The following is a 72,089-nucleotide window of genomic DNA, read 5'->3' as shown; positions in this document are numbered from 1 at the left end:
ATTGGGATTGCATTGAATCTGTATAACTATTTTGGGAGGATGGCCATTTTCACAATGTTTGTTCTTCCTATCTATGAGCAAGGGATGGTTTTCCATTTTCTGAAATCATCTTCTATTTCTTTTTTCAGTGTATTATAATTTTCCCTGTATAGGTCTTTCATTCTTTCATAAGAGTAATTCCTAAATATTTCATTATTTTGCTTGTTAATTTGAAGAGTGTGGGTTTCTCTTATTTCCCTCTCTGTGATTTTGTTGTTAGTATATATGAATGCTATTGATTTCTGAGTATTGATTTTGTATCGAGCTACATTACTGAATTTATGTATTATATCTAAGACTCTTTCAATGGTGTTTAGAGGGTCTACTATGTAGAGTATCATGTCATCTGCAAACAATGATAATTTAACTTCTTCTTTTCCTATCTTTACCCCTTTCATTTCTCTTTCTTGTTTAATTGCTCTAGCTAGTACTTCCTGTACTATATTAAATAGAAGTGGTGATAGGGGCTGGGGATTTAGCTCAGCGGCATAAGCGCCTGCCTTGTAAGCAGGTAGTCGTGAGTTCGATCCCCGGTGCCGATAAAAAGGAAAAAGATTAAAAAAAAAAAAAAAAAGAAAAGAAAGAAGTGGTGATAAAGAACATCCTTGTCTTGTGCCTGATTTTAAAGAAAAGGCTTTCAATTTTTGGCTATTTAGTATGATGCTGGCTGTTGGTTTGTCATAAATGGCCTTTATTATATTGAGGTAAAGACCATCTATTCAAATTTTCTGTAAAGTTCTTGTCATGAATGAATGTTGGACCTTATCAAAGGCTTTTTCTTCATCTATAGAAACTATTATGTGAATCTTATTTTGGCTTTATTGATATGGTGGGTTATATTTATTGATTTATGTATGCTGAACCATCCCTGCATTCCTGGGATAAATCCCACTTGGTCATGGTGTATAATCTTCTTGATGATTTGCTGCATCCTATTTGCCAATATTTTATTGATGATGTTTGCATCCGTGTTTATTAGGGAGATTGGCCTATAGTTTTCTTTTTAGTTGGGTCTTTCTCAGGTTTTGGTACTAGAGTAATATTTGCTTCCAGGAATGACTTAGGAAGGATTGCTTCCCTTTCAATTTCATTGAGTAGTTTGAGGAGTGTTGGCATTATGTCTTTGTAATTCTTGTAGAATTCTTCAGGGAATCCATCTGGGCCTGGGCTCTTCTTTGTAGGTAAGGACTTAATTACATTTTTGAATTTCATTAACAGAGATTGGGTTATTTGTCGGTGTCACTCCCGGCCGGCAGGAAGGACACACAACAAAGTCTGGCAGTGGACAACCTTTTCTTTTATTTTCCTTCTCCGTACAGCCTGCCCCGGGAATCCTCCCGGCCGAAGCCTCTGTTGGTCCGCTCCCCGCGGCTCCTTGCGTGCTTCTCCCTACAGTCTGTCCCGAAGCCTCTACCGGTCCGCTCTCCGCGGCTCCTTGCGTGCTTCTCCCTACAGTCTGTCCCGAAGCCTCTACCGGTCCGCTCTCCGCGGCTCCTTGCGTGCTTCTCCCTACAGTCTGTCCCGAAGCCTCTACCGGTCCGCTCTCCGCGGCTCCTTGCGTGCTTCTTCTGCTTCTTCTGCTTCTTTTTTTCGTGGCGGGAGAGGCACTCACTTTTATAGGGTTACAGTGGCCAATCAGTTCAAAGCGCGCGATGCGGGATGATTGGCTAACATCAGTTGTTGCTAGGCAGACTATCTTACAGGGCGGGTTGTGAAGCAGGAGATCTTACAGGGCGGGTTGTTTACCAAGCAGGAAGCAGGAGATCTTACAGGGCGGGTTGTTTACCAAGCAGGAAGCAGGAGATCTTACAGGGCGGGTTGTTTACCAAGCAGGAAGCAGGAGATCTTACAGGGCGGGTTGTTTACCAAGCAGGAAGCAGGAGATAAGCGCCATCTTAGCACACTCGATGGGAGGGGTAATCTAGCTCAGGCTTTGCTCTTTCCTACAGGCCTCACGTCCGCCAAGTAAGGCGACCGGGCTCGGCCGCGGCTCCCAACAGTTATTCAGCAGTTTTATATCCTCTTGATTTAGCTTTGTACTTGATATTTTTCTAAGAATCTTTCTATTTCTTCTGTGTTATCAAACCTTTAAGAATAGAGATTTTCAAAATAGGTTTTGATGATCTGTATTTCTGTAGAGTCTGTAGTGATTTCACCTTTTTTTTTTTATTTAAGAGGAAAAAGAGAAAAACACAAAACAAACCAAAGAGGTGTAAGGGTACACGTAATACAGAACTACAAAAAAACAAAACAAAACAAAAAAAAAAAAAACAAAACAAACAAACAAAAAAAAACATAACAGTAAGAAATCACCTGTTAGTATATTACATATTATCATCTTGAAAATAGTTCCTCAAATCACAGTATCAAAGAATACAAGGTGGACATTCAAACAGGTAGACTGCAAACAGCTGTGTTCAATGATCCAAAAACATTGATACAGTCAGCTATTTAACACCCCTAAACACACTTGCTGTTATATCCGTTAGAGCTCTTTTTCTTTTTTTTTCCCCTCTCTTTTTTACAACAAAATTCACGCACTTTGGATTTCATTACTCCTTAGTGCTTACTACTTTTTTTTGGGGGGGGGGGAGAATACAGTCAAATATGGCAAAACAAAGCTGTCAGTCAATACCAAGGATAGACACCTTTTTCATTTCTTATTACATGAATTTGAGCTTTTTCTTCCCTTTTTAAAATAAGGTTGGCTAGCAGCTTATCAATTTTATTTATTCTTTGAAAGAACCAACTCTTTGATTCGTTGATTCTTTGGATTGTTTTCTTAGTCTCTACTGTATTGATTTCTGCTCTGATTTGTATAATTTCCTCTTTTCTTTTGGCTTTGGGCTTCACTTACTTTTCTTTTTCTAGCTGTTTGAGGTGTAGCATCAAGTTATTTATTTGTATTTGTTCTGTTTTCCTGATGTGGGAAGTCAGTGCAATAAATTTTCCTCTGAGGACGATTTTCATTGCATCCCACAGATTGTGGTAAATTGTATCTGCATTTTCATTTTCTTGTAGGTATTGTTTAATTTCTTCTGTGACCCACTGATTACTCAAGAGTGTGTAATATTTCCATGTGTTCGTGGGATTTTTGTGGTATGTTTTATCATTATTTTCTAATTTCAGAGCGCTATGATCCGATAACCTGCAAGGGATGATTTTAACTCTTTTGCATTTGTTTACATATATTCTGTGAAGTAATATATGGTCTATTTTAGAGAATGATCCATGTGCTGCTGAGAAGAATGTGTATTCTGATGTTGTGTGGAATATTCTGTATATGTCTATCAAATCCATTTGTTCGCAGGTATGATTCAGTTCTGTTATTTCTTTGCTCATTTTCTGTCTGGTTGATCTGTCCCTTGGTGTTAATGGCATATTAAGGTCTCCTGTTACAATTGTGTTACTGATAATTTGAGTTTTCATTTCTTTTAATAGTTGTGTTATATAACTGGGTGCTCTGGAGTTTGGTGCATATCTATTTAAGATAGTTATCTCTTCCTCTTGGAGTTTTCCCCTAAGGAGTATGTAGTGACCTTGTTTGTCCTTTATGGTCATTGTTGGTTTAAAGTTCACATTGTCTGCAAACAGAATGGTTACTCCTGCTTTTTTTGGATTCCTGCTGCATGATGTATTGTTTTCCATCCACTGACTTTCAGTCTGTGAGTATCCTTCTGGGTTAGATGGGTTTCCTGTAAACAGCATATGGTTGAATTTTGTTTCTTGATACATTCTGTTAGTCTGTTTCTTTTGATTGGTGCATTGAGACCATTTACATTAATGGTTATTACTGTTAAATGCTGGTTTGTTGTTGACATGTTATCTCTCTGCTGTTGCATCTCTATCTTTCTGTTCTGTTTAATTGTCTCCTTTGCTTAGTGGTTTTTTCCTTTTTGTATCTAACTGTCTTTCAATATTTTTTGTAGGGTTGGCTTGGTGTTCATGATTTTCTTCAGCTGTTCTTTGTCATGGAGGTATCATATTTTGCCATCAATTTTGGATGATAGTTTTGTAGGGTACATCAGTCTAGGTTGGAAATCATTTTGCTTTAGGATCTGGAATACTTCACTCCATGCTCTTCCTGACTTTATTGTTTGTGCTGAGAAGTCTGCTGTGATTCTGATAGGTTTTCTTTTATAAGTGATCTGTCTTTTCTCTCTGACCACTTTTAATAATCTATTCTTGTGTTGGATTTCTGGGATGGTGATTATTATATGTCTGGGTGTAGTCTTATTTTGGTTATGACTATTTGGAGTTCTGTATGCTTCACTGATCCTGATTCGGTTTCTGATCTCATGATTGGGAAATTTTCAGCTATTACTTCTCTAAATATCCTCTTGACATCCTTTATATTTTCTCCTTCTTTTTGCATTTGATTATCTGTGATGATATGAACAGCTAATTTGAGGGAATCTAGTCATTATTATAGCTAGTGCTGATTGACTATCATCTTACTCTGAAGTCCTACCATGCTCTTGCTCTCATGTTTTCATTCGCTCTATCATGTTGTACCATGTTGGATTGTATTACATGTAAAAGTATAAACAAATTTTCTATGGAAAATGAGATAATATAGTAGCCATTGTTTGTTTCCTGTTATTTGGTTCCGAATGCCTAGTAACACTATCATTCTCTTGAATGTCTTTATATATTATTTTTTATGTTTGATACTATTGTATATGAATTTATACTCAACTATTTCAAAGAAAGTGACATTGTGGTAGTTACTGTTAATTATGGGTGTCATCTGGTGAGCTATTGTGTTGCTTACATTGTTCTGCTCTGATGTGCTCTGTTATGTCCTGTTTTGTCTTAATCTCATTAAAATAAATTTAAAAATGAAATTACAGTACTCTGAAAAAAGAAATTGAAGAGGACCTCAGAAAATAGAAAGATATTCCTTATTCATGGATAGGAACAACAAAAATTATGAAAATGTCCATTCTCCAAAAATTGTTATAGATATTTAATTCAATTTCAATTAGAATACCATTTCATAACTTCTGGATAACTTCATGCCTAAAACTCATCTGGAACCAGAAGAGACTAGAATAGGAAAGGCAATTCTGGAGAACAAAGGCAATTCAGGAGGCATTACAATCCCTGACTTGGAGTTATGCTACAAAACTACTGTGATAAAATCAGCATGGTACTGGAATAAAAACAGACCTGGAGATCAGTGGAATAGATTAGAAGATACAACCACAACTACAAACACAGATACCTCATTTTTGACAAAAGAGCCATACAAGTTCAGTGGAAGAAACACAGCCTCTTTAATAAGTGGTACTGGAAACTAGACTAAAACTAGACCCATGCCTGTCACCATGCACTAACTAAAGTCAAAATTGATCAAAGGTCTTAATATTAAAACAGAATCAATCTGCTGGAAGACAAAGTAGGTAAAAATCTTGAACGTAGGGGTCAGCAGAGAATTCATAAACAAAAATCAAGCTGCACAGGAAATACTGCCCAGAATCAACTACTGGGATCTCATCTTATTAAAATGTTTTGCTAACAGTATGTATAGTGTGTAAGATACATGATAATATTACTGAATTTCAGTTGGAATATTGAACAGAAGGATTTGCACTGTCAATGTTTGAGTGTCTACATATCATTTATGCTTTGATTTTGTGAGTTTGGCAACTAATTTTTAAGATGACAATGGCTAATGTATCAACTAGCCATTTATGGTGTTAATTTTTAATTCGATATTGTTCTACCCTTTTTTTGTTTTTCTTTAATTTTGTTTTCTTTCTTTGGAAAAAAAGAACAGCATGCAATACAACAACCATTGTTAAATTTCTTTCATTCTGTTTTGAAAATCTATATTATTGTTTTGAGCTTGCTGTTGTTGTTTATGTCTTTCTTTTTGTTTTTCTTTTCTAACTTTTCTCTTTTTAAAATAAAAAAGTAATAAAATATAACATAAATCAATAAATAAAATGGGTTTTTTTTGCATGTCAGAAGAAAGCTCCAAAAGAGTGAAAAGAAAACCCACATATTGGGGAAAAAATCTTAGTCAACTTTCCCTCAGACAAAGGACACCTGTCCAGAACATACAAAGATTTTTTTTTAAAATAGGACCTCCAAAATTCAAACACACACTCCAAAAATGGGCATCGGAAATGAATGCAGACTTCAGATGAAGAAAAACAATCGGCAAATACAAATAAATACATGAATAATGTTCAACATCATTAGTCATCAGAGAAATGCAAATTAAATCCACTGAGATTTCATACCACTCCAGAAAGAATGATCAAGAAAATGAACCACCAATAACAAATGCTGGAGAGGCTTTGGAGGAAAAGGAACTCTTCTACACTGTTGGTGAGAGTATAGACTGGTACAACCACTGTGGAAGTCAGTCTGGAGGTTCCTCAAAAACCTCTAATTGGAAATCCCATTTGTCCCATATATTCCAATTGTGGGTATCTTCACAGAAGAACTGAAAACATCAGACCACAGTGATATATGTGCATCCATGTCTTTACCAGCACAGTTTGTAATAGGCAAATATTGGAAGTAACATAAATGCCCATCAACTGAGAAATGGATAAAAAAACATGTGGTATTTTTATGCAATAGATCATTATTCAATTATAATGAATGATAACACTGAGGCTTTTATGGATAAATGGATGAGATTGGAGACCACACTTATAAGTGAAACAAATCAAACTCACGTGTAAATACCATGTTGTCTCCCTGTGTAAGAAATGAAAGAGTAAATAAGATACAAAATCTTCAGTACATATTGTGGAAGGATGAGAAACAGCTCAAAGGGGAAAAATAACTCAAGGAAAAGAGGAAAAGAGAAAAAGGAAAAGAAAAAGTTATCAATTTGTATACACACACTTAAGATAGCTAAAATGATTGTATTACTAATTCTATTAGATCTTGGAACAAAAAAGTTAAATTCATGGAATTAGAGCAATTTTGGATGTTTATATCTAGTAATCTTTTGAAGATAACTATGCAAAACAATAGCCTTAGTTATGTTCATACCACATTGTTTCAGAAACCGATAGTCATTACTTTGAACTCTGCTGTTGTTATTTATTTGTCTCTTTTGTTTCTCATTTTTCTTGTAATTTGTTTTGTTTTGTTTTTCCCTTTAATACAGAAAGGATAGGTATATATGTAGAGGCTTACAATGCCTAGAACTTGTCCTAAACATTTTACAAAAATTGATTTTATCACATGTGATGAAATAAACAGCTACTTTGAAGAAAATCAGACATTATGATTTGTTGGAGACCACTATGAAGAGGCTCTGGGCAGGATTTAAATTTTACTAATTGGCTTTCTATGTTTATCTATCAGCCTGTCCTAGCCCTAGGCCCCTTGGTTGGCAGTGGAGGCTGATTCATAGTAAGTGAACCTCTAGGAATCATTGGTTCTGGATGAGGCCTGTAGTGGCCTGTGAGGCCAGAGATATTTCAAAGGGCAAGATAAGGCCACAGCTGTGGACACTCTGGCTCCGACCCCAATTAACAAGGTAGAAACATCAGCTGCAAAGATTACTCCTACAGTCTCACTTCTACCATGTCTTCATGATAAGACAGTGCTACTAAATTGACTTGATTCCTTACTTAGAGACATCCTTGAAGTGACTCCCAAAGTCCTGCTCATTGCCTGCATTTTTCTGTTTCTCCACCCTTTGTCCTTGGTCCTGATATAAGTGGACTGACCTAGGGAATCCTTTGTCTTTACCCTCAAAGCCTCAAGCTTAATTAAAGGGTTTTGACCCTCCTGGAGCCCTACAAATCATATAATTTGTCTCTTTTTATTTAACCTGTGCCATACACTCGTTTGGGAGGTCGGGAATCTATAACACAGCCAATATTGGTAGCCATTGCTGATTTCCTATCATCTTGCTATGATGTTCAGTACTAATTTTCTTCTTTGTTTTTATTGGTTTCAGTCTGATTTGTATCATTTTTATTTCAATATATGTGAAGGTATGGACAGCTATTTTGAAGAGAATAAGAGACATTGTGGTAGCCACTGTTGATTTTTCTACCATGTAGTTTTGAAAGCCTGTAATGCTTTCATATTCTTTGGTATTCAATGTTTTCATACTATTTTTTCTTCTTTGAATTCATTATGTGTAAGATATGGACCACCATTTTGAAGAAAATAAGAGACATTATGGCAATTGGTGTTGATTTCCTGTTGTCTTGTTGTGAAATCTTGTGTGGTTCATATTGTTTTGTTCTGGTGTGCTTTGTTTTGTTTTGTTTTATTCTATTTTCCTTAAAATAAAATGAAATGTCTTCATTGTGTTTATACTGACTGTTTAAGCAATTGCTACGGTTTGTGTCTGTAGGCTCCACAAAACCTCATACAGTTATGAGGAAAGGCTTCTGGGATTTGTGACTGATTCATGGTTCAGTGCTGGGGTTATGTGTGTGAGTGCTACACTCAGCCGAGGTGGGTAGCATACACACAGTGTAAGGGGCAGAAAGAGACTTCTGTCATGCTTCTTCCTTTTTGTTCATGTAGCTTTTGCTGTTTTCTATGGCCTTGAACTGTTGCCCTCTACCATGTTCCAGCCTGCTTTTGACTTAGCAGATTATGAACTGAAACCTCCACAAACTGTGAGCTAAATAAATGTTTCCTTCCCTAATTTTGGGTGTTGCTTATTTTGTCTCAGCAGTGATAGAAAAGCAACCAAGACAGCAATGTAGTCATTTTTTCAGTGAAAAAGCTTTTACTTAGGAGCCCCTTGAGCAATCCCTTCAAGTCCCAGCCCACATTTATATAAGCAGGGCCTTTTTGATTTCACTTTATAGTAAGTACTTCTTTCTTCTCTAAGTATACAACAAAATACTTGTTGCCCAGTTTTCTTCTGACTCTCTACTCTGTAATTTTTTCCAGTTTGAGAGAAGAATCCACCAGCTGGATGGTAACACCATTCATGCATATATCTGTTTAGAGATCTTTTTAATGGAGCTTTGATATGATGTTAAGGTTGGTTTAGTGGGATTAGTTGCCTCAATTTCTCCTGTCTCAGTCTCTAGAGTGCTTGAAACACAAGTCTGGTACACCAGACACAGCTTTCTACATATATTTTTCACACAAGCATTAACAAGTAAAGTAATTATACTTGATATGGATGTGCCTTTAGCAATACTTCTCAGTTGTGAAAAACAACACCTTCATGGAGCTCTTTAATTATTGGTTTTTGTATTATTTTCCTCCTCTATCTGTCTAGTTAACAGATACTCTTTAATGACTAAGAACATTAGGCATAAGGAACTCTCATCCACATAAAATACAGCTTTCTATTTGTAGAAGAAAAGGAGAACAAAAGAATCCTTTCACTTTGAAGAAAAAAAAATCACTCTAATTAAAGAAAATTTAAAACATAAGCATCTGATTGGTACAAATTCTTCTAAACCAGAATATATTTTAAAACTCAAATTTCAAAATTTGAAGCCTAAAGTTAAAATGTATAATGGGACACATGATTATCCAAACTTCTTATCCAAGGGTTTTATCATTATGTTTTCCTCTTTCTCTTCTTCAGGAATAGAATGGCTCAGTCAATAACTGTTTATCTTTTTTAAAATCATTCAAGCCTGGGGAGCTTCACCTCTATTGCCACCACCTGGAGTAGGGAGCTGCCCTGTGCAGGCCTATGTAGGCTGCACCAGCAACCTTCTTTTAGCCCAAGGAGCTTCAACGCTGACACCACCACCACTACCACCACCCAAAGAAAGAAGCTGTACCACGTAGGCCTACCTGGACTTCTTTCAGCCCAGGGAGCTCACAACCCAGGAAGGTAGGTGCCTGCACATCATCTGAGCCCTGGGAGAGACTAAGTGCCTTGTGCCAGATGGTTGGGAACCCACCTGGCTTGTGATCACACTAGACTGGGCTTGGGAGGGTTTGGGACCTCCTTGGGCCACACCTGGTAGCCTTCTTTTGGTCTGGGGAGCTTTGTTGCTGGAGGGCAGAGCTGTGCTGCTCAAGGAAGCTTTAGGCTTACCTAAACCTTGCCTGGTAACCTTCTTTTAATTCAGGGGCCTCGCTACCCAAGGAGGGTATTACGCTTATAAAAGGAGTCCCTGGAGCCCAGGACATAAGAGACCATATCCAACACACCCAGGGGGAAGCCTTGAAACAACATTTGAAACAGGGAAATGAAGGAAAATGACAAAACAAAAGACCAAAATGCAATCTCAATTATCGAACCCACCCCAAGAAAGCATAGGAACCACGTACATAGAAGAAAATATATGCCATATGCCTCAAATACCTGAACTAATTGTAACTGAAATAATGAAGTAACTGCAGGAAGCTTTAAAGGAATTGAAACTAGAAATAATCTCCCAGGTAAAAGAAGAAATGCTAAAAATAATGAAAGAGATGCTGAACACATCTAAAGAAGATACAGTTAAAAAAATAGAGGAACAAAATAAGAAGATAGAATCCTTGGATGAACAACATAAGAAACAAACAGAATACATAAAGCACATTCAAAGAGACATAGAGGAAACCAAAAATTCCACAGAAAGTTGTCAAAACTGCCTCCACAAAAGGGAAGATAGAATTCCAGAACTCAAAGACAAGGTTGCAGGTTTTGAACAGAAAAGAAAAAATCTCCTAAAAATAACAAAGAATCAGGAAATAACAATTCAACACCTGCAAGATGAATGAAAGAAAAAAAAACATAAGATTGATAGGGATAAATGAAAAAGAAGGGCACAACACAAATGATATCACGAGGCTATTTACAAAAGTGATAGCTGAAAATTTCCCAAACATGAAAATGGAAACTGACATTAGGATTAGTGAAGTATATAGAACTCTAAATAGACATAACCAAAATAAAACTACACTGAGACACATAATAAACACTGCCCCAGAAATACAACATAAAAATAGAATATTAAAAGCTGTTAGAAGAGACAGATCACCTGTAGATGAAAGACTATCAGAATCACAGGAGACTTATCAACACAAAATCAAGAAGAGTGTGGAGTGAAGTACTTAAGATCCTAAAGAAAATGATTTCCAACCTAGACTGATGTACCATGAAAAACTGTCCTTCAAAATTGATGGAGAAAAAAGATACTTCCATGAACAAGAACAGCTGAAGAACTTCATGATCACCAAGCCAAACCTACAAAGAATACTGAAAGACAGTTTAGATACACACAGGAATAAACCACTAAGCAAAGCAGACAAGTAAACAGAACAGAAAGATAAAGGTAAAACAGCATAAAGATAATATGTCAACAATAAACCAACATTTAACAGTTATAACCATTAATGTAAATGGTCTCAATGCACCAATTAAAAGAAACAGACTAGCAGAATGGATCAAGAAACAACATTCAACCATATGCTGTCTACAAGAAATCCATCTAACCCAAAAGGATACTCACAGACCAAAAGTCAAACAATAGAAAGCAATACTTTATGCAACAGGATCCCCCCAAAAAGTGTGAGTAGGTATTCTGTTTGCAGACAATGTGAATTTCAATGGAGAAAGATCAGAAGAGATAATGAAGGTCAGTGCATACTAGTTAGGGGAAAACTTCAAGATGAAGAGATAACAATCTTAAATATATTTGCACCAAATTCCAGAGCACAGAGTTATATAAAGCAAGTATTAATAGAAATGAAAAACCAAATTAGCAATAGCACAATTATAACAGGAGACCTTAATACACCATTGACACCAAGGGACATATTAACCAGACAGAAATGAGCAAAGAAATAACAGAAATGAATCACACCCGTGAACAAATGGACTTGATAGACATATACAGAGTGTTCCACCCAATAACATCAGAATACACATTCTTCTCAACAGTACATGTGACAGTCTCTAAAATAGACCATATACTAGCCCACAGAACATATTTAAATAAAAACAAAATAGTAGAAATTCTCTCATGCATGTTATGGGATCATAGTGCTATAAAATTAGAAATTAATGATAAAAGATTCTGCAAATATCCTGCAAACACATGGAAACTGAATAACACACTCTTGGCTAATCAGTGGGTCACAGGGGGAAATAAGAAGAAATTAAACAAACCTACAAGCAAACAAAAATACAAATACAACTTACTGAAATCTGGCGATGCAATGAAAGCTGTCCTCAAGGGAAAATTTATTGCACTGAGCTCCCACATCAGGAAAACAGAACAAATACAAATAAATAACCTTATGCGACACCTCAAACATCTAGAAAATGAGGAACAATTCAAGCCCCAAGCCAAAATAAGGGAGGAAATTATAAAAACTAGAGCTAATATTTCCAGCACTATATTGAATAGAAATGATGATAGGGGACAGCCTTGTCTTGTTCCTCATTTTAGAGTGAAAAGTTTCAGACTTTTACTATTTAATATGATGCCGGCTGTTGGTTTGTCATAGATGGGTTTATCAGATTGAGGTAAAGATCACCTAATTTGATTTTCTGTAGTGTTCTTATCAGGAATGAATGTTGGACCTTATCAAAACCCATTTTTTGCATCTATTGAAATGATCATGTGATTCTTATCTTTGACTCTATTGATGTGGTGTATTACATTTATTGATTTGTGCATTTTGAACCATCCCTGCATCCCTGGGATTAGTCCTGCTTGGTTGTGGTGTGTGATCTTCTTGATAATGTGCTGCATTCTGTTTCACTGTGGTTTTTATCAAAAAGCAAAGTAGAAAAAAGAGTACAAATGATACAGAATTTCAAAAGAATAGCATTAAGAAAAAATAACATTAAGAAATCATCACTAGTTAATATATTACATATTGTTGTCTTACAAGTAGTCACTCAAGTTACAAAAATCAAAGCATGAACATGAACAATCAAACAAGGATTGCACAAACAAATTCTGTATGATGAACAAAAACTTACCAACATGGTTATCTGACTTGCATTCTTAAACATATATTCAGTTATGTGTGTGCACTTTTTCCCCTTTCTTTATTACAATATCTATTATACATTTTGTATATTATTACTCTTTTAGTTTATTATTATTATTATTATTATTATTTATTTTTACACTAGAGAGTCCATCAACTGTAGAATGGATGAAAGAGATCTAGTATTTTTATACAATGGAATATTACTCAGTCGTAAAAAAGATGATCTTGAGACTTTTATAGGTGAATGGAGGCAACTTGTGAGTACCCTCATAAGTGAAATAGACAATGTAAATATTTTAGTAACTTCCATTCAAATATAGAGTAGTTAACACCTACACATTTGCTTCCCTTGCCCAACATTTTTTTTCTTAAAAATGCCTTTAAACTATAGAGAAGCAACAAATATAACATTTACCTCAGAATTCCACCCCTTGGGACTCTACTATGTTCCAATCCTGCAGCTCATCCTCTCAGGGCTACTTCTGTCCATGTACCTGATCATGGCACTCAGGAACCTTCTGTCATCATGGTGTTAGTTGTAACTCCCACCTTCAAACCTCTTCTTCCCATCTTCTTTGTGACTAATTCTGTTCCATGTCTACCATGGTCTGAAGGATGATTTTGAACATCAAGCATCACAGAAGAGTCATTTACTACATAGACTGCATGACATAAGGGTCTTTTTTTTATTTAAGAGGAAAAAGAGAAAAACACAAAACAAAACAAAGCAGTGTAAGGTTAAACATAATACAGAACTACAAAAAAAACATAACATTAAGAAATCACATAAGGGTCTTTTACAGAGAGTTCAGCACTTCATGTGACGTATGCAGCTGTTGCCACTGTGCCAAACACCTTCATCCATAGCCTGAGAATCTGAGACATCATAAGTATCATGGTGAGACCCTACAACAGAACAGTATCCTTTAGGGACCTGTGACCATCACGTGATTTTAGTTTGCAAAAAGCAAAGCAAACTGACATCTAGAATTGTAAGTCTTGCCTATTTAATTGTGTTAATGTGGTAATATTGTGGCTTTAATTTACTAAAAATATGGTGAAATGCTGATGTGATGAATAGGGAATTTTAACACTGACTATATACATTTTGCTTTGTTTTTAAATTTTAATTGATAAAATGAAAATTATTTCAATTTGTATGATATTAATGGTTGTGAAACAATTTTAATGTAACCGAAGTCATTAAAATGTATACTTAATGTGGTTAATGCTGTGCATTGTGTGCTCTGGGTATTGTACCCTATAAGTGAAATACAGCCAGAGGTATAATTTCAAAATTATACATAACTAATAGAAGTTATTAGTACACATCAGCTTTGCCTGAGTAGAAGAGCAACCCCAAAACTCCTGTGGATGATTATTTTCCTTTTGTTTTATTTCTCCATTAGCATTAGAAAGTCCTTGGAGATTGGGATTACATGGACCAATTTGGCTAAGTATGAGCTCTGGGCATTGAGCCACCAAGGTCATAGAGTAGTCAATAATCAGCTTGTGCTCCAGGCCTTCAATTATGACTTAAATCCAGTGAGCTCTATGCCTGTGTCCCAGGTTCCATGGTTATCTGAATCTGTAAGCTCCTTCTGAGTTTGTATTTATTTAAATTTTGAGGACAGAGAATGAACCTTCACTGGACATCAGACACAGGAGAGGCCTTGCATCTGTTCCCCTTCACTGTGACTGGGCAGCAAAACAGCATCACAAAGTAAGTACAGGATCTCCATGATATGGAAGGATTCTGGAAAATAATTTTTTTCATCTTAAGGACAATGATGACAGTTTAGTTAGTCAGAGATCAAGAAATATGAAAAATATTAGTTATAAGGAATGGAAATTTTATGATGATGGTTGTAGTGGGAAAGCAGAATTATTATTTCAAATTTGATTTCTTCACACCATATTGAGACTTTCCATTGTGGTTTCACACACAGAAACAGAAAGCATTCTTTTCTACAGTGCTTCCTAAGCACTCTAAAACTTTTGCGAAAATAATGACAAGGAGATAGAGGAGGACAGTAATCATAGCAACATGAACTGGTTTTAAGGGCTTGCTGTTTTCCACACACTGAGCAATCAGTTTTATGTATCTTGTTTCATTTCTGGTGCTTTGTCTTCCTGTAATCATAAGCAACCACATGATTGTTGCTTATAGCAAGTTTAAACCCCGTCATTTTAATGGAACCTGCAGTATGTTCTGAGATAGAAAAATGATTCATGTGAGTTGGGTGTCTCAAACACACATGGAGTTATATGACAATTACGAGTGGCAGATTGTCCTTAACAATACCAACCATTGCACTTCTTTGTCACTCCAAGAAGGGACCCCTTGCTCATCATGCCTTTCTGATTAGGGGTTTCAGAAAGCTCAAAGAGCAGAAGAACGAATGTCATCAGTTGTATCCACCACAGGAAAGACAGCGTCCTGCACTAGTTTCTCTGTTGTCACCACTGCAGGATGTTCTTGTAGCTTCTGTATCTTGCTATTTGCATTGAGTGACACTACACAACCTCAAATGGGGTTAGGCAATCAGGATTTCATTTCCCTTGTGAAATATGACAATAAAATATGAGACTATCATGCACCAGCAATTAAGGCTCAGTATCTCTGCTCAAATATTTCTGTATTATGATAAAGAATGAAAAATTTTACTGAACTGGACAACATCTGTCAGTTTATTATTTATTTATTTTATTTTAAAGAGGATAAAAGAGAATAAAACCAATCTAAACAAATCAGTGTAACAGATTCAGGACTTTAAAACATTACAAAATCAACAGTTGTTACCAAAATGTCTTTTGATGTCTTCATAATAGCTGCAGATAACTTCAGATGTAGTAAAAATCAAAAGTATAAGGCCTGGAGATTTAGCTCAGTGGCATAAGTGCCTTCCTGGCAAGTATGAGATCATGAGTTCAATCCCAGGTAAAAAAAATATAAAACAAGAAAAAAAAAGAATAAAAATAATAAAAAAGAAAATAAGAATACAACAAAGGTTTTAAAAATAAGACAATAGTAAATCCTAAATTGCTACCATAATATATCTTGCCATTTCTTTTATTTTAAAGGAGGTAAAATTAAACATAACAAAACAGAACAAAGCAGATCAGAAGAAAAAAATGTAAGTGAGATTTCAAAGCAAGACAACGGGAGATATACAGTGGCTACCATATGTCTTTTGTTTTATTCTAAATAGTTGTCTATATCTTAAAGGCACTAGAGTCTGGGAAGATATCAAGTTATACTAAACAACATAGCCAGAATATCATATATTCAACTGCTCCTGTCTCTTTGTGTCTTTTTAAACCAATGAATATCTCTGTTGTGTTTTTAAACATCTGATATAAATGCAAGTACATGGATTATAGTGTCCATGTGTCAAAAATATTAAGTAGAGCAAAAAGAATTTCTGGGAACCAGCACCATGTGCGGGCTTCTAGCAGACTGGAAACAGCTAGACCCAAGCCTCTCTCCATGAGTCAGCACCATTTGCAGGCTGTGGGGAGAGAGAACAAGGCCACACCAGCAAACATGCCCAGACAAACAGTCTGGGAATCAGTGCTTTTTAGATATAGTTTACTGTATTTATCAGTAAATTTCCTATTTGATTAATCATGTAATTAGTTTATAAAGAAAAAAACTCACAAATACTTGTCATAAATTTTATTTGCCACTGTGTTGAGATGAATGTTATTGTGTTTATCTTTCTCAGAGAGCTAAAGATATTGACAAACACACTGCATATTGTAGCAGGACTATGACACAGGACTAAAATGTTTATCCCCAGTCTCATTACATGGCACAGGCTCCACCACTGGAAGAAAATGGAAATCTTATTCCATGTGTGATGATGAAATTCTTGCGTGCTATCATAAAGAAATCTTTCCTGCATAAACCTCAGGAATATTTTCAAGATGTATTTCAAATACAAAAAGATGTAAATTATAATGACTTACTCAGGGGATGGAGATTTAGCTAACCGGCATAAGCGCCTTCATGGCTAACAGGCAGTCGTGAGTTCCATCCCCAGTACCGATAAAAAGGAAAAAGACAAAAAAAAATAATGACTTACTCATTGTTCTTAGAAAATAATCTGAAATTTTACATACATTATTTGTCAGATATCAGAGAAATATCACTCACAAGTACAGTGTATACAAATTTTCATATGCGTGACAACATACAGGTGTAAGAATTTTGAAAACATTGCCTTAACAGTCAAATTACAAGTTATGTGAAGACTTTTTGTCTCTGAGATTATTGTGGGAATAATTAAAGAGAGGTAAAATCACTTGAGCATATTTTACTCTCTTTCAGGGACAGTGTTTTTTTTTTAATACTAGGTACATAAAGTCCAGGCAAGTTTGTAAGAAAACTGCTTGTTAACTCATAAATCAATACTGACTCAGAAATATTCAAAGGAAAATCTACTCATGAAACTGATAAGGATAGATTCCTATGAGGATCAGAGAGCCAGAGAATGAAATTATGGGAAGATAGAAAGAATTCAAGTTTCTTAGATGACTGCTCAGGTCTCAAAAAATTAGCATTGATATAAATGCTATCAAATATTTAGATGTTTGCATCTGTAGAGATGGTACTACTGAGCTACTTTCTAAATGCTAGCAAATGTCTAAGACATTGACTCTCAAATTCAGTGTGGGAGAGTAACACAAGAACCTGAAATATTGATTTCAGATTAAATTTTATAGCCTGAGGCTACAGTGTCTGGATATTTCAAAATGTCCCTGGACAAATGCATTAGAAAAAAGTATGATGCAAACTAACTTATTTTCAAAGTTAGTATTTTCAAACTTATTTCAAAACAGTTTTTGCATCAACCATGTATGGTAGATAATTATTCCTGTTCCATAAATGAGGAGGACTACAGATGTGCTTCCCCTGTGGAATGATGAGTTTCCAAGTATGTTTCCATTGTTTCATGTAATTTTATCTTTTGTAATTTTTTCCCAGGTAAATCACAATATGGCTCGACAAAAATATGTATCTCTTACCTTCACATAGCTGAAATAAGAGAATGTCTCCCATTACACACAACAGCGTTTATGATCACAAAACTAATAACATTATACAATGGCAGAAGAATACTGTGTCAGTAAAAAGAACAAAAAGATGTCAAACTAGCAAACATCATAGTGGCATTGTATTATAAGAAATTCCTGTATCAAATTAAATCATCAAATGTGCTTTTTAACATTATTTTTTAAGTCACTGGTAAGCCCAGTGTGGGGTACTGCTACATTTGTGGATATAATGTTCAAACTTTTGTGCATCTATTTTAACATCATTTAAACATGTAAGAGTTAAATCAAGACAAGGATAAGAGTTACACACTTACCTACACACAAACAGGCTGATTGGCTCTTATCCCATTGAAAGATGGAAATCAGAAAATCTTAGATTGATGAAAAGTTGTCTGATCTGACTGAATCAACCCAGTGTGTTCTGATTATGATTAAGTTCACTTTAATTACATTTAAGAAGTGCATTCCTAGATACTGCAATATTTTAGACACCTGGATTCAAGAAATACAGTACCATTTTCTGAGATTTAGATGATTCATATTTGAATGATTTTTATTTTCTTCCAATAGAAACATATTGTTTAAAGACAAAAGGGTTGACATTCTTTTAGTTTTTTTTGAACTGAAAAATTGTGTGTGCATTACTGGGCTCATAGAGATCTGACCCCTAAATTTCTTGGTCTCCTAATATTGTGCTGTGGAGAATGTATAAAATTAGGACTGCAAAGAAGATAGTGGAAAACAGGCCACCAAAAAATGAAAGATTTTATGATGATCAAGGTTGTCACAATAGAACAATATTGGTGAGGGTTTGGTCACCATATAGGAATAATTTGATGGGGAATATTTCAATGCATAACTTAGAGTTTTGTGTGATTTCACTTTTGTAATGAATTTTCTTTTTGAAAAGGTGTCCAAGCATTACCACAATGCACAATCTAACACATGTCTCAGAATTCCATCTCATGGGCTTCTCAGATGACCCAGACATGCAACTGGTCCTCTTTGGCCTGTTCCTGTCCATGTACCTGGTCACTGTGCTGGGGAACCTGCTCCTCATCCTGGCCGTCAGCTCTGACCCCCACCTCCACACCCCAATGTACTTCTTCCTCTCCAGCCTGTCCTGGGTTGACATCTGCTTCACCTCCACCACGGTCCCAAAGATGATTGTGGGCATCCTAACTCACAGCAGAGGCATCTCCTACATGGGATGCCTTACACAAATGTCTCTGTTTATGGTTTTTGCCTGTATGGACGACATGCTCCTGGCATTGATGGCCTACGACCGCTTTGTGGCCATCTGCCACCCACTGCATTATGCTGTCACTGTGAGTGCACACCGCTGTGCCTTATTACTTTTGCTGTCTGTCTTTCTTAGCCTTTTGGATTCTCAACTGCATAATTCAATTGTTTTACTGTCTACCTGCTTCAAGAATATTGAAATTGCTAATTTCTTCTGTGACCCTTCTCAACTACTCAGGCTTTTATGTTCTGATACTTTACTGAAAATCATGATCACATATATCAGTGGTGGCATCCTTGGCTTTTTTCCCATCTTGGGGATCTTCTTCTCTTACTATAAAATTGTTTCCTCTGTTCTAAAAATACCATCATCTGAGGGGAGGTACAAAGCCTTTTCTACCTGCAGCTCTCATCTCTCAGCTGTTTGCTTATTTTATGGAACGGGTATTGGCACGTACTTTGGTTCAGATGTGTCCTATTCGCCCAGCAAGGGCATGTTGGCCTCCCTGATGTACACTGTGGTCACCCCTATGCTGAATCCCTTCATCTACAGCCTGAGGAACAGGGACATCAGTAGCACCCTGAAGAAGATTCTCAGCTGGAGAGTGTAATCCCAAGATGTTCAACATCCATTTGAATTGTAGGTTTGAACACATTGTGAAGCTTATTACTCAAAACTAACTTTTAAAGAGATTTCTTGGTATGTTATTTATGAATTTTGATATCTGTGTATTTTTATTACTATTCGTATTAGAATCATAGGTTATTGTGGTATAGGGATGCAAAGTCTCATTTTGTCAGTTGAAAAATTTTTGGAGATAAATAAAGAGTTATTTTTCCTGCAAATGATACCAACACATGTTTGAAGATTGTAAAAATAATCCATTTATATCAAAGCATAACATATACTGGGTTCTGTGTGGTTTCACTTTCTAATAAATTTTCTTTTTGAGAAGGTAGTATCGTACCACAAATAAGAATAGAAATAAAACATTGAGGAACATTGAACAAAGAGAATAGTACACTTGAGGTTCTTCTTGAGTAGTGGAAAGTGTGAAGCCTTTTGTTCACGTTCATTTTATTTTTCTTTTCTTCAATTTCTGTTCCATCTTAGAAGTTATTATAGATTGGAATAACCTGGGCCAATTTTTTAGTTCAATGCTCTTTTATTAGGACTCCATGATTCTAGTTTGTAGCCAGTTCCAGTTGCCTTTCATTTTGATTGTTCCGATCAGATTTTTACTGTTCTGTCTCCTCATTCATGGTTTTCTGAAATAGAGGATCCCTATCTGATATCTAGCCCTGACTCTGATTTATATATTTTTTTATTTTAAAGATATTAAGACAAAACAGGATATAACAAACAGATCAGAACAGAACAACATAAGCAACACAGGATTTCAACAGGAGACAATCTGTAATTAATAGTAACTACCATAATGTCTCTTTCTTTGAAATACTTGAGCATAACTTCACATATAATAGTATCAAACATAACAAAATAGTACAAAACCATCCAAGAGAATGAAAGTATTACAGGGCATTCAGAACCAAATAACAGAAATCCAACAATGTCTACTCTATTATCTCATTTTCCATAGAAAATTTTTTATACTATCACACATAATAAAATCCAATAAGATACAAAATGGTAGAACCAATGGAACCAGAAGGACAAAAGCATGGTGGGACTTCAGAGTAAGATGATATTAAATCAGCACTGGATATTATAATGTCTTGTTATTTTCAAAATAGCTTTTCATATCATCACAGAAAATAAGATCAAACAGACCAGGATAAACCCATTCCAACAAATGACTGCTATTATGACTTCAAAGCAGTGTAATGGGGAATCATGATTACCAAAACTCTTATGTACCCTTATCATTTCTTACACTAGGGAAACTATGGGGTATTTATACATGTGAGTGTGATTTATTTCATTTATGAGTATAGTCTCAAACTGCACCTATTTATTTATAAATATCTCAATGTGATCATTCTTTATATCTGAGTAGTACTCCATTTTATAAAAATACCACAGTTTTTTAATCCATTCCTCAGTTGATCAACACTTAGGTTATTTCCAAGGTCTGGCTATTACAAACTGTGCTGCTATATATCACTGTGGTGTGATGTTTTCAATTCTCGGAATATGCCTAAAAGTGGAATAGCTGGGTCAAATAGGACTTCTATCCCAGATTTTTAAGGAATCTTCAGATTGACCTCCACTGTGGTTGTACCAGTCTACATTCCCACCAACAGTGCAGGATAATTCCTTTTCCCCACAACCACCCCAGCATTTGTTGTTGGTAATTTTCTTGATCCTGACAATTTGTGGAGTGAGATGGAATCTGAGTGTTGTTTAAATTTGCATTTCTCTAATGACTAATGATGATGAACAGTTTTTCACGTATTTATTTGCCATTTGTATTTATTCATCTGAGAAGTGTGTATTCATCTCAGATGCCCAATTTTGGATTAGGTCTTTGAATTTTGGGGGTCTGACTTATTAAATATTCTTTATATGTTTTAGACAGAAGTCCTTTGACCGAGAGACAGTTGACTAAGATTTATTCACAGTTTGTGGGTTTTCTTTTCACTATGATGGAGGTTTCTTTTAACGTGCAGAATTTTTTTAACAAGATGCGATTCCAGTTATTAATTCTGAGAAGTAGTTACTGTGCAGTTGGATTCATGTTCTTCAATTCTCTACCCACCCCTATGTCTTCAAGATTTTTATCTACTTTATCTTCATACAGAGTCAGTGTTTCTGTTTTAATATTCAGACCTTTGATCCGTTTAGTCTTTAGCTTATAATATGGTGATAGGCATGGGTCTAGTTTTAGTTTTCATCCTATGGAGAGCCATTTTTTCCAGCACCCTTTATTAGAGATTTTTGTTCTTTCAGTGAATATGATTGGCCCCTTTATGAAAGATAAGGTGGTTGAGTGTGTTGGTAGTTAGGACTATATCTCCTCACCTATTCCAATAATCTTCAGATCTCTTTTAATTCCAGTACCATGTTAATTTTATGACAGTAGCTTTGTAGTGTAAATTCAAGTCAGGGATTGTGATGTTTCCTGCCTTGCCTTTGCTGGTTAGAATTGCCTTTGCTATTCCAGGTTTCTTCTCATTCCAAATGAATTTTAGGAGTGATTTCTCAAGAGCTATGAGTTATGTTAGGTTACTTTCATTGAGGTTGCTTTGAATCTGTTTTTTTTTTTTTTTTTTAACAGTTTTGGGAGAAAGACCATTTTCACAATGTTTACTCTTCCTATCCATGAACACGAGATTTTTTTTCCATTTTCTGAGGTTATCATTGATTTCTTTTTTCAGGGTATTATAATTTCCCTGTATAGATTTTTTACTTCTTTCATGAGATCAATTCCAATGTGTTTCATTTATTGGACACTAGAGTGAAGGGTGCGACTTTCCTTATTTCTCTCAGAGATTTTGTTGTTGGTGTATAGAAATGCTATTGATTTTTGAGAATTGATGTTGTATCCAGCTACATTGATTAATTTATTTATTATACCTAGGAGTCTTTAAATGGAATTTTGGTGGTCTTCTCTGTAGAGTATCATGTCATCTGTAAATAATGGTAATTTAACTTCCTCTTTTTTTCTAACTTTACCCCTTTTATTTCTGTCTCTTGTCTAATAGCTCTGGTTATTATTTTGAATAATATATTGAATAGGAGTGATTATAAGGGACATCCCTGTCTTGGGCCGGATTTTAATGTAAAGGCCTTCAATTTTTGGCTATTTAATATGATTCAAACTCTTGGATTGTCATAGATGGCCTTTATTATATTGAGGTAAAGACCATCGATCCCAATATTATGCAAGGTTCTTATGAATGAGTGTTGAACCTTATCAAAACTTTTTCTGCAGGTATAGAAATGACCATGTGATTCTTACTTTTGGTTTTATCTATGTGATATATTAAATTTATTGATCTATGTATGCTGAACCATCCCTGCATGGCTGAGATGAATCCTACTGGCCTGTGATGTATAATCTTCTTGATTATTTGCTGCATCTTATTTGCCAATATTTTATTGAGGATTTTGTGTCTGTGTTTATTAGGCAGATTGGGTTGTAGTTCTCTTTTGTAGTTGGGTCTTTCCTAGGTTTTGGTACTAGGGTAATATTTGCCTCCAGGAATGACTTAGAAAAGATTTCTTCCCTTTCAATTTCATTAAATACTTTGAGGAGTGTTGGAAATAAGTCTTCTTTGTATTTCTTGTAGAATTCTTCAGTGAATCTGTCTGGGCCTGGGCTCTTCTTTCCAGGTAAGGACTTAAATGATGTTCAGTTTCACTAATGGAAATTGGGTTATTCAGCAGCTTTACATCTTTTTGATCCAGCTTTGATACTTCATATGTTTCTAGGAATTTGTCCATTTCTCCTGTGTTATAGAACCTATGAGAGTAGAGGTTTTTGAAATAGGTGTTGATGATCTTCTGTATTTCTACAGAGTCTGTAGTGATTTCACCTTTTTCATTCCTTATTGAACGTATTTGATCTTTTTCTTCCCTTTTTAAGTAAGGTTGGGTAGGTGCTTATCAATTTTATTTATTCTTTCAAAGAACCAACACTTGATTCATTGATTCTTTGGATTGTTTTCTTAGTCTCTATTGCATTAATTTCTGCTCTGACTTTTATAATTTCCTCCCTTCTTTTGGCTTTGGGCTTGACTTGCTCTTCTTTTTCTAGATGTTTGAGGTGTGGCATCAAGTTATTTGTATTCATTCTGTTTTCCTGATTTGGGAACTCAGTGCAATAATTTTTCCTCTAAGGAATGCCTTCATTGCATCTCACAGATTCTGCTAAGTTGTATTTGTATTTTCATTTGCTTGTAGGTATTATTTAATTTATTCTTTAATTTCCCCTGTGACCCACTGATTGCTCAAGTTTGCACTATTCAATTTCCATGTGTTTTTTGGGGGTTTTTGCAGTTTCTGTATTATTAATTTCTAGTGTGATGGCGCTATGATCTGATGAAATGCATGTGATAATTTTAATTCTTCCATTTGTTTAAATAAGTTCTATGGGCTAGTATATGTTCTATTTTAGAAAATCTTCCCTGTGCTGCTGAGAGGAATGCATATTTGTTGTTTTTGAATGGAACACTCCGTATATGTCTATCAAGACTATTTGTTCAAAGGTGTGATTCTGTTCTGTTATTTCTTTGCTGATTTTCTGTTGGGTTGATCTGTCCCTTGGTTTCAGTTGTGTGTTAAAGTCTCCTGTTATAATTGTCTTATTGTTAATTTAATTTTTCATTTCTATTAATAGTTGTTTTGTATAACTGGGTTCTCCTGAATTTGGTGCATATATAATTTTAAGATTGTTCTGACTTCCTCTTGAATTTTTTCCCTAACCAGTATGTAGTGGCCTTCCTTATCCTTTAGGATCATTCTTGGTTTGAAGTTCACATTGTCTGCAAACAGAATAGTTACCCACTTTATTTGGGTTTCTATTTCATGAAGTATTGATTTCCACCCGTTGACTTTCAGTCTGTGATTTTCCTTTTGGGTTTGATGGGTTTCTTGTATGGTTGAGTGTTGTTTCTTGATCCATTCTGCCAGTCTGTTGCTTTTAATTGTTGAATTAAGACTTTATATTAATGATTATAAATGTTATATATTGGTTTATTGTTGACATATTATCTTTCTTCTGTTGAATCTTTATCTTTCCATTCTGTTTAATTGTGTGCCTTCCTTAACGGTTTTTTCCTGTGTGTATCTAAATTGTCTTTCAGTATTCTTTGTAGGGTTGGCTTGGTGATCATCAAATTCTTCAACTGTTCTTTGTCATGGAAGTATCTTATTTTTTCATCCATTTTTAAGGACAGTTTTTAAGGGTACATAAGCCTAGGTTGGAAATCATTTTCCTTTAGGATATGGAACACTTCACTACATTCTCTTCTTGACTTTATCTTTTGTGTTGAGAAGTCTGCTGTGATCTGGTAGGTTTCCCTTTATAGGTGATCTGTCTCGTCTCCCTAACTGCCTTTAATATTCTAATCTTATGTTGAGTTTCTGGGATGTTGATTATTACATGTCTGCACGTAGTTTTACCTTGATTATGGCAATTTGGAATTACATATGCTTCACTAATCCTAATGTCAGTTTCCATTCTTGTGTTTGGGAAACTTTCAGCTATTACTTATGTAATAGCCTCAATATCATTTGTGTTGTCCCCCCTTTTTAAAAATTTATCCCTATAAATTTTATTTTATTTTTCTTTGAATAATGTTGCAGCTGTTGAATTATTTCCTTATTCCTTGTTATTTTACAGAGATCATTCCTTTCCTCTTCACAAGCTGAAATCTTATCTTTGAGGTCTGAAATTCTATCTTCACTTTTGTTGAGGCATTTTGAGAATTTTTAATGGAGTTTTTCTTCCTGTATATCTCTTTGAATCTGCTTTGTGTGTTCTGTTTGTTTCTTATATTGTTCATCCAGGGATTGTATCTTTTTGTTTTGTTCCTGTAATTTTTTTAACTAAGGTCTTCTTTAGATGTGTTCAGCCTCCCTTTCATTACTTTTATCATTTCTTCTTTAACCTGGAGATTATTTCTAGTTTGAATTCCTTTAAAGCTTCCCAGAGTTGCTTCTTTATTTCAGTTACAGTTATTTTAGGTGTATGGCATATATTTCCCCTATGTACATGGCTCCTAGGCTTTGTTCAGATGGGCTGGATGTTTGAGAGTGCATTTTGGTCTTTCATTTTCTCATTTTCCTATATTTCCATGTTTCAAGTGTTGTTCCATAACTTGGCCTGGGTGTATTGGAAATCATCTCCTATGTTCTGGGATCTTGAGATTCCTCTTGCATTGCAGCTTCTTGGATGAAAAAAGGTCCTTCGGTGGGACCCAGGCAGGCCAAAACCCTCCTCTGGTAGTGCAGCTCCATCCTCAGGCATCCATGCTCCCTAGATTGAAGAAAGGTCACTGGGCAGAGCCCAGGCAGTCCGAAACCTGCAGAGCCCAGTCCAGTGGGGCTGTAAGATGGGTAGGTACCTGACAACTCGGAATAAGCATCTCAAACTTTCCCATGGTTCTGATGGTGTGCAGTATCCCACCTCCTTGGCGGTGAAGCTCCCCGGATTGAAAGAAGACCACCAGGAATGGCCCAGGAAGGCCTAGAACATTCTCTGGCTATGCAGCTCCCTTCTTCATCAGCAAAGCTCTTCAGATTTGGGGTGCCTAAATTGTCAAACTTTCTTTCACTTTCACTTTGGTTTTCATTTCCACAAATGTGTAATTCACAGGAGCAGATTTGGGGTGTCCATAATATGTTTCCTTAGCACCTTGAAAGGGAAGATTCCTTTCCAGTGTGGTGATGAAAATGAGCAGGAGGATGGAAATAACCAAAGAATCATGAATCTACAGTGAGGGATTGTTCCTTGAGGAACTTGCATTGTTCCTCAAGTAGAAGACAGACATGCTAATATTTTTAAAGAATGAAAGGGACACACTGTTTTTGTAACTCTATTACAGATTAGTGGGTGGAACAGAGTGGAGAAATGTTTGGCTATCTGATATCATGCTCAAAATATCTTGCCAGTTGAGTACTAGGACTTAGGCCCTTTTGCAACTAAGCACCTACTTACCTTTCTTGTATTATTGGAAAGTGGCCCCCTTTTTCCTGTGCTCTACCCTTTGGGAGGCCCAAATAAATCACAAAGGAAAGGAAGTGACACCTGCTTTAGCCACTAGCAGGATTCCTGAGATCAGATGTGATGAGAAAAATACGGAAAGTTCACAGTGGCTAGGACTGATCTCATTCTTCTGTTTTATTTTGTTTCTTTCTCTGTAACTCCTGTATGTTCAGGATGGCACCAAAATCACTATGCAAATTATCCTTATCTCAAACTCATGGCAATTCTCCTGCCTCAGTGTACAACTGCTAGGAGTACAGGTATTTGTCATCAACCATATCTTAAAACTGACTTTGTTCTTTTTCCACATTGCAAACTCTCAACGATGTTCATATTATCCTCCTATCTTTTATACATTGCTAATATCAATAATAGAAATCCACACAAGATTTGACCATTCTTCCTCAGGTAATTGAACTTTTACATGTTTTTTTTTTTTTACAAATTATGTTCATTAGTATGTGTTTTTCAAACATAATGGTTACTCTCCATTCACTGTAGAGTTTGTAGACATACATAAGACTTTGATTGTATTTTCCAACCTGATCTATTCCCTTTCCTCCATCTTTTCATCCCAAAACCCTTTGCAAAAGATCTAGCTCCATGTTTCATGGTTTTGATCTTTAGGTGATTTAAAAATAGCCCTTCTTATACTATAATAGGAGCAATGTGAAAACATTTAATATCCCTCGGACGTAAATGTGGCTTCAAGCTCTAGATCTCTGCTGAAAACGTTTTTATGATTGCAAGGAAAGTACAGTACTGGTGGATCTGATATGAAGGCTCACAATATATTTTTGAATCCAGTTTCTATCCCTTATTGTTTCTGTAACACATGGAAAGTGTTTTTTTTTTCAGCCTCTGACACTCAGCATTCACATCTGAGTTAATTTCTTGTTGATACAACTGCAGTGATGTGGATTAAACTGGTAATGTGAGATTCTCCTGTTATTAATAGATAAGAGTGTGTAATACAAAGTTGAAATGGAATTCACATATTGTTAGAGCCAATGATATAAGATTCTGTTTCATGCTTTTAAAATACAGTATTTTGGAATAATTTTGAGAATTTATCTTATGAGTAACATGATGGGTTAAAATAGGATGGATTTGGGGGCAAAATATAAACAACCAATTATAAAATTGAACATACATCAATTATTGGAGTTCATACACATATCCTATTGGTTTTTAGTTCCTGATGATTTTTATTTGCATGATACAGTGAATTTTGAAAGCATAATCATAACAATAAAGTGGAAAATTAAACCATTTGCTTCTCTTTGGTAAGGATGTGAATCTGTGAAATCCTTTCACAGGTCAGGAAAGACAGACAAAAATCCACCAATGAGAGACAAAGAGGTTCACATTGAAACTTGGATTTTTAAATCTCTTGAGTATAAATAAGGAAATTTAAGATTAGACATAAAATGGAACAGTTTCAACAATCCCTTAAAAATATAAAGCAAAAGTCATAATCCAAAGGATCCCATGAGACACATTGCTGGAATGGATGGTTTGGATAAATTCAAGATGACTGTAATCATTATGTATATCTAAAGAGGACAGCCACACTTAATACTAAAAAGAAAGCTAACATAGCAATACTAACTCAATAAATGATTTTGTGCTATCTATGGAAATTTTTATGCCTGTTTCATCTTTCTTTGTAAATAATAGTAATGAATTTCCAAGGTTAGCTATACAGGGCAGAATACTTCATACTAATTCCTTCTAACAAAATAGTGTAATAAATCTAAATCCAACAACCTGTAAAAATCTTTTCTCCCCATGAATTAAGCCTATGTGGTCACAAGAATTCCATTGTTTAAGACAAATGTGCAGATACCTGGAGGGAAGCATGAAATTATTCAATCATGACCTATAGAACATCAAGTTAGGAAACTGGAACGGTGAAAAAAACACAGGGAACCCTAACAGTCTTCTTCATTAAAAAATATAAGCACATCTTTACCCCAACAGCATCACTTAAAATTTACATCTACATTGAATGAACAGAAAATATTCAGTTTTGTAGTAGAAAAATTATATTTATTGTGAGTTATCTGTGAGAGTGGAGTGCAGGTCCTTTCTACTGGCTTCCTTATTATTCCAGAATAACAAGGCAAGTGATGGTGAGCATGAGAAGGGAGCACATATGATGGGACCCTAAACACCAGGCGGTTTTACTAGTGACTTTCTGAGTGGTACCTTGAGGTTTGTGTTTTGCATAGTTTCTTTTATTTCCTCTGCAGAACACTCCTCTAGTTATAACTGTGACATTGTAATTCGTATACAGAACATTAGAAATGTAAAGCCATTTTTTCTATGTAATAAACCAGATTGTTATATTCAAAGGACTGAGTCTGAGTATAAAATTTTCTGTCTGATTAGAGACACGTGGAATCATTGTGTGCCACCAGAATCAATCCCCTCACAGCTTGGCATGAGTCACAACCCTATCTGAAACCCAATAAGCTATCCCAAACCAATTCCCCATGCCCCATGGTTCGCACTAACACAGTGAAGGCCTTAGAAGGTTGAATGTCCTGGAGGGGAGTGTCCATGATACAGGCTTCAGAAGAATTCTAACCAACAAAGAAACAAAATGGGCCTCCTATATACACTTTTGTATGGAAAGAACAAAAAGTATAGTAAGAGGGAGCAACAGGAAATTGTCCTCAGTCTCCAAACCTGAGGACATTGATGCAGGAAAGGTAAATGCAAAGGAGATTGAGGACAGCAAACGTGCAGTATCAGACAAGGCACCAATAGACATAAAGTGATATCTTTGTGACCTCATAGTGAAGTATTTAACCAAGTAAAGCAAGATATAAGTAGAATAGTTAAAGAAATGCTAACCACCTCCCAAGAAAAAACAGATGGAAGAATGGAAGAACAAAAAAAAGGAAAATTGTTTGATGGAGAAAACATAGAATACATGAAGCAGGTTCAATGGATTATCAGGAAATTAAAAACTCCTTTGAACGCTGGCAAAACTGCTTGAAAGAAACTAAAGATAGATTATTTAAACTGTAGGAAAGGTTTGCAATGTGGGAGCATAAAAAGAAAATTTCTTAAAAATAGCAAGGATATAAGCACTAACAATACAAAGGCTGAAAGATGACAAGAGGATCTATAACTTAAAAATAAAGAATGTGAATGAAGAAGCAAGGGCACAAACAAAGGAACTGCAAAGTCTACTCAAAGAAATAAATACGGAAAACTTCCCAAACATAGGAAAAGGAGAAGATATTCAGATGTATGAGGCATACAGAACTCCATCTACCTACAACCAAAACAGAGCTACACTCAGCCATATAATAATCAAGATCCTCAAAACCCAATATAAGAACAGAATATTAAAAGCTGTCAGAGATAAGAAACATATTACTTATGAGGGAAAGCCCACCAGAATTACGGCAGATATCTCAAGACAAACCATCAAATCAAGAAGAGCTTGCAACAAACTATTTCAAGCCCTGAGAGAAACCAACCCCCAACCCAGATTGATGTACCCTGAAAAATTGTCTCTAGAAATTAATGGAGGAGCAAGATGCTTCCAAGACAAAGAGGACCTGGGGGAATTCACAACCACAAATCCAACTCTACAAAGAATACTTCAGGGTATTCTAGAGAGAGAGAACAGTACCAGGATTCCAGGAACAGTGACAGAGAGGCCTCAATGAATGGAGCAGAAAGCAAAATGAAGAAGATAGAAAACTAATGACAGAAAGAAAGCATTATAGAAATGGGGCAGAGAAAGATGGCTATAATATCTAATATAGTTGGCCTTCATACATTAAATTTCAAAAAAGAATAAAGAGAGAATCACAGGCAGAGTAGATCAGTAGATAGAGTCCACCAAGATGCACTTTATAGGATGTATAATTAACCCAAAAAAGAGTATATGGACCAAAAATCAGATATGAGTAAACAATGTTCTATGTGACAGGGAACAAGAGAGTAATAGGGGAACTAGACCAGTATTTGTGGATAGTTTGAAAAGACAAGCTTTAATAGGTAAAGGAATATAACCAGAGATCAAGTTCAGGAGGGAGAATGTTCAGAACCACTTAGGTAAATTGCAGGTTGCCCCCCCCCAATTTAAAACAGGGATGTTGGTGAGACCCAAAAATGCACACTACACCCTAGGGGAGTGAAAGAAGAGGAATATTCTTAAAAGTGACCGCAGAAGATGTTATTAATAGTGTATCAGGAATTAAGACCATATTACTTATACTGCTCTGCTTACATTCTAGAACCTTATGGGCAGAGAGAGAAAGAGAGACTGACAAACATTCTGACTATTTTATCACAACAATGATGCAGGACTAACATGTTCATTTCCCCTCTCTCATTTCTTGTACAGGATCCACCACTGGATCAAAACGCAAATGTTATTCTGATATGATGATGATGCAACTTTCTGTGTGGTGTCATACAGAGAAAATTACCAGACCAACCTCACGGATAATTTGAAGGAACATCTCAAGAACAAAAGGTTATAAATTGTACTGACTCACTCACTGTTTTTAGCAAATAATCAGAAATTTTACATGCATTATCTGTTGGAAATCAGAGAAGTATCACCCACAAATACACTGTATACAAATTTTTCTGTGAGTGAGAAGGAGAAAGGCACAAGAAGTTTCAAAACATTATGTTAGCAATAAATTTACAGGTTAAATGATATCTTATTACCTCTCTGGTCATGGTGGCATTAGCTGAAAAAGAGATAAAATCATTTTATTAATTGTTCAAGATTCAAAAGTGGAACTTGTAAGTGGGAATTCAAACAGTGAGATTGCAAACAGTTATGTTGATCTATATAATAAAAAATTGGCATCATGGTTATCAATCCTATACATTTGAGCATGCATGCAGTTATCTATATCTTCGTTTATGTTTAGATTAAATAAATCAAAGCCGAGTAGAATCTCTCTGAACAAAGAATATTAGTATTGCTAGATTTCACATCAAGACATTCCGGGGTCAGCAATGGGTACTGTAGTGTTTCTTTTTCTTCACAGTATTTGTTTATTTCATCATTTGTCATAAAATCACTTATCATAAACTGTTTATAGGTTCCTACACATGCATGAGTCTTAACATGTATTTCTACCCTTTCTGTATTAGAGAGAGAAATAAAACAAAGCAGGACAGAGCAAAACATATTCCTATAGACACATAAAACGAAAGACATATAAAACCATTGTACAGGAGTTCTACCATGATTCCTGTATTGTTTCTTGTTATCTTCAATAGAATTGGCTATGTTATCAGATATAATATAATTGACATAACATCAGCACATAACAGTATCAATAGAAAAACAATTTTTCAGATAGTGTTAAACTACAACAGGTCGTAATCAAACCAGAATGGGCATCATAGTGAATCTTGTCATTTTCAGTGTAGTTGTCTATACTCTTAGACTTGATACTATCAATAATAGCAGGTTTTAATAAATCTGTTGACAACAAATAGCAATCAAACAAACCTTGTTTCATAAACCCTTCTGGCCTGCAAGTGTGAGGTCAGTGGTCCTTTCATGATCACTAGCCACAATCATGTCTTCAAGCTTGAAAGCCAATCTTTAGTTTCATTCATTCCCAGCTCTCCATGGAATTTTTGATTTCCTAAATATCTCCTTGAATCTGTTTGATGTATTGTAATTATTTCCTGTATTGTTTATTTAAGCCTTCCTTCACTTTCTTAGGCTGCACTATTTTTTAAATGCATGTCTTATTCAGACATATTTACCAAATATTTAATTATGTTTGTCCTTTCTATTTTTAGATGAGTGATCATTTCTCCTCCGTTTTCCTGTACAAGTTCCTGGAGTTTTTTCTTTATTTTCCTTGAAATCATTTCAGAGATTTCTGGTGTGTGATTTCCAAGTTCATCCATGTCTTGTCTGTTGGACTTGATCTAGATGGGCTGTAAGTTTGAGATTGTGTTTTGTTCTTTTGTTTTAGCATTTCCCTGTGTTCCCCTGAGTCAGCTGATACTGAGTCCTAGTTGCTTCCTCTCCTGTTGTATTGTCAGGCTGTGGGCCTCACTGAGGGTTGCTGTTGATTCTTGATCATTGTGAAGTCTTCACTGAGGGTAGATGGTACATGGCTTCTCAGTGCCTGAGTCTTGGAGACAGTTCCCATAAGTGGTTTGTTCATTTGGAGCAGACTCCCTGTCCTAGTAGTCCTCACCAATGGTTCTCAGATGACTGCAAGTCAGTGAACACAGACTCCCAGTCCTGAGAGTTTCTGGATGAGTGTGGGGTGCTGGTCATAGACTCTCAGTCCCCATGGGCCTCACAGATGGAGCTCAGGTATGGGCAGGCCCCTAGGCAGAGCTTCCTGGTCCTAAGAGTCACACTGATGTTTCTCCATTCACTATGGACTGCTGGGCACAGACTTACAGTCCCCATGGTCCTCAGAGATGCTGTCTGGGTTCAGCTTCCCAGTTCCTTAGAGCCTCATCGAGGGTTGCTGTTGGACTGTGTATGGATTGCAGTGTTCAGACTCCTGGTCCCATGGTCTTCAGAGATGGTGTTTGAGTTGGGCAGAATGCTGCGCCCAGCGTCCCAAACCCAAAAAGTTTTGCTGAGAGCTCACAGATGACTGCAGCACCCTGGGCACAGACCCCTCTCGCCATGAGCCTCAGAGATGCTGTCTGTGTGTGGGCAGTCCTCTGAGCACAACGTCCCAGTTGATGTTAAATGTTTGAAATGATGTGAATGTAATTGAAGTCATTAAAATATCTATATATCTATCTATCTATCTCTCTATATATATACATATATTTATATATAAAATATGGTCAATATTGTGCATTGTTTGTTATGTGTATTTTACCAAATGAATACCATATAGGCTGATGGCTATTTAAAAATTATACATAAAGTGACAGAAGTATTTAGTATGTGCTAACTTCACCTGATTAGAAGAAAAACCCCAAAACTCTCATGGACACTTATTGTGATTATGACTCCTTCCTCCATTCTGTTTGGAAAGTCCTTAGAGATGGGGATGGCATGGACCAATTTGGCTAATTATGAGCTCTGGGTATTGAGTCTCTAAGATCACTAAGTAGTCAATAATCAGTGCATCTCCAGGTCTTCACGTTGATGATTCCTGTGCAGGGAGCTCCACACTTGTGTCACAAGCTCCTTGGTTGTCTGCAGTGGCAGTCTCCTATCTGACTTTGTTTTAATTTAAATTCTGAGGACAGATTCTAAGACTTGAATGGCCAGCAGACATAGGAGAGTATTTGGATATGATTTCTTTGCCTGCGACCTAGCACAGAAACAGCATCAACCAGTAAGTACATCAGGATCTCAGAGATATGGGAAGTATTCTGAAAAGTATCTTTTCTCCTCATAAGGAAAATTATTCCAGATTAAAAAAAACTTTTTGGTACCAGGAATTGAACTCAGGACCTCACCCTTGCCAAGCAGGCCCTCTGCCAGTGAGTCAGTTACAGAAAAATAAATATTAAAAAATATCAGTTATAAGGAATGGAACTTTTATGATGGTAGTTGTAGTAGGGAAAGCAGAATTATTATTTCAAACTTGATTTCTCCACACTCTGTTTTTTCTTCCCATTGTTGTTTCACACCTAGCCAAAGAAAATATATCTTTCTGCAGTGCTTCTTAACTCTAAAAGTTTTACCAAGGTGATGATAAGGTTGTAAACAGGTTAATGGTAACCTCATCAACTGGTTTTGAGAGCGTGGTGTATTCCAGGCTCTGGGCAATCTGTTCTATGTAGTTTGTTTTATTTAATGTGCTTTATCTTCCTGTAATTATAAGTACTCACATTATCATTGCTTATAGAAAATAGAGTCATTTCTTATGTTTGTCTTAATTAAAGAAAAAATTCAAAAAATTAGGATATATAAATAGTAACTCTTTTTGATTTCCTATTAACTTGTTTTGAAGTCCTGTAGTACTCCCACGAACTTGTTTTGACTGATTAGACTCTGTTCCATTCTATATGATAGTATCAAGTTTGAAGACATAGGCAACTACTTTGAAGACAATAAGATTCACTTAGATACCCATTCTGGTTTGACTATTGTCTTCTTTGGAAGTCCTGTAATATTTACAATGCCTAAGTTTTATTGGTCTTGTTCTCTACTGTTTTGTCCAACTTTATAATATCTAATAAGATAGACAATTCTTTTTAAGGAAACAAGGGACAACGTTGATAACCATTGTTGATAAACTTGTACTCTGTTCTACACCATGTGCTATGTCTATCCTTGGTATTGACTGACAGCTTTGTTTTGCCATATTTGACTGTATTCTTCCCCCCCCCAAAAAAAGTAATAAGCACTAAGGAGTAATGAAATGCAAAATGTGTAAATTTTGTTGTAAAAAAGAGAGGGAAAAAAAAGAAAAAGAACTCTAACGGATATAACAGCAAGTGTGTTTAGGGGTGTTAAATAGCTGACTTTATCAATGTTTTTGGATCATTGAACACAGCTGTTTGCAATCTCCCTGTTTGAATGTCCACCTTGTATTCTTTGATACTGTGATTTGAGGAACTATTTTCAAGATGATAATATGTAATCTACTAACAGGTGATTTCTTATTGTTATGGTTTTTTTTTGTTTTTTTTTTTTTGTTGTTTTGTTTTGGTTTTTTTTTTTTTTTTTTTTTTTTTTTTTGTAGTTCTGTATTACTGTACCCTTACACCGCTTTGGTTTGTTTTGTGTTTTTCTCTTTTTCCTCTTAAATAAAAAAAATACATACATATATATATATATATATATATATATATATATATATATATATAAGAAAATAGAAAGCCTTTCATGTCGATGGAACCTGCACTAGGTTCTAAGGTGGAAACATAATGCAGTGAAATTGGGCTGTCCTAGACATATATGGAATTGTATAAGAAATACCTCTAGGTGATTGTCATTCACGTTCCTTGACTTCTGTTTCACTCCAGAAGGGAACTGTTGTTCACCATGTCTTTCGTGTTGGAGGCTTGTGAATGCTCAAAGAGCAGAGTCATGCCTGGCATCTGCTGCATCCACCTCAGAAAAGCTGTCAACCAACGCTGTTTCTCTCCTGCCACCACTGAAGCACATTCTTGTAGCTTCCCATATCCTCCCTCTGTTTGTACTAATTCCACACAGCCTCAAGTGAGGTTAAGGCAGGTCAGGATTTCACTTCTATTTAGAAAATTTGAGAGTTAATTGCACTAGCAATTTAAACTCAGAACACCTGCTAAACTCTTTATCTGTTGTGATAAGCAAAAATTTACTGTATTTGACAGAATCTGTTGGTGCATTTTTAATTTTTTCTGCACTAATTATTTTTGACATATGAGCAGTATAGTCCATTTAAATCCATCTGTATAAAACATATAAAAACATAACGGAGTATTCATTTGTTTGCAAAGGTGCAAAGAAACAGGAGCAGTTGAATACATGGTTGTGCTTAAGGTGCATAACAAAACATCATATTTTTCAAGTCTCTAATTTTTTGGATAATTCACTCTTTTTATCAGTAAATTTCCAGGTGCTTACTCGTGAATTAGTTTGTAATGAAACAAAACGTCATAAAAATTAAAGTTTCAAACTGTCCTGAGTTACCACATGTGCATACAATATTTTTGTCCTTGTTTTCCTCAGGCCTTATTGGCAGAGAGATGAACAGAGGCTGACAAACTTCCTGAGTATTTTAGTAGAACAATGATGCATGACATACATGTTCATTTCTCCAGTCTCATTTCTTGGTACAAGATCCACCACTGAAACAAACTGCAAATGTTATTATCATATGATGAAAATGCAACTTTCTGTATGGTATCATACAGTTTGACTATTGTCTTCTTTGGAAGTCCTGTAATGTTTACAATGCCTAAGTTTTATTGGTCTTGTTCTCTACTGTTTTGTCCAACTTTATAATATCTAATGAGATAGACAATTCTTTTTAAGGAAACAAGGGACAACGTTGATAACCATTGTTGATAAACTTGTACTCTGTTCTACATCATGTGCTATGTCTATCCTTGGTATTGACTGACAGCTTTGTTTTGCCATATTTGACTGTATTCTTCCCCCCCCCCCCAAAAAAAGTAATAAGCACTAAGGAGTAATGAAATCCAAAGTGCGTGAATTTTGTTGTAAAAAAGAGAGGGAAAAAAAAAAGAAAAAGAACTCTAACGGATATAACAGCAAGTGTGTTTAGGGGTGTTAAATAGCTGACTGTATCAATGTTTTTGGATCATTGAACACAGCTGTTTGCAGTCTACCTGTTTGAATGTCCACCTTGTATTCTTTGATACTGTGATTTGAGGAACTATTTTCAAGATGATAATATGTAATCTACTAACAGGTGATTTCTTACTGTCACGTTTTTTTTTTGTTTGTTTGTTTTGTGTTTTTTTTTTGTTTTGTTTTGTTTTTTTGTAGTTCTGTATTACGTGTACCCTTACACCGCTTTGGTTTGTTTTGTGTTTTTCTCTTTTTCCTCTTAAATTAAAAAAAAAGAAAAAGAAAAAGAAAATTACCAGACTGACCTTAGGGATATTTTAAAGGAATATCTCAATAACAAAAGGTTTTAAATTATAATGACACTACTGATTTTATCAAATAATCAGAAATCTTATATGCATTATTTGTTTGAAATTAGAGAAGTATCACTCACAAATATACTGTATACAAATTTTCCTTTGTGTGAGAAGGAGAAATGCACAAGAAGTTGCAAAACATTATGTTAACAATAAATTTACAAGTTAAATGATATCTTAGTACCTCTCTACTCATGGTCGCAATAACTGAAGGAGAGATAAAATCACTTCATTAAATCTACACTCTTTTAGGCACAATGATTTTTTCCTGAACAAGATAGATGAATTTTTGGTACTCTTTAGGTGGGCTTTAAATAAAACTACTCTGGGTTCATAAATCAGTGACAACCCAGAAGTACTGACAGGAAGAAATCTATCCATAAAATTGATAGGAATAGATGCCTGTAAGGACAGGAGTAAAAGAAAATGAAATCTTGAAAAGATAGCAAGAATCCCAATTTCTAAGGTGACTGTTTATAACTAAAAAAACATTGGAGTTGATGTAAAGACTAACAAATAGATATAAACATGTACATATCTGTAGAGATATTAATGGGATAATTTGAAATATTTAAGACAGTGATTCTCAACTCTAGTGTAAGCAAATAACACAGTACCTGAAACGTAGATTCAGATTAAATTTCATGGTCTGAGGCTGCAGTATGTGGATATTTCAAAATTTACCTGGATGAATATATTAGATGCAAGAGTGATGAAACCTGAATTATTTTGAAAACAATTTTTTTACTTCAATCATATAAGGTAAACACTATTTCTGTTATTTTAGGAGGGGGATTACATCATTTACAGATGTGCTTACAATGTTTTAAATACCTTGGTGACTGGAGATGAGTTTCCAAATATGCTTACATTATTTCATGTACTTTTCTCTTATGTGTTTTCCCAAATTAATCACAGTAGGATTTGACAGAAACGTGAATCCAAGTTTCCTTCACATATCTGAAAGAAGAAAAATGAAAGACTTATTTCTGTAAGGATTCCTATTTAAATCTGTCAGTCAGAATTAAGAAACATGCAACTCAACCAGATTTTCTTTATATCATGTTTCCCGTTGCACATAGCAGTTTTTATGTCAACCAAAATAATAAAGCACATTACCACAATACTGTTGAATACTGAATCAGTAAAGAGAACAGAGCGATGCTAAATCAACAAATATCTTCTTGGCATTGTATTATACCAAAATCCTGTAAAAAACTCAATTATCAAATATATTTTCATCACTGTTGTTTAATCTCTGGAAAGTAGAGTGTGGTTAATGCTGCATTTGTGGACATAACGTCCTAAACTTATGTGTACCTCTTTTAACACCATTAACACAGATGAAAGTTAATTACAGACAACAACAAGAGATATATGTTAAATAAATTATACATACACAAAGAGTGAGTGAGCACTTATTTCACTGAAGCACAGAAATTAGAAAATCTAAGAAGGATGAAAATTTATGTCAGGTAAATAGCTGAATGCACTGTAATTCTGACTATGACCAAATTCATTGTAGTTTATTTTCAGATAGTGCAGTCCTACTGTTTGTAATACTTCTGACACATGAAGATAAGGGGAATTGCATTTTCTGAGACTGAAGTAACTTATAATTGAATGCATTTTCTTTTCTTTCAATAGAATCATATATTTTAACAGGGATGTGTTATTATGGGCTAACATTCTTTCAATTCTTTTTCAAGAATTTATTGGTCAAAAAAAATTAAAAAAAAAAGAATTTATTGGTCATCTAGACTTCAGAAACCTACTGGTCTTGGTCTCCTAACATTGTGCTGTAGAGAATCTGTAATGTAGGTCTGTATGGGAGTCAGTGGAAAACAAGCCACCCAGTAATGAAAGATGTTATGACAGCCAAGGTTGTCACAATAGAAATGATTGCTGAAGGTTTGGGCATTCATATAGGCATAATTTCATTGGGGATATTTGTATACATAACATTTGCAGAATTTTGTGTGATTTCACTTTTCTAATGAATTTTTTCTCTGAAAAGGTTTTCAAGAATTCTCAGAATGAACAACCTAACTCATGTCTCAGAATTCCATCTCATGGTCTTCTCAAAGGACCCAGATCTGCAGTTGGCCCTCTTTGGAATTTTCCTGTCCATGTACCTGGTCATCTTGCTGGGGAACCTGCTCCTCATCCTGGCCGTCAACTCTGACCACCACCTCCACACCCCCATGTACTTCTTTCTCTCCAGCCTGTCATTGGTTGATATATGCTTAACCTCCACCACAGTCCCTAAGATGATTGTGGGCATTCTAACTCACAGCAGAGTCATCTCCTACGTGGGCTGCCTGACACAGATGTCTCTGTTTGTCCTTTTTGTCTGTATGGATGACATTCTTCTGACTGTGATGGCCTATGACCGCTTTGTGGCCATCTGCCACCCCCTGTATTATGCCGTCACTATGAGTGCACATCGCTGTGCCTTATTACTTTTGGTGTCTGTCTTTCTCAGCCTTGTGGATTCTCAACTGCATAATTCAACTATTTTACTGTCTCCGTGCTTCAAGCATATGGAAATTTCTAATTTCTTCTGTGACCCTTCTCAACTCCTCAACATTTCATGTTATGATCCTTTATTGAACACCACGGTCACATATACTGTTGGTGTCATCTCTGGCTTTTTTCCCATCTTGGGGATCTTTTTCTCTTACTATAAAATTTTTTCCTCTGTTCTAAAAATATCCTCATCTGAGGGAAGGTACAAAGCCTTTTCTACCTGCAGCTCTCATCTCTTAGCTGTTTGCTTATTTTATGGAACAGGCCTTGGGACGTACCTTGGTTCAGATGTGTACTATTCTCCCAGCAAGGGCATGGTGGCCTCCCTGATGTACACTGTGGTCACCCCTATGCTGAATCCCTTTATCTACAGCCTGAGGAACAGGGACATCAGTAGCACCCTGAAGAGGATTATCAGTTGGAGAGTTTAATCCCAAGATGCTTGTGATCCATTTGGAATGTAGGTTTGAAAACATTGTGAAATTAAACACCCAAACTCGTATTTAAATACATTATGTTTTTTTGGTTATTTGATTTCAAAACTTTGAGTCTTTATTATGTTTTATATTAGAAGAACAGCTAGTTGGGGAAGATGGAATTCATATGATGCCAAGTTTCATTTTGGAAGTGGAGCAAATTTTAGAGATGTATAAAGAGTATTGTTTGTGCAAAAATGATACCAATGCATGCTTGAAAATTGTAAAAATGATGTATTTAATGTCGTGATTCTAACTACATTGAAGGCTAAAATGCTGAGGATTTTTTATTTTGAAGTGAAAAAAAGTAAAAGAAAATTTCAAAACATGATAATTAGATGGTAACAATGGTCAATATATTTTGGAGTGTGGTCTTTAAACAAGTTACTCAGAGTACAATACACCTGTATTTACTTTTTCAAAGAATATTAGCAGAAATCTTTCTTTTGAATGACTTAGAAATTAGTAATATGTCTATCTTAATTATCATATATATATATATATATATATATATATATATACTTTTCTGTCTAGCTATCTATTTCTTTGAGGTTCTCATACTAGGGAGATAGTATGATGCATTTGATTTATTCCTATTTTGAAAATGGTGTCAAGCTGCAACAATTTATCTACAAAGTCTGAATTTTATCCTTTTAATGATAAATTAGTACTCCATTGTATAACAATACGACATATTTTTATGCATTCTTTGGTTGATAGATATTTATTTTGTGTCCAAGATCTGGACACAAAAATTGTGCTGCTGTAAACATGGGTGAAGATATGTCACTGTGGGGTGATATTTATAATTCTTCTAGAGAAATATCCAGAAGGGGAATAGCTGGGTCAAACAGAATCTCCAATCTTCATGTTTGAGGAAACTTCACATTGATTTTCAGAATAGTTGTACCAGTCTGGACTTGCATCAACAGTACAAATGATTACTTTTTTCCCACAGCCTCTCCAGAATTTTATTGGTTAATTTCTTGATAAGAGATGTTCTGTCTGGGGTGAGATGGCATCTCAAATTTGTTTTAGTTTTTATCTCTCAAATAACCAGTGATGGTAAACATTTTTTACATATACTTTTTGTTCTTCTTCTGAGAAGTGTATGTTCATCTTGGATGCCCACTTTTGGATTGGTTCTTTAAATTTGGGAGGTATGATTTTTTTGAGTTCTTTATATGTTCTTGATAATAATGCTTTGTATACAGAGCAGCTGGGAAACATTTTTTTAATAATGTGGGCTGTCTTTTCACTCTGCTGTTGGTTTCTCTTGCTGAGAAAAAGCTTTTTAATAAGATGAGATTGCAGGTGTTGATTCTTCTTGATAGTTCCAGTGTGATCAGGTTTTTATTCATAAACCCCTTGCTTACTCCAATATTTTCAAGAGTTTTATCTATTCTATCCTTCAGCAGATTTAAGGTCTCTATTTTAATATTTAGATCATTGGTCCATTCCAAATTTGCTTTAGTGAATGCGAAAGACATGTGCCCAATTTTAATGTTCAGCATACATAGAACCAATTTTCCCATCATCATTTATTAAAGAGGCTATCTTTCTTCCGGTGAAAGTGTATGATATTTTTCTGAAAGATACGGTGGCTTATTATATAGGGAGTTGTTTCTATATCTTCTAATCTATTCCACTGATCTTTGGGTTTTTTCCAGCACCAAGTTTATTCAATCACAGTAGCTTTGTAATATAATTTCAAGTCAGGGATTGTGATGTCTCCTGCCTTAGCTTTGTTGCCTAAGTTGCCTTCACTATTCTAGATCTCTTCTTGTTCCAGATGAAGTTTAGGAGTGATTTCTCTAGATCTATGTTGTATTCTAGTGGTATTTTGATTGGACTGTATAACAATTTTAGGATAATGGTCATTTTCACAATGCTTGTTCTTTCAGTCCATGAACAGGGAATATCTTTTCATTTTCTGAAATCTTCAATTTCCTTTTTCAGAGTAATGTAGTTTCACTATATAGATCTTTTATTTCTTTCATTAGATTGACTCCTAGTTATTTCATTTTTGGGGGTGCTACTGTGAAGAGTGTGGTTTCTCTTATTTCTCTCTCAGTGAGTTTGTTGTTTGTGTAGAGGAATGTTACTCATTTTTGACTGTTGACTTTATATCTAGCTACATTACTGAATTTTGTTATTACATCCAGCAGTCTTTCAATGGACTTTTGGGGATCTTCTGTGTTGAGAATAATATCATCAACAAATAACAGAAATTTAACTTATTCCTTTCCTCTCCTTAAACCTTTTAGTTCTCTTTCTTGTCTAATTGCCCTATCTAATATATTGAATAGGAGTGGTGGTAATGGACATCCTTATCTTGTTTGTAAGTTTAGATTGAAAGTTTTCAGTTTCTGTCCATTTAGTAAGATGTTGGCTGTTGGCTAATCATATATGTCTTTTATCAGATTGAGGGAGAGTCCATGTATTCAGATTTTCTGTAGATACTCTTTATACATCTCTAAAATTTTCTCCACTTCCAAAATGAAATTTGGCATCATATGAATTCCATCTTCCCCAACTAGCTGTTCTTCTAATATAAAACATAATAAAGACTCAAAGTTTTGAAATCAAATAACCAAAAAAACATAATGTATTTAAATACGAGTTTGGGTGTTTAATTTCACAAAGTTTTAATCATGAATGAGTGTTGGATTTTATTGAAAGCTTTTTTGCAAATATTGAGAAGACCGCGTGGTTCTTGTATTTTCCTTGTTCATATGGTGTATTAGGTTTATTAATTTGTATCCCTGCAATCCTGGGATAAATTAAACTTGACCATGGTTTATAATCTTCCTGATCACTTGTTGCATTCTATTTGCCAGTGTTTTATTGAAGATCTTTGCATCTATGTTCATTGGGGAGATTGGCCTGTACTTTTCTTATTTTGGTTGGGTCTTTCTCTGGATTTGCTATTAGGGTAATACTTGCTTTCAGGTATAAGTTAAAGAGAATTGCTTCCATTTCAATTTCATTGAAGTGTTTGAGGAATGTTGGAATTAAGTATATTCTAAATGTCTAGTTAAGTTCATCTTTGAATCCATCAGGACATGGGCTTCTCTTTGTTGGTAGTGTTATAAACATATTTTCAATTTCATTAACTAAAATTTGATTATTTGACAGTTTTATATCTTCTCGATTCAGCTTTGGTACTTCATATGTTTCTAGGAATCTGTCCATTTCTTCTGTGTTATTGAACCTATGAGAGTAAAGGTTTTCAATGTAAATACTGATGATCTTCTGTATTTCTTCAAGGCCTGTAGTGATTTTCCCTTTTTTCTTTCCATGTATTTGAGATTTTCCTTTCTTTACTTCTTTGTATTCTTTTCTTAGTTTCAATTGCATTAATTTCTACTCTGATCTTTATAATTTCCTGCCATTTTAGAGCTTGAGCTTGACTTGCTCTTTTTTCTAGAAGATTGAGGTGCAGCATTAAGTTGTTTATGTATGCTCTTTCCATTTTTCTAATGTGGAAGTTCAGTGCTATAATTTTCCCTCTGATGACTATTTCAGTTGTGTCCCATAGATTCCAGTAATTTATATTAGCATTTTTGTTTGACTGTAGATACTGTCTATATTTCTTCTTTAATTTCTTCCATTATCCACTGGTTGTTTAGGAGAGTTTTATTTAGCTTCCATGTGTTTATGGGGTTCTAGTGTGGGTTTTATGTCAGTAATTTCCAACTTTATTGCCCTATGATCAGGTAGTATGCATGGAATTATTTTAATTCCTTTCTATTTAGTTAAGCACATTCTGTGGGCTACTGTAGGATCTATTTTAGAGAATAACCCGAGTGCAGCTGAGAAGAATGTAGACTGTGATGTTGTTGGGTGCGATACTCTGAACACATCTACTAGGTTCATTATTTCACAAGTTTGATTTAGTTTGGTTATTTCTTCTCTGATTTTTTGTTTCAATGATCTGTATGTTGGTGACAATGGGGTATTGGGATGTCTTGTTTCCTGTTATTACTATTTATTTTTTTTCATATCCATTAAAATTTGTCTTACAGACTCAGTTGCTCCCATATTTGGTGCATATATATTTATGTTTCCAATCTCTTCCTCTTAAATTCTCCCTTAGCAAGTATGTAGTGACCGTCTTTATCTCTTCTGATCATTCTTGGTTTGAAGTTCACATTGTCTGCAAACAAAATAGCTACCCCTGCTTTTTTTGGGTTCCTTTTGCATGGAGTATTATTTTCTACCATTTGAGTTTTAGTCTATGAATTTTTTTGAGTTAAATATGTCTCTTATAAACAGCATGCTGGATTTTGTTACTTAATCTGCTCTTCCAGTCTGTTTCTTTTTATTGATGAGCTGAGATCATTTATATTGATAGATATAACTGATAAGTACTGACCTATTACTGTCAGGTTATGTTCCATTGCTGGTTTTCTACTTTTTCTGTTTATTGTTTTCTACTGCTTAGTAGTTTCCTTTTGTTGTTGCTCTTAAGATTTTAGTTATTTTTGTCTCTTTCTAGAGTGTCTTTCAGTACTCTTTGTAGTGTTGGTTTGGAGGCCATGAATATCTTGTTTTCTTTGTCATGAAATTGTCTTATTTCTCTATAAAATTTCAAAGATAGTTCTGCAGGATACATCAATCTGGATTGAAAGCTGTTTTCTTTTAGAACTTGAAATATTTCATTCCTAGGTCTTCTTGACAAGAGCATTTGTGTTGAGAAGTTTGCCCTGATTCTGATGAGCTTTCCTTCATAGGTGATCTGTTTCTTTTCTCTTTCAGCTTTTAGTATTATGCTCTTGTGCTGAAATTCTGAAATCCTAATTATTATATGTGTGGGTGAAGATTTATTTTGGGTATAGCTAACTGGGGTTCTATATACCTCACTTATCTGGATATAAGAATCCTTTCTGTGTTTGGGAATGTTCTGCTATTATTACTGTAAATAGTCCTTTTATGTCATTTGTGATCTCCTGTGCTTATGCACTGAAAGCTATCTGTATTATATTGTTTCTCTTTGCATCATTGTGAGCTGTTGAATTGTTCCCTGGTTCCTTGTTATTTTAATAGATTTTTTCTTTCATGATCATAAACTTCCATCCTGTCTTCAAAGTCAGAGAATCTCTCTTTAGCTTCATTCAAATGGTTTTGCCAGTTTTTGATGGAACTTTTAATTTCCTGAATATCCCTTTGAATCTAGTCCATGCATTATAATTCTGTCTTATATAGTTCATTCAAAGTTCCCATCAGATGCTTATGTTTTTCTATTTTTTATCTAGATCTTCTTTAGATGCACAACACTACTTTCATAATGTTTGTTGTGTCATTTTTTACCTGAGAGATTATTTCTGATCTGATTTCCTCTATAGCTTCATGGAGGTTTTTTTTTTCTTCAGTTACTATCATTTGAGAAAGCTCAGTTGTGTGATTACCAATATTTCCCCTTTCAGTGTTTCCTTTTTTGTTCTTGGTGGCCTGAGGACTGAGATTGCATCTTCTCTTTCATTTTGTCATTTTCTACTGGGACTCATGTGGCTAGTCAGACACTCTCCTGATGGATTGTTCTGGAGTGTTGCACTGGGCAGAGTTTCAATCCTCTGATATCCCTGTGGCTAGCCAGCGTGCACCCCAACCTATGGCATTGGATCCTTGTGCTCTTTGGCCTTTGAGGCTGGCCAGGGGTTCCTCTGATGTACTGTACTGGGTTGCTCTGGGATGATGGGTTGGGCAGAATTTGGATCCTCTTGCTGCTAGCAGGGACAGACTATAGGAATGTGTTGTTGGGGAATAGAACCTGGTTGAGTGAAGTTAAGAACCTCTGGCACCCAGGTGGCCAGTAGACATGCACCCCCAGTACGTTGGCTGGTCCTAGACCCTGTCTGGTTGGAGTTCAAAACTTCCTGATAGCCAGGCAGTTAGGTGGAGCATGACCTTTAGTGTAGCACTACCTGGACCTTGAAACTGGCTGGGAGGAGTTCAGAGCTTCTGGAGCATGAAGTTTACTAGAGTGCAACCATAGCATATGTTGGTGAAGCCTTGCTCCTGCCTTAGTGGAGTTTGGTACTTCTGGGAACCATCATATGAATAGAAGGGAGGCACCACTGAATTATGGAGTTTGGGCTTTGTGCTCTAATGGGTAGAGCTCAAATTCTCCAAGACCCATTGTTGCTCCCTGATGGGTGGCTCTGGAACTCTGGGCTGGGCTGGGCTTGGTACCTCTGTGACCAATGAAGCTGGCTAGGCATTTCCATGATGGCCACATTAGGTCACTGGGTTGGGCAGAACTAAGATCCTCTGTGAAGTTAGGGAGGATTCACTCTTTTAGTGTGGTGCCAGGGCCTTATCCTGGGCTGGGTGGAGTTCAGAATCTCTAGGACCCATGCTGCTGGGCAGAGCAGGACCCTGAGTGTGGCACAACCTGGATCTTGCCTCTGGCTCAGAGAAGTTCAGAGCCTCTGGCTGTTTATTGATTATTAACAGACAGGCTTCTCGAATACTTTTGAGAAGTTATCTTATGAGTAACATGATGTGTTTAATAGGACTGATTGTTTAATGGAAAAATAGAAATGATTCATTGTAAAATAGATTCATTGTAAAATATAAAGCAATTATTGTGATACAAACACACATCCTATCTGTTCATAGTTTCTACTAATTTTCATTCACATTAAATAATGAGTGTTAAAATTGTGTTTCATAACAATAAACTGAGAGATTGTATCATATGCTTTTCCTTGCTAACTTTGTGCCTCTGTGAAATCATTTCAAGGGTGAAGAAATATAGACAGAAATCCTTCAACAAGATATAAAGTGGTTAGCATTTAAAGTTGGCTTTTGGAATCTTGTGATCCTAATCCTTAACTATAAATGATGAAATTAAGATTAGATATAAATTGGAACAGTTTTAACGGTTCGTAATATATCACAAAGCAAAAATTATATTGCAGAAGCGTTCCCACAAGAGATGTTGCTGGGAATGGGTGGATTTAATAAAAGTAAGATGAATGTGATCATTATGTATATATAAAAAAACTAACACACTTTTAAAAAGCATACTAAAAAGAGATAACTCATAAAAATGCTAACTTAAATGTTTTCTTTGGAAAACACGTTATGTACATATATGCATGTATATGTACATATACCCAAAAATATTTATTTAAAGCCCTATTAATATTCTTTTTCTTTTTTTAAAATTTTATTTAAGGAGAAAAAAGAAAAAAAACAGAAAAAGTGTACAAGTTATACAAAATTTCAGAAAAAATAAACAGTAAGAAATCACTAGTTAATTACATATTGTCATCTTAGAAATAGTTGTTGAAGTTACAAAATTAAAGCATATAGAGGGGACTTTCTATCAGTGAGACTGCAAACAGTTTTGTTCAATGATCCAACAAAACTCAGTAATATGGTTATCTATCTTATACACTTAAATATATATGCAGTTATATCCTTTAGAGCACTTTCTTTTCCTTTCTTTTGTACAATGACAATTACACATTTTGGGTTTTATTGCTCCCACACTTATTATTACTTTTTTTGAAGAAAGTAAAACCATATGTGACATACCAGGTCAGAGTCAGTCAAATCAAAAGGATGAACATAATACATAATGTAAAAACAAAATTAATATATATATATATATATCATACATCATAAATTGTCATTATATATACATATATATATATCATACATCTATGATATTCTTTTTTTGTCTTTTTCCTTTTTATCAGTACCCAGGATCCAACTCATGACAGCCTGCTTGCTTATGCCGCTGAGCCAAATCCCCAGCCCCCATCTATGATATTCTATTGAAGGTCCCAAAACTACACCAAAAGACTTCTATATTTAATAACCAATATCAGCACTATAACTGGATACAAAGTCAACACTCAAAAATCAATAGCATTCCTGTCCACAAGCAATGAACCCACAAAAAGAAAAATTAGAGGTACTGTGTCCTTCAAAATAATATCCCCCCAAAATGAAATACTTAGGAATGAATCTAAAAAAAGATGTAAAAGATCTATATAAATATTCCAGATATTCAGCACAAGAAAGAATATTAATGCTGCAAGAGAAAAGATACAGAACATCTATGAGGAAAGTTAATCAAAATCATGGCATAGTTCATAGCTATCAACACAAACGCTGAAGTAGAAAGGAACTTGGAATGAAGTTTTCCAAATCTTGAAAGAAAACAACTACCAACTTATATTGATGTACCCTGCAAAATTAATTCTCAAAATTAATGGAGCAATGAAATCCTTCCCATACAAAGAACAACAAAAGAGATTTATGACCACCAAGCCAAACCTAAACAAACTAGTGAAAGATAGTCTAGAGATTAAAATGACCATAATTCAAAGACCAGCATCAGAAAGAAATCAATGCAGGGCTAGCAATATAAAAAGAAGGGAAAAGCAAGGAGCAACAGCATGACAAAGATCAGCTGATGATACTAGTCATAACCGTTCATATAAATGGCCTCAACACACCAGCCAGAAGAAACAGATTGGCAGATTGGATCAAGAAACAAGATTCAACAAAATGCTGCATCCAAGAAACATATTTATCTCAAAAAGAAGCTCATGGACTGAAAATCAAAGATGGAAAACAATACTCCATGAAGCAGAAACCCAGAAAAAGCAGGGGTACCTATTCTGTTTGTTAGAAAATGTGAATCTCAAACCAAAATGATCAAAAGAGATACATAAGTCACTACATACTTGTGAGGAGAAAATCTCAAGATGAAGAGGCAACAATCATAAAAATATATGCACCAAATACAGGAGCATCCAAATATGCAAGACAAATATTACTGGAAGTGAAAAATCAAAAAAAAAAAAAATAACACAATTGTAAGAGGGGACCTTAATACCCCTTGACACAATGAGATAGCTCAAGTACACAAAGTTCAGCCAAAAAAATAGCAGAACTGAACCAAACTTGTAAACAAATAGACTTAGTAGATGTTTATAGAGTGTTGCACCCAACAACATCAGAATATAAATTCTTTTCAGGTGCACACGGGACAGTCTCTGAAATATGCCACTTACTAGTTCATAGAACATGCTTGAGCAACTGCAAAGCAGTTGAAAACATCCCATAAATATTGTCAGACCATACTGCAATGAAATTGGAAATCAATGGTGAAAGAAACCATAAGAATTTCATAAACAAATGGAATTTAATTAGCACCCTCATGAACAACCCAATGGATGACAGATTAAGTTATAGAATTTAATCTATCAATATATACAATCAAATGAAAATTCAAATACAACTTACCATAATCTGTAGATTGTGATTAAAGCAATGCTAAGAGCAAAATTTACAGTAGTAGATTCTCACCAGATAATACAAGGTGATCAACAATGGTTAACATAATGCCTCTTGTTATCTTAAAAAGAATTGCCTATATCATCAGTTATAATAAAATTGAACAAAAAAGTAAAAAATAAGACCAATATTCTTTTTCTAATCCATTGAAAACTTTTTGTGACATCTATTGCCTTATTAGGTGGTCTGCTTTATTATTTTTTGCAAGTAATTGCAATTAATATTGGCAAGCAGAATTCAGCAAACTATCAATAAATTTAAACAACACAACCAAGTGGAATTCATTTCTGAAATGACTCAACATATGAGAATCAACACATGTAATACACTATGCTAACAGAGAAAAAGTCAACACTCACGTGATCATTCTATAGATGCAGAAAAGGCTTTTGATAAAGTTCTGCACTCATTCATGATAAATATCCTACAGAAAACTGAAATAGTTAGTTTTTACCTCAACCTGAAAATAGCTATATGTGACAAACAACCATCGTACCAAATGATCCAAAATAGGTTTCACTCTAAAATCAGAAACAAGAATATCCATACTCACTCCTCCTATTCAACTCTACTCCTATTCAACAGTTGTGGAAACATTAGCCAGAGGAATTAGATAAGAGAAAGAAATAAAAGAAATAAAGAAAACGAAGGAAGAACTTAAGTGATCATTATTCACAGATGATATGATCCTTTACAGAGAAGACCCCAAAAACTCCACCAAAATATTTCTAGAATTTATGAGCAAATTCAGTAGTGTAGATTGATACAAAGTCAATACTGAAAAATCAATAGCATTCTTGTACACAAAAAACTCACTGAGGGAGAAAAAAGGAAAACCACACCCTTCACAATAGTATCCAAAAAAATAAAATAGAAATCAATGTAAAAAGGAAGTAAAAGGTCTAGACATTGAAAATTACAGTGCCGTGAAAAAGAAAATCAAAATATTTTGCATGTGAAAAGAAACCACTAACAGACTGAAAAGAAAACCCATGCAGTGAGAAAGAATTTTAGCCAGCTGTCTCTCAGATCAAGGACTTTTACATAGACCATGTAAAGAATTTTTAAAAATCAGGCCCCCAAAATTCAAAGATCCAATCCAAAACTGGGCATCTGAGATGAATGTGCACTTCTCAGATGAAGAAATATAAATGGCAAATACAGATATTAAAATATGTTCAACATCATTGGTCATTCAAGAAATGCAAATTAAAACAACACTGAGATTCCATCTTAACCCTCCAAATGGCTATCTTCAAGTAATCAACCAATAACTAATGGCAGGGCTGTGGGGGAAAAGAGACGCTTCTCCACTGTTGGTGGGAGTGTACATTGGAGCAACCATTGTGTAAATCAGAGTGGAGATTCCTCAAACAATAATATTAGAAGTTGTGTTGGACCATGTTATATCCCTTCTGGGTATTTCCCTGAAGAATTAAGAACAGCATACCACAGTGATATATGAGCATCCATGTTTATAGCAGCACGATTTGTAATAGCTGAATCTTGGAAAGAACACAAATGCCCATAAACCAATGAACTGATTTTTAAAATGTGGCATTTTTATGCAAAGTAATACTACTCAGACGTGAAGAAGGATAAATTCATGCTTTTATAGGTAAATGGATGCAACTAGAGACCATACTCAAAGTGAAATAAATCCGACTTACACATGTAAACATCATGTTATCTCCCCGATTTAAGAAAGTGAAAAAACATATAAGATCCAAAACATACAATAGATACTGGTAAAGGAAAAGAAACGGCTCAAAAGGAGAGAACAACTTGGATGATGGAATGGAAAATAGAAGGAAAAGGAAAGAAAAAGAAAAATATTTAAACACATAAGATAGCTATGATAACGATGCTGATAATTTCTACTAGTTCATTGCAAGTAATGGTTTGTGTTTATAGCATTTGATCAATTTTGCAAACCTACATCCTGTAATCTAAGGAACTACTTTGAAGATGAAAATATGCAATACAATAACAATTGTTAATTTCCTATCATGGTTTTGAAATTCTGTGACATGTTTTTATTGTATTTTTTTCTTTTTTAAATAATTAAAAAGAACTAGAGACCAAGCATAGCTATTCTGTGTATCTATATTATGGACATGTGACACTTGTATCTTCATTTCATAATGGCTACTGGGGTTAATTTTTCAAAGATCCTACCAAATATCTTCATAGGTGGAGAAACAATAATTTAATCATAAATAGAAGGTTGCAATATTGTGAATGGGCCTGAGGTATATTTTAACATTTTGTATCATTTCACACTACAGTGTCTACTGACAATTATATCATTGATAAACTTGCATTCTCTATTAAGGTATCATGCTTTATTTGAAACAGAAACATTTGTATCTGCATAAGTTCTAAATTTTCCTTTGAGTGGTGCACACTCTGTCATTGGTATGGATGATATTACATATATTTCAATCAAGCAGGAGGAGCACAGACATTTGGAGAGATTGGCAAACATTGCTCCTGTGCAGGAGAGGGATGCAGTAATATGCTGTGTACAATCTCACTAAACAGTTAAATCCCAGACTTCATTTAGATTCCCACGTTGTGGAGCAGGGTGCTGTTCCCCATAATTCCAAATGGTTAGAACAGGGAGGGGTAGATTTACACAGTGTACATTTAGTAGCAACTTGGTAGTGCATATCCACACTACTGGTTTCCTGCCTCTTATTTTATATTTCTAATACAGCCAGCTGGAAACACTATGTAAAATCTTTCTTGATCAGTAATCATGCAAGGATTGTTGCTAGATAAACCTCAATGATATTGTGGGAAGTATATCTTAAGAGTTATATGCGATATTTGAAAGCACTAATTTCTTAATTTTTTCTAACTTTCCTAATTTTTAATGAAGAAATATTTAAGAGACTGGTAGTAAACCAATTTTACCTCGATTGATGGAATTCAAACATCCCACACCACACACTATCTGATTTTCATTTGCATCATATGAAGAGAGGAACAAAAACTTTGAAAGGGCATCATCATAATAATGAAATAAGAAATTATGTCATGGCTTTCTAACTGGCAAGGGTATTCCTCAGTAAAAGTATCTTAAGCAGCCACATATCCCTTACAGAGAGACTTAAATATCCATGTGTATGCAAACTGTGACATTTCAGGGCAACAGTTGTGCTACTGACTAGTTAGAAAAGCATGAGATAATTTTAGTGTAAGTTTTTAAGAAAGTGACTTATGGATACTACATAAACATCGAGTACTGTATATGGGTACATTAAGTATATAACAACATGAAAAAGTAGAACACATCAAAAGTAAAATATTCTCAGCCAAACTTGTACAGCAATTCCCTTTTTCATGTAGGTTGCAGTAAAGTGAAATCATGTAGAGACAGCAGAACCCTAAGTTTAATAGATAACTTTAATATAATTATAAAATAATACATGTAAGAATAATAGTAGATATGACAGTATATGCCAGAAAAAAGTATAAAAATTACCTCTCTGACATACACTGATAAACACCTACATTTTAATATACAGAGTCGGTATTTTGACAGAAATACTTAATACTGAACTGAAATGTACACACACAAATGAAAGAAATAGACTGCATGTGAGCTGAAGTCTGCCACAGCAATCCCTACCAAGCTGTACAGCCATGGGATTTTGTTCAGAAACTGATAGGGCTCTGCCCAGGATCCCCAAACACTCCAGGAACTTTGTTCACCACTCAGGTCCTGGCTGGACATGTCCAGTGACCTACAGGTAACCAGGGTCCACCAAGTGTGAGCTGAAGTGATCCCTACCTAGCTGTGGAGCTGTAGGACTTTGCTTGGAACATGTTTGGCCCCTGCATAGAGCCCCCAGGCAGATAGGAAGATTTAGGTGCTACATGGCATGAGCTGAAGTCCTGCTCAGAATATTCCACATACCATTCAGCCTTATTACACCACAAAAACTTAGTAGGGCACTGCCAAGTGACCTCAAGAAGCCAATGAGACATGGGTGTGCTGAAGGTCCTACAGTGTACACCTCCCAATCTGGGAATTCTGTAAGTGCCACTAGGAACCTGGTAAGGACTGCCTAACATCCTTGACTCAACTAGGGAAACTCCCTGCAGGATGGACAGACATCCTCACCCAGGAAACAGTTGAGACCTTGCATTTGGCTTGTCCAGGGGAATATTGGGAAACAGCAAAATGCAATCCCAAACAAGCCTAGGAATCATGGACATAGAAGAAAGTGTAGACATACACCTGAAACTTCCAATTGATAGCAACTGATGTAAAGAATCAACTCCATGAAGCTGTAAAGGAACTCAGATCAGAAATAATCTTTCAGGTTAAAGAAGAAATGACAAACATAATAAAAGAGATGCCAAACACATCTAAATAAGACATAGCTTAAAAATGAGGATCACTGCAAAAAGATGGAAAATCTGCATGTACAGTATAAAAAAGCAATAGAATGCATGAAACAGATACAAGGAAATACCCAGGAAATCAAAAATTCCATCGAAAGCTGGCAAAACTGATTGTCTGAATGTTAAGATAGACTTTCAAACCTAGAAAACAAGAATTCAGCTAGTGAAAGGAAAGATCTTTTATAAAGAACAAGCAATCAGGAAATAACAATGCAACAGTTGCAAGAAGATGCAAAGAAAAACAATATAAGGTTGACAAGTGGCAACAAAAAAGAAGGTGATGGTACAAATGATATCAAAAGACTTTTTACAACAGGAACTGCAGAGTGTTTCTCCAACATGGGAAAGGAAATTGATATACAGATAAGTGGAGCATGTAGAACTCAAGCTAGCCATAATCAAAATAAGTCTACACCCAGACAAATAATAATCATCATCCCAGAAATTCAACAGAAGAACAGAATATTAAAAGCTGTTAGAGAAAAGAGACAGATTACCTATCAAGGGAAAACCATCAGAATCGCAGCAGACTTCTCAACACAAACAACGAAGTAAAAAAGACTGTAGAGTGAAGTATTTCAAATCCTAAAGGAAAAAAAAATTCCAACCAGATTGTTGTACCCTACAAAACTATCCTTGAAAACTGATGAAGAAAAAAGATACTTACACAACAAAGAACAGCTGAAGAAATTCATGACAACCAAAACCAACCCTGCAAAGAATACTGAAAGACACTGTAAATAGACATAAGAACAACTAAAACTCTAAGGATACCAAAAGAAAAAACCCACTAAGCAGGGCAGACAATGAAAGAGGGGAGTGGATTTAGTGCAGCAGCATAAGCATCTGCCTGGCACACATAAGGTCATGAGTTTGATCTCCAGAACAAAAAAAAAAAAAAAAAAAAAAAAAAAAAGGAAAAAGGTAAAAAACCAACTGCAGAAAGATATCATGACAATAATGAACTAACATGTATCAGTTATAACCATTAATGTAAATTGCCTCAATTCACCAATTAAAAGAAACACTGGCAGAATGGATCAAGAAACAACATCCAACCATATGCTGTCTACAAGAAACTCGTCTAACCTAAAGGAAATTCATAGACTGAAAATCAAAGGATGGAAAACAATATTTCATTCAATAGGAACCAGCACCCAAAAAAATCAGGGAAAGCTATTCTGTTTGCATACAATGTGAACTTCAAACCAAGAATGATTTGATGACCAAAAAAAAAGGTCATTACATACGAGTCTAGTTAGGGAAAAACTTCAAGAGGAAGAGATAATCTTAAACATATATGCACCAAGTATGGGAGCACTCAGCTATATAAAACAAATATTAATGTAAATGAAAAATTAAATAAGCAATAACATAATTCAAATGGGAGGCTTTAAACCCTTTGAAACAAAGAGACAGATCAACTAGATAAGAAATGAGAAAGAAAAAACAGAAATGAATCAAATGTGTGAACAAATAGGCTTAGCAGATGTATATAGCGTATTCCACACAACATCAGAATATACATTCTTCTCAGCTTCACGTAGAATGTTCTACAAGATAGACCACGTACTAGCTCATAGAACATGATTAAGGAAATGTAAAATAATCAAAATTAGGCCATGCATTATCTGATCATTTGATTTTGATAGATGTTAGTCTCTTTTCAACTATTTGATTTCAATATGTATGAAGATATGGACTGCTATTCTGAAGAAAACAAGATATATTATGGTAGCCATTATTGATTTCCTAGTGTCTGGTCTTGATAACCCTTAAGGCTCTCATTCTTTTCTTTTGATGACTTTTATATTATATTGATTTGTATTAACTTATTGTGTGTGAAGGTATGGACAACTGTTTTGATGAAAACAAGAAAAATTAGGGGAAACACTCGATTTCCTGTTGTCTTGTTCTGAAATCCTGTGCTACTTGAAATGTTTAAGCTCTAATCTGCTTTGTTCTGTTTTGTTTTGCTTTGTTTTATTTTGTTTTGCTTTGTTTTATTTTGTTTTGTTCTTTTTCAAGTAAAAATGAAAATATTCTAATGACATGACATATTCTTTTATATTTTTAAAAAGTCAAACAGAAAAAAGGGTAGAAATAATACAGAATTTCCAAAATAACCAGCACAAAATCAACACTAGTTAGGATAATTTACATTGTCATCTAAGAAATAGTTGTTCAAGTTATGAGATCAAGACATAAAAGATGAACAGACATCCCAACAAAGGACAGCACAAACTCTCCTTTCATTGAACTAACATTGAATTAATAGTATTGTTATCTATCTCGCACCATTAAATACATACACAGTTATATGTGTATACCTAAAAGTTGTTAAGGACATGCCATATTCTGTCAGTGTAGTGTAGCACAGATCAATTAAGAACCTCAAATGAAGACATTATCAATAAATAGCTATAACACTGAGAATAGATTGCCTGGGTATTTACAAACATACCCAGGCAAACACATTGATAACAGAGACAGGATCCTATACGTTTTTAATTTTCAGGTATCATTGTGCACCATTCTAAACTAAGTATTTATCATCTCCATTTAAAAATGAGTAGACCACTCATGAGTAGTGTTCACACTACTTCATGTAAGTTTCTAGTTCCTTTTCCCCTAATGGACACACAGTGAGAGCTGAGTGATAAATGTATGTTTCCTCAGGTACCTGAAGTAAGAGAATTGAAATAAAGTTACAAATTAATAACATGCCTCTGTCAGGCAATGTCGTGGGTCAGTTCAAGCATCTAGTCCAGCTGTATGTATTCACAGAGAGTCAAATCTACATTTTAAGATCTACCAACATATTGCAAGAGCAAGAGGGCCATGATACATCTGAGAGGAGCTGTAAGTGCTTTCTGGAAAGTTCTTAAGGTAACTCTTTAGACCAATACTGACATGTAAATATTGAGAAGCAAATCTGTCCACCAAATCCATTACAGTAGTATCCCTTAGGAAAGAAGTATGCAAGTCAATGGAATCATGTAAGCAAAAATAGTTCACAATTCACAGGTAATTAGTCAAATTATGATAAATATTAATTATGAAACAAATCATAACCATTACATTTTCAAGCTGTTGGGTTTTTTAAACAATGATATTATGGAATATTAATTGATCATGCCAGTATTTATTTAAGGCAGTGGTTCTGAACTCTGACAGAAAGTCTACGAAGGGCCACAGTTAGAGCTTAATGGCACAGCATCTGTGTGGCAAATGTGAGGTCCTGAGTTCTATTCCTGAGAGAGAGAGAGAAAAAGAGAGGGGAGAGACAGAGGCAGAAACAGAGACAGAAAGAGACACATGCAGAGAGAGAATGACAGAGCCAGAGAGACAAAGACAGAGAGAGACAGGCAGAGAGAGACAGAGAGAGAGAGAGAGAGAAAAAGAGAGAGAGAGAGAGAGAGAGAGAAGATAAAAGACCATGGAGAATTTAAGACCTAGGTACTGTGATTAAACTAGATTTCCTTTCAGTTATGGTGTTGATATATGTTATGCACATGACCAAACTTCACATAAAGAATGTAATCACTATGTTCTGCAAACATGCACTCGTAGAACAATAAAACTGAAAAATCAATAGCAGAAGAAAGAAGAAACACCAATGTGATGCTTCTTCTTGGTCTTATTTGCAGCAGAGTTAGGATGCTGTCATTGTGCTCTCTCCTCTCTTCCAGTAGCGTTGTGTGCACTGAGTTCCGGTGCTGTGTGGTAGTCAGGAGGACTGGAGTGTGCTTGTAAGTGTTTGAGCTGTTTTCCCTCCAAGCACTTTTTCTCATACCGCCAAGGACTTGTTCTTTTACCACCCAGGGGTCTGAATAGATTTTGAAGACTGTTTTCCCTCCCTCTGCAGGCTGGCTGTTTGCTGGCTTTCATCTGGGCTCTTGTGTGGGGCTGGTCAGAGGTTCTTGACTCTGTCTCCTGTTCACGCACTTTCAACTAGCAGAGGGGGAAGGGTAGAGCAGAACTGACCTAGTGCCCCCAGTCCTCTTTTGATATTTTGAGATGTTTCCTCAATCTCTATCCCTTTTCTTTTGTCATGGTCCCAGCAGGTGCCTTTGTCTGCTTTACTACCCAACTCTGATCAAGCATACCAGGTCAAGCCTTGGTTTTTCTGCAGAACCAAGCTCTTGGTGCATGACACAAAAGACTTTCTATGTAACATGGCACCCAGTGGCATTTAAAACTTGACAGAAGAAGGTTCTGGAAGCTGAAATAGGCACCAAATTCAGCAGCTTTTTGTGTGCAGTGGGAGGTATTCTGTATGGGTGTTAAGCTCAGCAGTTTGGAAGCTGATCTAAGGGATGGATCCTAGGCACCTAGGTCTTGGTGATGGGGGTGTTGGTGATAGGGTAGAATCTGTCACTGCTCCTGCACTTGTCTTTCCTGCATCCTGGAGCATATTAGTCACACTCTCTTTGTGTCCCTGTAGTCACTTATGTCTCTCATGTCACTTTCAAATGGATCCCTCAATGTCTGGCTCTAGGTCCCCAACTAAGACCATGGCCTTGATCCTCTCTGTCCCTGGAGCTTGCCAGTCACAACTCAGTAACTGCCCTCAGAATGATTCTCTGATGTCTCCTCATGTTAGTGCCATGATCTGAGGGTCCCTCTGTTGTGAATAACTCCCTTGCTGTGTGCTCTGTCTCTTGGTGTAAAGACAGGAGAAGACTTAGAACAGTGAGTACAGGAAGAAGGCTGATAACTGGATACTAACCACAGCCCAGCAGCCACTGCTGCCCTCCAATCATTCTTTCATCAGAATTTCCCCAAATCTGCCTGCTTAATGGACCTGGAATACAAGTGGCACTAGGACCCAGAGACGATGCAGCTTCTTTCTTAAACAAACCCAATGCCAGAATTCACCTGGTAGGCTTCTTATTTCAGGTCCCTTCTTGTGTTTTGGTTTTCTGTTCACCTCATTTGCAAGTACAGTGAACCTTGGTGAGCATCTTCCAATGTCTCAGGTGCACACCTACTTAGAACCTGGTATGGCATCTTCTGCATTTATCTAAAACTTTATTACCCAAAGTCAAAGATATCTCTGCTTACATTTATGTTTTAAAATGAAATCATTGTTGTTTCATTACAATTAGAATTAAAAATAATTTAATATATGATGATATGAAAATATGGCTTTACCCAAACCATTTTTCATATTATAGTCAATTTCTACAAGTGCACATGTATTATACATAATAACATGTTTCATTTTGTCATTATTCATAATTCAAATTACACACTTTGGTCACTTCCACCTTTAAATCCCTCTTTGTCTTTCCATTTCCCTATCACCTGACTCCTTTCCTTTTTCAATACAGGGGAAGTCTCCCTTATATTACACAGATTAAAAAGGACAAAATTAAATCTACAAAGGAAAGGAATTATAAAATCAAAGACTAGTGAAACTCCTAGAAGTTAACTGGGTAATAGCAATGTTTTCTAACTATATGTCATTAATCTTTATAAGTAGTCAGAAAAAGGAGTAATGTAAATATTTGTGACTATATGAATTCAAATTAATAGTGACTGCTTGGTTCCCCATTCTACAGTTAATATTCTTAACATGTTTTTTTTTTCTTTTTCAAAATGTGTCCACAGCACAGAACAAAAAATGTGACACATTTGCAGAGTTCCATCTCTTGGAATGTCAGAGGTTCCAACCAGTGGTGTATCCTCTTTGGACTGTTCTTGCCCATGTACCTGGTCACAGGGCTTGGAAACTTGCTCATCATCCTGGCCATCAGCCCTGATCTTCACTTCAATGGCCACATGTGTTCCTCCTCTTAAACCACAGCTTGGCTGACATGTATTTTATATCTAACACAGCCCCAGAGATGATTGTGGACATCCTAACTGCAGTCATGTCTGACATGGATATGTCTATATCTTTTTCTCCATGGATGTCTGACACATTTCTGAATGTAATGCCTTATGATCAGATTTTGGCAGTCTATCTCCTTGTAAATTTCCAAGTTGGTTTGAATCCTTGCTTCTCCTGCTTGTTACTGTTTTATTTTTATTTAGTGTTTTGCAGTGTCACCTGTACATTGGGGTGACTTTGCAGTTTATCTACTTACAGGATGTGGAACTTTCTAGTTTCTTTTGTGACATTTCTCAACTACTTAATCTTAACTCTTCGGACCCTTCTTCAATATCGTTCAGTATTTTGTGAGACCATTTATGACTTTTTAACAAATTTATTATCTTCTTACTCTAAATTGATGCTACCGTTCTAAAATCACATTCACAGAAAATAGTTGTAAATCCTTTTCCATCTGTGGATCTCACCGTCTGTCATTTGCTGATTTTGTGTACCAAATATTGGTACATACACTGGTCTCACTGTAGCACATTCTACCAGAAAGGGTTTGTAGGGTTCAGTCACTTATACTGTGGTCAGTTATCTGCTGAGTCTCTTTATCTCCTTCCCAACAGATGAGGATTTTAAAAGTTTGTCAAGTAGGCTTTGTGACAGGAGACAGTCTGATCTTAGGGCCTGTGCCAGCTGTGTGGAAAAATGAAACAATGTGCAGCAATACAACAAAATTAGTATTGCACAGTATGACTCAGTTTTACTGCTTACAGTTCACATTTTTACAATTTTACTGCTTAAAGGCTTTAAAATCTCACATGTTTTATACTGGAATATTGTTAGCAGTGTTATGAGTGCAGATGATAATTCCTGAAGACAGCTGATACTCTGGTGATTGAACAATAATCTACACCCAATTAGTACCACAGGGTTGAGTACGTGACATTGGTAGCAAATGGAAATTCTGGAATGCTGATTTTTCCATGAAAAAAGAAATAAAATCAAATAAGTCATTTAAAAGTGGACCTGTTTTAGTGTATGGAACCTGTTCCATGAACATCCTCCTCAGGAGAGTAAGCACCAAAGCAATTCGTGGCCTTTCCTGACCTCTTTTTATTGCATTAATATTTGAAAGCACTTGGAGATGATGATAACCTCATTTAATATGGCTAACTAGAAACGATGTGAATTGAGACTTACCCCAAGATCATATAAAATCCAGTACAACTTCAGTTTATGCCTCGGCTCTTCAGTTTGATTACTCCAATCCAGCAAGCATGAAAATGGTTCTCATCTTCCTCCTGTGGTCATCTTCATTAAGAAATTTCTACCAGAGCCTGCACTTGTTTCCATTCTGAGCATGGAGCCTGGCTGCTTATTGGGTATCATGCTTGGATGGGCACTGGATCTACAACACCTGGCCAGGCGTCCACACAGAAAAGGCCTAACTCAGAGGTGGTGTTCAGGATAGGGAGAGGGTGAGATCATCAAAAATCATATTTATTTCTCAACACAACACGGTAGTTTTGATGGGAGAAAACCAGTGTGCTAAATTTCAGCAAACAATATAGCAAGGTTTATTTTTGCAAAAATAACATTATTAAGGAAATAAACTCTGATACAGGCATGAAAGCACAATAAGTAATAATGGAATAAGATAGAAATCCATGAAGTAAATTTACAGATTTATACTCAAATATGGCCAGTTGTCAGGAACTCACAGTGGAGAAAAAACTCCTTTGTAAATGTAATAACACAATAAAATTACGAGGACAAATTAGCATCTCCCAAGAATCAGTCATGTTGGAACACGGGGGACCAACCAAAATAGCAATGAGCCAGCCTTTCTGGTAAGTGGTGGTGTGATCAAGCCACAGGTGGGTCAGGGAGAGAACAGGTCAGTGTCTCCCATGAACCTACCGGTGGGTGGGTTAGAAATTAGATGTCCTGTGCCCTCCACCTTCCTTTAACAACTGGAAGGTGTCGAGGACAATCAAAGTTGATAGCAACTAAGGCACATAAAGCCACTAAATGCTTGTATTTTTGGGCTGATTACACTGACCAGGGGCCATAGGTTTGAGTATCTCTCAGGAGGATGACAGTACACAATATAGCAAATACTGGAGATTTCCTTTTACCTTGTTTGAAGGTCAATATTGTTTTCACTGTTTTGCTTTGTTCTGATTAATTGTTTTGCTCTATTGAATATTCTGCTTTAATTATTTTATAGTGATCTGTTTTGTTTGATTTTGCTATACCTGATTGAATGGAAAACTATTGTGAAGACATCAAGATACACTATGGTACCAACTATGTTATTCTGGTAACCCTCTCTGAAATTCTGTACCAATTTCACTGTATTGTCTTGATTGGCTTTATTCTGTCTTGTTTTGTTGCATTTTACTAACTTTAAAGTAAAAAGCCCCAAACTAGACACTCATAACAGCATAAAATAGAATAAAGAGTTATGTGTAAGACTTGAAAGTAAATATCTACAAGTAAACAAAGAGAAAGGCTTAATGACATTGATCAAATAATTATTTCCTACATACAAAATCCAAAATCAAAATACAAAAAGATATTGCATTACACTTAAAAGGCTCCGGACAGTTGGAAATATATTTTACAGAAAGTCTATTTTAAATACATTTAAATACATTCAGTTAAGAGATAAGTATAGAAATTACAGTACAGTCTTGATTTGCAAGCATAATTGGCTCCAGAAACCCATTTGTAATATAAACCCTTGTATATCAAACTGAATTTCCCCTTGAGGATTAATGTAATTTTAGATAATTTGTTCCAAAACACAAAAATATTCACATAAAATGATTATAATATTGTAATATAATACAAAATAAGAAAATATAAGGCATAAACAAAAATAAATTAACCTGCAGTTGCCTTTGAAAATCTTTGTGATGGTGTGAGGGAGAAAATAGAGCTGAGCGTTGCTGTGTAAGACAACTGACATTATCATGATGGACCCTCTGCTGTCTGTGAGTGCAGTGGAATCATTCATTCTCTTTTGTGTAATTCTGACTTGCAAGCTATCCAATGACACTTAGTTTTGCTTTCTTTGGAGGTTTTCCCAGAAATGTGACATTCTTTAATAGATAGATTCATCACCCACACAGCTACAGCTGTGTGATTCTTTCCAGCAGTGCTTTTCTACAAAAGTCTTCAGTTTCCTGCATTGTACAAATCTTTCTAATCTCACCTGAAGTGAGAGATTTTTCATCTTCCCTTTTCTCCTCCTCATCTGCAGATGAGATATCCATTACCTATGGCTGTTGAGACAACTATCACAATCATTTGGAGGTGGGGAAGAGAGAGAGAGAGACAGAGACAGACACATAGACAGAGACAGAGACAGATAGACAGACAAAAAGGGATGGGAGAGGAAAAGAGAGGAGAGGAGAGGACAGAGACACAGACATGGACAGAGAGGCATCGACAGAGACTAGGAATCCATCAGCTCAGCTGGGATCATGTGATGTGTGGAATCAAGTACTCCTCATATTGCAAGACATTGCTCATTTATCGATGAAAATTTATTTGATTTGATTGAAAAATATTTGATTGTCCTGCAAAATACTTTCAGGACAAATCTCTTGAGATACAAGTTTTTACTGCATATGGAAATCAAACCTAGCAACTATAAAAAATATAAATAACTATTAAAAAGGGAAAGGAACTCTTTGGACATTTCTAGAAAGAAACAAAATGAGCAGGAGCAATAGCATTGAGAGATCTATTGTATATCATGATGAATACACTTTATAACAATAAACTCCATACTTAAAATAAATAGATAATACATAAGAGAGGAGACATATTTATACAACACATGTCTGATAAAAGCCTTATTTTGAGAATGTCCAAATAAAACTGACAGATCAGACGTAAAAGTGAACACTACACTCTTGCAACATGAGCCTTAAAAAGAGACTTGAAAAGCCATTTCTCCACAGAATATACATTGCAAAAAAGCACCTATATTGATGCTCAATTAGTCATGGGGAAATGAAAACCTGCTTATTCCCTTACCACTAACAAAAGATCTATGTCTTATTTACTATTATCTTTTATTTGCTCCTTCTGCATACTTTGATTTTCTTATGTAAGAGAATCCAAAATATTTAAACTTCTGTGCTTGAATTATATCACCATATTATGGTCACAAGGTGTATTTATTTTCTTTCAATTAACTGATTTATACTTCTTTACAGAAAGATAGAGAGACAGGAAGGAGGGGCAGAATGTTTAGGAGCAGAGCGAATGAAGACACTGTGTGCATGCACCAGCTCCGCACTAGCAATGTAATTTTCACATACTGCAAACAAATGCTAATGAGAAGTGTGGGCTCTATACCAAGTTCCAAGCTGCTGTGCACCCCATTCTCAGCCTCTTCCAATCAGAAGTTGGATGAATGTGAGGAATTATTTGAAAGAAATCTTTCCAGTATGAAGGCATGCAAAATCAGACTTACACTTCAGCTATGGTAAAACTTCAACTGTGATGATTTTCACTCCATTTCTTCTGTAGCACACAAACACATAAAAACATTAACATTTAAGTGAAATGTTTGAGCAAAGCAACAGATGATACAAGTACATTACATGAAGCTGGAAATGTCAGGAATGCCCACAGGAAATTTTACCAGACTTATAAATTTATGAAATGTGCAGAGGGAAGAAAAGTTTAAAGGAAAACTTCTGAGAGCACTGTGGAGAAGAAACAAATAGAATAACACCAAATGGAAAGTCATAGAGGCTTCGCAAATACAAACACTTAAGGATGTCATTGTGAAAAGAAAAAAAATACAGGGTTCACAAATTCTCAGTGTTTGTTTCAGGGTACATGATGTTCAGTTAATTCTAAAAGCAGTGAGCCATTAAGGATGAGAGGCTGCTCTCCTGAGAAGTTTCCCAAGAGCCCCAGTCACATCTTTGTTCCTTAGGCTGTAGATGAATGGGCTCAGCATGGAGGTCACCACAGTACACATCACAGAGGCACAGAGCCTTCTTGGGGAGAATGGGTCCCCGCAGAACTGAGGTAAACCCCAAGGCCTGTTCCATAGAACAAGGAGGCCACACAGAAGTGAGATCCATAGGTACAAAATGCTTTAAACTTGCTTTCTGTGGAGGGCATCTTCATTAGGGAGGCTACAATCTGAGAGAAGGAGAAGAGGATCCCTGTGATGGGACACACGCCCAGGAGGTCAGTTGACACGTACAACAGGATGACACTGACATTAGCAATGGCATCAGACCTGGCCACCTTGAGCACCTGAGCCAGCTCACTGAAGAAATGGGGTATTTTTGTGTGCTTGGAGAAAGTCGACTGCTTCATTAGTAGAATATGAAGGAGGGAGACCAAGAGCATGGCAAACAACGACATCAGAACTAAGGAAACACAGCATTTGGGTTCATGATGGTCACATATTTCAAGGGATATCAGATGGCCACAAAGCAATTATATGCCATTATGGTCAGTAGTAAGTTATTCATTCCCACAAGAACCAAAAATAAAAATATCTGGATGAGGCAATCTGTATACAAAATGCCTTTGCTGTGTGTGTGAATGTTCGCCAGTATCTTTGGGATCATGGTGGAGATGAAGCCAATGTCAACCAAGCATATGTTGGAGAGGAAGAAGTACATGGGGGTGTGGATGTGGGAGTCAGAGCTGATGACCACGACGATGAGCATGTTCCCAAGCAGGGTGACCAGGTACATGGTCAGGAACAAGCCAAAGAAGATGGGCTGCACTTTAGGGTCCTGTGAGAGGCCCAGGAGGAGGAATTAGGGTGCACCTCTGTGGTTCAGTGTTTCCATGTCACAGAATATTTGCTGTGCTAGGAAAATATCCAGATTTGAAGGCACAGCCAGATTTCAACATATTTACCTTATGCTTTATGATGTCAAGTATAAACAGATCTTTTCCTTTCTACTGGTGCTTTCTAGTAATTTTGGTTCCTGGAGCCCAATGACAGCTCATGTCTCTTTCAGATCTGCGCTGTAGTTTTCTTCATATAGTGGATGTTTGTCTCTGTTTACATCACCATTGCCCTTGTTTTAATTCACCTACTTGAATTTATAAACATAAACAAGTTGTAAATTTGATAGAACTTTTCTAAAATTGGTGGAAACTCTTATGTATATTTACTTAATAATCTCTGTACTTCTTTTATTTTTTCCCTTTACAGTCCCCCTTTATACATGGATTTTTCACAGAGGAAATATTCATTTTATGACCCAAGCTTACACAGTGATTTGAAAGCTAACTCTTAGTCTCTTAGGTTTGTTTTTAAAATGTGTTTATTACCATTGCTTGTTTGTAAGGTTTGAAAAATCCTTCCTTCATACTAATGGTCTCAATAAATTAAAGCTATTATTATTCATTTTAAATATTATTTTGGGGTAAGTAACTCTCCCAAGATAACCTATATATCTGTGATTTTAAAATAGATTTTCTAGTCCAGAATTCCTGAGATAGGGTGTTGGCCAAACAACATAACACATGTGTGGCCTTGCAGTAGTTACTTAAATGCTATTTACTGCAACTACGCCATCACTGCAGCAGGACAGTACAGGTTCACTGCAGGATGGAAGGAAATTAAGGGAGGAGGTCTAATCTATTCTTTGGCTCCTGGAATACAGCAGGCATTTCATAAATGTGATTCTGTCCTTGACATCTCAATAAATGAGTCTTGAATAGGTATGACTGACAATGCTATCTTGAACTCTGGCTGCCATCATAGAGGGTCTCAGATCAGTATAAACATCAAAGGTTGGTTACCTCGTATGGAGACAGCATTTCAGGATAAGGAAGATTTCAGTGGCTTTTTCCTACATAGAGTTCTTGCCCAGGATGATGTATGATATAAAACAAGATCAGTTCAAAAACTAGAATTCTGCTTTACATAAAGGCATTGAATAACAGAAATCATCCCAGAAAAGAAAGTCAATGAATATAAATCGTAATCATAGACTCCACTGAAAAGTACATTTGAGAAAAATCTAATAGGCATGCATGAGTGGGGCATCCTGAGCTGAGATTGTAAAAGAAAGCACCAAGGTTATTTTTCATTCAAGAATAAACACAGTTGTTTTTAAACACTAGAGAAAAGTTACATTACACACTGAAGTATTTGTGGTAAACTCACTACCATGCCAAGAAAGTCTCCTTCAACTTCAGTCACTTGAAATTTTTGTTAATATTGAAAAGGGTTGGTAACATGACAAAGGAAGTAGAACTGGATATTTTGAAGCCAGAATTAATGACATTAGAGGTTGGATGGCATTGAGGAGTGTGTGAAACAAAACTTATGAAAATAAAGAAGTAACAAAGGCTATCATAAATTCAAATCTCCTGGTAAAAATTGGTTGAGAGTAAATACAAATGAGGACCCTAGACAAATTTGGAACAAAGTAGACAATATTCTGCACAGAATAGATCTTTGGAGAAGTAATTCATGAACAAGTCATTTGACACAAAAAATCTAACCAGAGCCTAAGTTTTATTGAAAAGTATAGAGAAGGATTAGGAACTCACTATTTTACCATTTTTGTTACACATCTTTTCTCTTCTTTGTACTCCACTCACCCTCACAAGGACACAGTCCCTGATGATTACCGCTGGACTTTTCTTTTCTGCATGAATTGTTCCCAGGAAGCCCAGCTGCTGGAACCAGAGATGCACAAGCAATGGGAAACAGGACGGTTCTAGTTGCTAGCATCTCACACTATGTAGCCTTACAGCTCCTGATTAAATAAATTGTCTCTTTCTCTTCCCATTCACCAAACAATGCATCTCTCTTGGGATGCAAGAAAGAAAGTACAGTGGAAAATGTTCAGTTTATTTTGAGTCTTATGTAGCTTACTTCCAGGGACCCATTTGGCTATGGAGCTTCCTGGAGTGAAGGACCCTGAAATGCTGAGAAAATAGGCAAAAGCTAGGGTCAGTTGGAGCCCTTCTCTCCTGATGAAAGGAAATGAACTGTTCAACTACTGTGGCACATTTATTTATACACTCAGAAGGATGATGTCAATTTCAGCTCTGCCACCTAGCAACCCATTGCTTGCATTGTCTAGGGACTTGGTGATTTTCTGGGTTGAAGCAATTTCTTCATGTGGCTTGCCCTGGGTAATCTATGCTTTTGGGAGAATCATGGTGCAGACATGCACATGTGGTCAATTTCTAGCTTCAATGGCCCCCAACAGGAAGCAAGAAGGGAGATAAATTTATTTTCTCCAAGGAGGGCTTTGGGTTTTTTTGTATGATTTGAAAGGTATATGATTTTCTCTGAGCAATATTCAAATTATTGAAGGAATCTCTCACAGGAAACATATACTGTGATAACTCTTCAGAAGACTCTAGGGATTTTATGGATCAGTTTGGAGCCATAATGATATGAAAGGAAGAAACTCCTTTTAAAATTTTTATCAGTTTTTTAACTTCTCAAATTTATCTATTTTTGTCAAATAAAATAGTATGGGCTTATCATATACAATCTGATATCTAAAACTATTATTCATTATGAAATAGTTACATTTACTAAACTGACATACAGCACCTCATGTATTTATAATTTTTGTGGACATAACAGTTTCTACCTCAGTGTTTTTCAAATATACAATATATCATCATTAACCATAGTCATCATGCTTTAAATTTTTGAACTTATTCCTCATATTTAGCCAGAATTTTTTATCCTTTGTGCAACATTTTCCTAGCACTGCTAATCTCTGTTAGTTCCATGAATTCAGCTTTATCAAATCTACATACAAAACACATTTGGAGTACTCACATGGGCTATTGTCAATAATGATGCAATAAATATCCAGTTCAGCCTCTAATACAGAAAAGATAGATAGATGTACCTATCTAGGCTTATATATGCCTAGAAGTTCACCTGAAGAGTTTATAAGAATTGATTTTAGTGTGTGTGATAGTATGAACAACTACACTGAAGAAAATGAGAAACCATGGTAGCCACTGGTGATTTCCTGTCATTTGGATTCAAAAGCCAATAATTCTTTTGTTATTGGTTTTGATTGGTTTTAGTATGCTTTCAATGATTTGATTCTAATATGTATGAAGACATGGAAAGCTATGCTGAGGAGGAAAACAAGAGATATCGTGGTAGCCATTATTGATTTCCTATTGTCTGGTCTTGAAAGCCCTTACAGCTCTCTTTCTTGCGTTTTGATTAATTTTATAGTGTTTTGACATGCATTAATTTATTGTGTGTGAATGTATGGACAAGTATTTTGAAGAAAACAAGAGACATTATGGTAGGCACTGTTGATTTGCTGCTGTCTTTTTCTGACATCTGTTATTTGCATTGTTTTACTCTGCTCTGTTCTACTTTGTTCTTTTAGTTCTGTTTTATTCTCTTTAAAATTAAAAAGGCTTCCATTATTTTTCAGTGCTTCTCTAACTTTTCATCTTTGTCTTCTTTGGATATGCTCGCCAATTATGTTTATCATTTCTGTTTTTACCTGAAAAGTTATTTCTGATCTGACTTCCTTTACAGCTTCCTGTTTTTTACTTCCATTGCTATTATTTCAGAAATTTCAGGTGTGATTTCTAATTTCATCCATGTCTGTCTCCTGTACTAGATCTAGATTGGCATTTTACTCTTTCTTTTGACATTTTCCTTCCCTCCAGTTTAGTCAGAGGCCACATCCTAGTTGCTTCCTGTGTTGGCAGCCCTCTGACAGCAGGCCTCAGTGAGGGTTACTCGTGGCTGTGGGTCTCTGGTTGCTGACTCACAGCCCCTGAGGGCTTTGGGGATGTTTCTCAGATGTGGAAGGGTCACTGGGTGTGGGTTCCCAGGTGACTACATGTTGATGTGAATGGACTGTTGGGCACCATGGTCCTCAGAGGTAGTTCTTGGATGTGGGCCAGTCAATGGCATAGTTCCCAGTCCTTGAAGGTCTCATTATGGGTTCGTGGATGACAATGCATTGCTGCCTGCAGGCCCCTGGCCACTTCCAACCTAAGGGATGGTTTCCCAGGTTTGGATGTGTCACTGGGTGAAGAGTCCCAAACCCCAAAGGCCTCAGGCAGGTTCCCCAGATGACAGTGGGTCACAGGTTACAGCTTCTTCATCCCCAGGAGCCTCACCCATGGTTCTTGATGGTCTAAAGTCACTGAGCACAACCCACCCATGTTTGTGGGCCTCACTGTGGGTTCGCAGATGATCATGGATTTCTGTTGGAGCAGACACCTGGTCTCCACAGGCCTCGAGATGTTTCCCAGATGTGGGCAGGTTGACCATCTATCTGTTTTCTGATATTCTCTTTGATCTCCTTTTTAAGGTATTGTAATTTTCAATATAGATTTTTTACCTTCTTTGTTACATTCATTTCTAATTATTTCATTTTTGATGTTATTGTGAAATGTATTATTTCTCTAAATTTCTTTATCAGTGAGCTTGATATTTGTATGCAAGAATGCTGTTGATTTTGAATGCTGACTTTGCATTCAGCTACTGTACTGAATCTGGGTATTAAATCTAGAAGCCTTTCATTGGAGTTTTTGAGGTTCTCTACTTAGGGTATCATGTCATCTATAAATATTGACAATTTAACTTCTTCCTTTACTATTATTATTGCTTTATTTCACTTTCTTGTCTAATTGCTCTAATATTTCCAGACCTATATTGAATATGATTGGTATAATTGGAAATCATCTTGTTCCTGATTTTAGAGTGAAGCTTTTAATTTCTGTCCATTTAACTGATGTTAGCTTTTGGTCTGTCATAGATGAATTTTATCAGATTGAAATAAAGACCATCTATTTTGATTTTCTATAGGGCTTCTATCACAAATCAGTTTTGAAGTTCCTCAGATTGCTTTTGTTGTGTATATTGAGATGGTCTTGTGTTTTTTGTCCTTTGCTTTATTGATATGGCATATTATTATTGATTTGTGAATGTTGAACCACCCTGCATACCTGAATGAATCTTACTTGGTTCTGTTATACAATCTTCTTGAAGATTTGCTGCATTCTGTTTGCCAGTACCTTATTGAGTATTTTTGTACCTATGTTCATTAGGAATATTGGCTTGCAATTCTCTTTCTTGTCTAGTTTCAGAATCCGAGTAACACTTGCTCCCAGGAATAAATCTGGAAATATTGCTTCACTTTATATTTCATTGAAGAGTTTGAGAATTATTGGCTTTAAATCTTCTCTAAATTTCTTACAGAACTCAGCTGTGTAACCATCAGGATATGGGCTTTTCTTTGTTAGTAGGTTTTTAACTGCATTTTCAATTTCATGAGCTGATATTGGGTTCATTAGGATTTTTATATCTTCTTGATTCAGCCTTGGTCATTCATTCGTATCTAGGAATCTATTCATTTAATCTCTGGTTTCCATTTTATTACAATAAAATTCTTGATGTTGGATGATCTGAATTTCTGAAGAATCTGTAATAATTTCACCCTTTTCATTCCTAACTGCAAGAATTTGTCTTTTTTATAAGGCTGGGTAAGAGTTTATCAATTTTATTTAATCTTTCAAAGAACCTACTCTTCTATCCATTGATCTTTGTACTATTTCTGTAGTCAATTGGAATAACTGTTGCTCTCATATTTATAATTTGTTCCCTTATATGAGCTTTGGATTTGAGTTGTTCATTTTATCTCTAGAAGTTTGAGATTTAACATTAGAATGTTTAGTTGAGCTCATTCTGTCTTCTTGATAAGGGTATTTACCACAACAAATTTCCCTCCTAGGGAAGCTTTCATTGCACCCTGTAAGTTCCAAGATGTTGTATCAGCATTGTAATTTAGTTGTGAATATTCAATTTTTTTCTTTAATTTCATCTATGGTTGATTTTTTGTTCAGGAAGGTGTCATTTGATTTCCATATATTAACTGAGTTTTGGTGGTTTATTTTATCATTGATTTCTAATTTAATTGTACTGTGATCAGAAAATTTGCACCGGATAATTTCAGTTCCTTTGCATTTACTTAGGTCTGTTCTATGTGC

At 35.6% G+C, this 72,089-nt stretch overlaps 2 protein-coding genes and 1 pseudogene across 2 annotated transcripts; 2 read left to right on the top strand and 1 right to left on the bottom strand.

The window, feature by feature from the left end:
- Positions 1–18,902: 18,902 nt before the first annotated feature.
- Positions 18,903–19,856, top strand: LOC100734673 (olfactory receptor 7E24-like). The gene has a single exon (XM_013155665.2). The coding sequence runs from the start codon at positions 18,933–18,935 to the stop codon at positions 19,854–19,856; it is 924 nt and encodes a 307-aa protein (XP_013011119.1). The 5' UTR covers positions 18,903–18,932.
- Positions 19,857–39,544: 19,688 nt separating this feature from the next.
- Positions 39,545–40,468, top strand: LOC100734394 (olfactory receptor 7E24-like). Its single transcript, XM_003461722.3, has one exon. It carries the CDS (start codon positions 39,545–39,547, stop codon positions 40,466–40,468), a length of 924 nt encoding a protein of 307 aa, XP_003461770.3.
- Positions 40,469–64,977: 24,509 nt separating this feature from the next.
- On the bottom strand, positions 64,978–65,887 carry LOC100734112 (olfactory receptor 7D4-like; annotated as a pseudogene).
- Positions 65,888–72,089: the final 6,202 nt, after the last annotated feature.

The sequence above is a fragment of the Cavia porcellus genome, unplaced genomic scaffold, assembly GCF_034190915.1.
Source record: "Cavia porcellus strain 051 isolate PalLab524CR breed Dunkin Hartley unplaced genomic scaffold, mCavPor4.1 scaffold_17, whole genome shotgun sequence".
Classification (NCBI taxonomy): Eukaryota; Metazoa; Chordata; class Mammalia; order Rodentia; family Caviidae; genus Cavia; species Cavia porcellus.
Note: the sequence above shows the minus strand (reverse complement) of the source record. Positions and strands in the feature narration are given on the sequence as shown.

Coding starts and splice junctions, on each gene's coding strand:
- LOC100734394 (XM_003461722.3), top strand. CDS start 39,545: ATGAACAACCTAACTCATGTCTCAGAATTCCATCTCATGGTCTTCTCA.
- LOC100734673 (XM_013155665.2), top strand. CDS start 18,933: ATGCACAATCTAACACATGTCTCAGAATTCCATCTCATGGGCTTCTCA.